This window comes from Rhipicephalus microplus, unplaced genomic scaffold (genome assembly GCF_043290135.1).
Source record: "Rhipicephalus microplus isolate Deutch F79 unplaced genomic scaffold, USDA_Rmic scaffold_19, whole genome shotgun sequence".
Classification (NCBI taxonomy): Eukaryota; Metazoa; Arthropoda; class Arachnida; order Ixodida; family Ixodidae; genus Rhipicephalus; species Rhipicephalus microplus.
In genome coordinates, this window is record NW_027464592.1 from 6,368,011 (window position 1) to 6,440,099 (window position 72,089).

Sequence of the window (72,089 nt, forward strand, 5' to 3'; positions counted from 1 at the left end):
GGGCCTGCTCAGGATACCTGGAGTGATAATCAACAACGAAAAGGTGGACAGCTTTTTTCATCTCACATAAATCAATTCCGATTTTCTGCCATGGCAGCTCGGTTGTTTCCGATGGAGTCATTGGTTCGGAAAATTGGGTACGCTCTGTGGCGCATGCTTGGCAGTTGGCCACGGTTTGTGCAATGTCTTTGCTAATTCCTGGCCACCAGAGAGATTCTTTAGCGCTCGCGTGGCAGCGTGCAATTCCTTGGTGTCCCTCGTGAACCATCCGATGCATTTCTTTCCGCAGTGCTCGTGGAATCACCAGCCTTGAGTCCTGCAAAAGCAGCTGCTTGCATACCGTGATGTTACCACGATGTGCCCAGATTGGTTTGAGAAGTTATGTGTAGTGCTTAGCTGGCCAACCTTGCATACAAGCTTCGAGCAACGACACACATTTGGGGTCGTTTGCTTGCTCTGAGCGTATGCGTTCGAGCATTTCGTCAGAGGACCCATACTGAACGACTCCCTCTACGTGAGCCGAAACGTCTGCTTTAGACAACTCTCCGACCGAAAGCGCAGTGTTCATCACTCTCGCGCGAGAAAGTGTGACCGCCGTAGCAATACTTTTCCCGGGACGTGTGTTAGCGTGAACGAGTACCCCATAAGACGCATTCTGAACCTTTGAATTCTTGGTGGTAGAGAATCAAGAGGATTTCGGCCCAGTAGCGGGAGGAGAGGCTTGCGATCCGTCTCAAATAGGAACGTGAGGCCTCTTAGGAATTCGTCGAAGCGTTCCGCAGCCCAAGTTAAAGCTAATGCTTCTTTTTCGATCTGTGAATACCTCTGCTCTGTTTTTGTGAGCGATCTGGAGGCATATGCAACAGGACGTCTCACACCAGATGGCTGATCCTGGAGGAGTACTGCGCTAACCCCTAGTGAAGACGGGTCCGCCGGTACAATTGTCGAGTACCGGGGGTTGTACCTCGCCAGGCATCGGTCTGAGCTGAGAGTAGGCTTGATCTTCTCAAAAGCTGTCTCTTGTTGAGGTCCCCAAAACCAGTCGCTGTCCTTGCTAAGAAGGCTGCGTAAAGGAGCAGACATTGAAGCTGCATCAGGTAAAAACCTTCAGAGGTGGTTCATTATACCTAACAAGGATCGAACCTCAGCAACGTTTTGGGGTCTGGGCAATTGCTTGATTGCTCTAACTTTCTCGGGGTCTGGACGCACGCCGTTGGCATCGAAGATAATCCCCAAAAATGTGACCTGTTTAACTGAGAAACAAGACTTTTCCCTGTTGAGAGTTACGCCTGCTTGTTGAAGTTGTTCGAGGACGTTACAAAGCCGCTTATGTTTCACTTGGTTCTTGCCATACACCAGAATGTCATCTATGTAGTTTAGTACGCCGTCTAGGCCTTCTAGAACTTGCGAGAATTTTCTTTGAAAACTTTCAGGTGCGGATGTAATCCCGAACGGCAACCTGCGGTAGCAGTACCGCCCATACGGCGTAATGAACGTCGTGAGCTTTTGACATTCCTTGGAAAGCCTAATCTGGTAGAAACCAGAATGTGCGTCTAGTTTAGAGAAGACTTTGGCTTCCTGGAACCTTCCTATAACTTGCTCAATTGTTTGCAGTTGATGACGCTCTCGTCAGATGAACTGGTTCAATTGAGTTAAGTCAACGCAGATCCGTACTGCTCCAGACGGCTTCATTACAGGAACGATAGGCGCGCGCCATTCTGTCAGTTCTTCGACCTTCTGTATCATTCCTTCTCGTTCTAGCCTGTCCAGTTCTTCTTTGACTTTTTTCTTTCATGGGAATAGGAACCCGTCGCGGTGTAGACAGACTGTACGGGATTGCATGTGGCACAAGTCGTATGGTGTGTTCTCCCGATATGGTACTCATGCCTTGGAATATCTTGGGATACTTGCTTCCCATGTTGTCAGCAGTGTCTAATTCATCTAGGAAGCGAACAATTCCCAGAGCTTTTATTGCTGATAGTCCCAACAAGGGCGTGCGCAAGTTCTGCACGACGTAAATGGTTTGTTGTGAACAGCTGCCTTTCCAAGATAGTTTAGTGTCAATTTTTCCGATCGTACGGATGCTAGTATTGCTAGGTCCTTTAAGATCGGCTGCGTTTTCCAGAGAAGGCGGAACAAAAAGATCATTTTCACTGACGACTTTCACTTCGGCTCCCGTATCTACTTTCATGCGGAGCGTCTAGTCGTTTATCTTTACCGTCACGAAATGCTCAGATTGTGTGTTCGCACACAGCTCAACCGTGCCTATAAACGTGCCATCAGCTTCGGCGATGCTATGGAGATTTGTGTCTCTTTGCTTCTTTTTTCGCCATGCCTTTTCATAGTGACCCAACTTCTGGCAAAATCTGCACGGTTCTTTATGCGCTGGACACTTGTTTCGCGGGTTAAATGGTCCAGCACAATAACTTCCGTTATTTTGATGATAAGCGGGGTTCTGACAGCGAGTAAACGTGCTCTTTGCAGCGGCTTTCTTGGGCTTTACTGCGGCGACGCAAGCTTCTGGGACTGTGCCCTAATGCTCTTTTAGTTCTGCTTGCGGTTGCTTTACGGTTTCGCTCGTACGCGCTCTTGCCAAAGCAGTGGCGTTCTTTCGCTTGGGGTTCATCTGCAGTTCTTCCGAAAGAACCTGGTCCCGTAGTCCTACTACGAAGTGGTCTCTTATTAGGCGTTCCTTCATGCCTGCGATCTCGCATCTGTCGGCTAACTTGCTAAGCTCGGTTGCGAACCGGTCTACTGTTTCTCCTAGTTGTTGGCGGCGTAGATTAAAGCGAGCACTTTCGTAGACTATGTTCTTGGTGTGGACAAAGTAGTCCGTAAATTTAGACTTTACTAGCTTGAAGTCCTCCATTTCTTCGTCTTTTACGTTTAGCGATCGAAGAATCTCCCTCGACTTTCTGCCCATAGTATAGAGAAGAGTCCTTATTTGAGCTTCGTCTTTTTTCTCATGTAGCCCAGACGCGAATCTGTAGTCGTGAAATTCGTCCATCCAGGCGGCGAGTCCGCTGCGTTCTGGAAGTCGAAGAGCTTAGGAGGCTTGATGCCCGCCATTTTGAAGCATTATCGCCGATACGGCTTGTTCTCGTAGACGCAGCTGCCAGTCGCTCGCTTATTGACGGGGCCGTTGAAGCGCTAGTTGGCTAAATTGAAACCACTTCTGACACCAAGTCAAGCTCGTCGGAGTCATCGACAAACGCTCGTTACATCGTGACCACGAAAAAAAGACCTCTTTAATGTTTCGTCGTGAAATATATATAGTCAGAATGATCACATGACTCCCGTGATAACCGGATAAAGGAAACCAAGATAGCGCGTGTCTTGGCGCTTGTGTCTGGAGCAGGCGGCCACGAAATGCAGCAGGATGACGTCACAGTAACTTTGTATGACACCGGAAATATGCGAACCCTCACACTGGAGCAAAGCTTGGCTGAATCGATCCCTGCGATAATTACAAGCCATTTAACTTGACCCACGAACATCATTCAAACGTAGAGCGAGCCACTGACATGTATTTTGTGCGACGCAGCGATTACGTACCTGAGTTGCGAAGGCTAATCCCCTGTCACATGGTCTGATCGAAGCAGACGACAAATGCCAGCCGATGACGGCTTGGCCGATAGGCACAGCTTGTGATTGGTTTTGAAACAATACCCTCTACATCAGCTCACTTCGTGACGTTGCCAAAACAGTTCTTTCATCTGGCGCGCCTGTCCTGTTCGTCATATCACCCCCCTCGCACATAAGAGCAAAGTTTGTCACGCCGTGAAATTAGTGCAGGTACTTTCTAAGAGCTTTCTTACGTGCTGCGCAGTTGCCGAAAACAACATGGCGTCCTAAACAGCATATCGGTCAGTGCCACTTTCAGCAAACGCTTCTCGCATTAGTTACTTCTGCGTTCGACCGGATGCGTTGTGATTACGGCAACTCTTTCGGTGCGTGTAAGCAGTGCGGAAAGCTGCGGCAGTGCAATGGTGTACGGTGAAGCGCAGCAAAGCCTGTGCGTCGGTGCGGTTATCAAGCGGGGATCGGCGTCGGTTTATCGAAGGCAATTAGCTCTCGAGAAGCTTGCATTGTCTGTTTGTGTGCCGGTAACAGTTGGTTTGCTTGACTTTCCAGTCTCTCTGTTGGGTGCTGGGCGAAATTTTGGATAGACAGCGTTTGGCACGTTACTTGAGTGACCCCAAGTACGTACGGAAAAGTATGAACTACGCGCTGTGTTCGGTTCTTGCTTCGCCAATGGTTAGCCCGTACGCTTCTATTTTCTTCAGAGCAATCTAGTGTTCGGGAGTGAAACGATGTTCGTTGTGAACAGTGGTGCTGTGTTGACGTTCCAAGACTTGTGAACAAGCTGTGCTCGTGTGACCGAAAATTGAAAGACAGCGCTGATAACTGTTTTGCCCTGTGAAGTTGCGGTGGTGGAGCTTGGCGCTTTTGCTAGTTAACTCGTCACTTCTCCTTTTTGTGATAACCATAGTCCTAGCGCTATGATGTGATCAACCAAAGCTGCGAGATGTAACATTCTGTTCTGGATCGTGTTACTATGGAAGTGCGCCTAGACTGTTCTTCAGTAACAACTTGAGAGTTCTATGTGGCAGCGAGAGCCCGTGAACGTCAAGCTTCCCTGCGGCCCCCAGAAAAAGCAAATATTTCACCGGTGCCTCGCTTTGGATGAAGTTGAAGGCCAATATCGTATAACTACAGGTTTCCGAGTTCGTCTGGCCATCGTTTTGCACGGCACTAGAGCCTTGACAGCAGCCGGTCATGGCCAGTTCTTACACTTTATCAATGGACGTGCACGCCTGGCCAGCCCTTCATTGCTGTCATCGGCAGCTTCCAGTCTGCAGATGCCTTTTGCCTGTTGGCCGTAGAGCACACTTGGTTCCTCATGACAACGACGGCTACTAAATGTTGCCATCGGTGAATTCACCTTGCAGAACTAAATTTCACCGGTACTCTAATTCACGCTATACTATAACGTGTACAAGTTTTTAAGCCCATCAGATGTAATGTTTCCCTATGGTAAGTTCAAGCATAAAAAATTTGCTACTACTGTTATATACATACATATAATATAGAGCAAAGTCATCAGAAATTTTTTTGCGATTTGATAGAAGTGAACTCTTGTTTGATTATGAGGTTGGGCCTGTCGAATTACCAAGTTTGATAGTTGGAAAGTTAATGTGTATTTTTCAGGAGCCAGGCTAAACTTGAGAAATTTATGTTATTTTAGAAAACTAGTTCTTTAGACGATTACCACTGTGGTAGTACTATACTTCACTACGACATTTATATTGCAGTACGTAAATTTTACATGAGGCTTCAGTTTATTTCAAAGTGAATATAGCAGATTTTGGTCACTTTAACGAAGTGATAGCGTCGTCAAATAAGTATCAAAAGTGAGTGTTTTTAATGATTGTTTTAAATATCTCGTTTTTGACTCTTCACAGATCGCAGTGATTGGCTTGTTAAGGTCTTGTGATTCATCGGTTGCGCACACTGGCACATAAATCCTCATCATGACTTGGAGAACCTGTACAAAAATAGGAAGGACATGTGCTCCCTAACTGTGCAAGTCTATCTCACTGCTGGGACTGTTATCATTCGGCGGATGTGGCCTGGAAGCATGAATGGCAGCCTCTTCTGGAAGGACTGCGATCTGCTTGGGAGCTTCGAGGGCACAAAACTGCCTTACGGCTAGCTGCAATGTTAGTTTTTCTTTATTACATACGAATAAGTGAACACCACTTACTGTGCACAATTTGAAAACCCAAGCATGGTTGCTTGCAGTGGATACCTGTATTGTCCTCACACATGATTCTTATTCAACATTTATAGAACTAAATAGCAAGATAATTGAAAATGTTGAAAAAGAAATGCCTGCAGCTTATGAATGAAACTTCAATAATATGAGACTCAAAAACTTGTGCTTTTAAACATGCGCAAATCTTTCGATTCCTTATTGAGCTCTTGAGCCTGTGACTCTCTCTGTGCATCAAGTGCTCTGGATGGAAATAGCAAGTGGGTGAAAATTGCCTGGCTGTTCACAACTTGCAAGGAGAAAGACATACTGAACAAGCCTCAGACGACATAGGGCAAGTAACTGGATCTTTTACTTCATGTAGCTTTTTCTCTCTCAGTGCTGTGGCTTGTTGTGTTTCAGCCTAACGTGTTCACCACGATTGCGTAGTGATATATATTTTTCTACAAATTGTACCTGACCTAAGTATGCATTGTTGATCTATAAGGGTGACGTTCAGTGTGTTTCAAAGCCATCGCTCCTCATCTCTCTGTCTGTGGTTAGCCTACTTCAGCAGCAGTGGGATGCAGCCAGCACACATGCAAGCCAAGTCATGGAGCGCTCCTTTGGTGTTCGTGCAGGACGCAGCATATCCATCCGGCAAGACACTGGTATCAACAATAATGGTGAATGTTGGTGGCACCTGTAGGAGACCGTTTTGTTTGTTGCGCATGATTATTTCCCCTGAAGAAGTGCATTTTTGAAAGGTTTTCTTCTTTCAGAATAATAGATGTCAGCAACAAGCACACTCAAAATCCACTAGTACTTTGTGTCTTCTAGACTGCCCATTTGCTCCTATAAGCGGTATGGTGAGCTTGCTATGTTAGACAGCCTTTTAATTAAGTTGTGAACATTGGCTGTTGTGTTGTAATGCAGTCTAACTTGTGTTTCTTAGTGAACTTATTTGTGGTCTGCTTCTCGCACTCAGTGTAGTTGAATTAGAAGAAATTTTATTGGCTTTTTATGCCTGGTAGAAGTTTCGTGCCTTCATCTATAACATTGTAGTTTTGCCCTTGTATCATAATAAAATATATCTTCAGTCTTCACTGTTTGTGTGTGTGTTGAGGCTTGTCATTGTCTTCTGAAAACACGACATCTGTAAATATGAGCACATATTTAACAACTGTACACTCTTCCATGGAGCATGTTTGTTACAATGATCTTTATTTTTCCAACTTCCAGCAGTAACAAGGGATCCGGTGCTCCACGGTCATGTACAGTGTATCAAGAACAGAGCTCAGAAGACCAAGTATAAATGACTGCCAGTGAATTTTCTCCTTCTCAAAGTTTACGACAGCAGAAAGAGCACATTGTGATGTCAGGAGCAGTTTGAATTGTACATGTAGTAACATTCTGCGCAGCTGCAGCTTGACTTCTTAGCAGTGCATTATTCAGTAGTTCATTGGCTTGCATTCAAAATTCATTAAATTTTGCATGGAAGATACCAAACTATGACACTAATTTAAAGGCTGCTGTAGTGTTAGTGGGCGAATATTTTTGAGCTGAAGTTTTTAACATGTGTGTTAAGTGCCTGCGTTTCTCTGCATTTACCTGTAATAAATCACAGCATCCATGGTCGGCAATGGTAATTGTCTTTGAATTCTTTGTAGTACAAGAAGTAAAGCCATGGATGCGGTAATCTTGTGCTTAGTCCGCGTAATTCTTCAGTCTACACTTATTGGTATAGCACCAATGATGCCATGAGTGTATAAGCTCTGGGAAGTGAATCTATGTGAATTATTTTATTTGGAAGGAAGAGGAACATCGCTACTCCTAGTATATCTTAACAGTATAATTTAGTGCTTGTGTATTAATATTCCACTGCCTGTCCGTCCTTCAGCAGCCTACTTCTCTGTTACTACTGTGTAAGTGTAACTTTTTTATAGTATACTTTGCTCGGATAGGGTTGTTCATAATGTAAACGTGTACTATGCAAGTGACTTATCATTTATGCAGCTTTACTTAGACTAGAAATAAAAGTATCTATATTATAATAATGTAGCTATAGCATGCATTTACTTATCTTTTTTCTTGGTGTCTGTACAATTGTTTAGCCCTACAAAGGCACTGGTGTACTTTTATATCGAAGCTGGCATAATAAAATACTTTGTTAGAGAAGTAATGATATGCTTATAACTATTATTACTATTCTCAGATGAGCTGTGAAAAATCTATGGAAATGTATTTACATTTATCAAACTGTGTCAAGGTAATTGTTCTTATGTTCTTTCATTGTGGTCCATGCCTCATGCAAATGACACATAATTACTTTGCAGTGGCATAGTATTAAATGTGATTTTACACATACGTGCTGAACAACATCGCAGTTGAGGCCAGCAGCAAGACATACATGCAGTGCACTGGAGCATCACCTCACATAGTGTACAGTCTTGGCCACCAGTAAACTGAATATTTTTCAAGCCGACTAATAGACAGCTGTATGGGAACTGTGTTGATGTGCAAACTTTGAAGTCTTCTTGAGGAGTTTTTTTCATCATTTCAGTCCAAGTGAACTAGCTACCCAAGGCCACAACTGGTGGGAATGTGGTGGTTTCCTCTCTCCAAAACCAGTCCCATTAGCTGCCGCAATGTTAGCATGGGGTGAATTCACGAACTGGAAAAATAATTGGTCTTTGTTTTCTTGGCCGAAAGAGTCACTTCTCCATCGAACCACCACGACGTGCCAGAATAGAAACTTTTAGCTAAATAAAGTTGATTCTGATTTCGAGAAGTGTTTTTGGAAAACGAAATGGCGCAAATAGCTGTCAATATAAACACTGTTTGCACCAAAGAGCTTAGTATCTTATAATTGTATTATTCATGTATTGTCTAGAATTTCTTCGCGCTGTGCCAACTTTCAGCCCAAGTGTCCTAACATGCTTTGTTAGTGGGTTTTGAATGAGCCAAGCTGTGTAAATAAACAGAGTGATATTGCAGACATGTACAAAATATTGATGCACAGCCCTTTTCTTTTAGCATGACATTGTCGAGGGCTTCATTTTTGTGTTTTTTATAAAAACTGCTCGTCACTGGGCAGCAGCAGAAACTGTGCATCAAGCTTTTGCGAGATGGTTCGAGAAACACCGTGTTCAGGCATAACAGTGACGGTGGATTTCTCTCGTAAGTTACTTTCTTTATATTCAAGATGAGTGTATTAGAATTGTTGTTTTATAGCCATACATTTTAATATTTACACATGAGTGTATGTATGTATGTATGTATGTATGTATGTATGTATGTATGTATGTATGTATGTATGTATGTATGTATGTATGTATGTATGTATGTATGTATGTATGTATGTATGTATGTATGTATGCATGTATCTATGTATGTATTGTAATGAATCTGAATAACGGACGCTCTGCTGGTAATGAAGAAGACGATGATGATCGGTGGCTGTTGTAGTAGCTCGCACACGCCGCTCACCATTAGCCAGATTTGCCTGATGAAGCACATTTTGCCAAGCTGCGTTTGAACCTTTCTCGACGTAAAACACCTCTATTTGAAGTGGTGGAGGAGCCGGGTTTGCCATCAACCTGGAACTTCGAAATCGGACGCTACCCTCACCATTCAATATGACTGCTTCTGGTCCTTCTCAAGCTGCCTTACCAACGAAAGTCTACTGTACTGGCGTGCCTCGGCAACACGACCCACTAATTTTTCGCGGCAACGACGAACAAGACGTCGAGGACTGGCTCGTCGAGTACGAAATCGTAAGCGCTTCTAACAAGTAACGTAAGTCTTCTAACCTCGCTGATGTGGCCAGTCTCTGGTTCAAGAACCACGAAGGCGAAATCGTCAACTGGTCCGCCTTCAAGACCACCATCCCCGCGGTCTTCGGTCGTCCCGCCGTGCGCCTGCTTCGCGCTGAAGAGCATCTCCATGGTCGAGTCCAGTGCTAGGACGAGACCTTTACAAGTTACATTGAAGATGTCTTGTCTCTTTGCAAGCGCGTCAATGAATCTCTAACCGAACGCGACAAAATCAAGCACATCATCAAAGGAGTTGACGATGATACCTTCCAGATGCTCGTCGCTAGGAATCCACAGACCGTCACCGATGTTGTCCAGCTCTGTAATTAGTACGACGAGTTGCGTAAGCAGCGTGTCTCGACGCGCACGGCCGCTGAAGATACGGCTCAAGTTTCTGCCTTCGTGCACGACGTCGCTGCTAACCACACCGTCTTACTGTCCTACATAAAAAAATTCATTCGTGAAGAAGTTGCGCGTCAGCTTTCTCTTGTGGCCGAAGCATCCGCGCCAGTGACCTCGTTAGACCCACGTCTACGCCAGGTAATTGAAACCCAGGTCACGCAGGCACTGCCTTCATCGCCATCTGTCCCTACGCCACTGACCTACGCTGCCGTCGTTGCTAGACCCCCAGCCCACCTGTCTCTGGCGCATACAGGAGCACCGCGTCCTACTACCCTACGACGCTGCCTACATACACGGTACCCCATCCCGTTTCACCCCCTGCACCTTCTGTCGTTAACCCATGGCGCACCTCGGATAATCGACCCATCTGTTTTGCATGCGGTTTCGTGGGACATATAGCACGCTACTGTCGCCGTCGCAACTTCCAGCCTCCAGACCATGAGAATTCTGCCAAAACCAGGCTGCCCAGAATCCCCAGAGACCATCTTCTCCTATCACCGACTCATTGTCCCCACAACGCCCTGTCGATTCTCGCAGGTCATTACCACCAAGTCGCCGATCTGTCTCCCCGATGCTTCGGCGCACGATCCTCGCTCCAAAGAAAAACTGATAGCTGCAGTTTCAGAGGCAAGAACTGCGTCGTCGTCTAACTTTCCAAGACCCCCTCTTTGTCCGACCAACGAAATTGATGTGCTAGTAGAAGGTGTTGCTGTACGTGCACTTGTCGACACAGGCGCCGTCGTTTCTGTTTTAGTGAAAAACTGTGTCGCGATTTTAGAAAAGTTACAACGCCACTTAGGAATCTTGCTCTGCGTACAGCCACCTCCAATTTCATCGCGCCGACAGCTCAGTGCACAGCACGCGTTCTTATTCAAGATGTTTGGTACGCCGTCGACTTTGTTGTTCTCCCACGTTCATCTTACGACGTCATACTAGGATGCGATTTCCTTTTCACCCATCAGGCCCTCGTCGACTGCGCTCGTGCTGAACTCACGTTTACGAATCCGCGCCTTGATATCGACCACCACAGTCCCTCGATAGTGTTTGCTGCAGCTGACATCAGCATCACGCCGTTGTCCACCGTCCTAGTGCCTGTGTTTTCCCCTGCTGCCACTAACTTGACGCTCCTGTTCCAGACAACTATAGCTACTGTGCAACCCCGAACCATCGTCCTCCCGTTTGCCATCATCAACTTTTCCAATGGTTCGGCGGTACTTTAGGTGTGCAACGTTTCTGCTTGTCCGTACATCCTGCTACGCGGCGAGTGTCTGGGAAGCCTCGAGACCTTAAATTGTATTGTTGAAGACCCGATCTCTCCAGACAAGCCATTTTTACCGACTTGTGTCTATACACCCGCAACTGACGCTAATGAACCTATGGATGTATTCCGCAAGTCCACGGATGCAACCTCACGCCTGGGTAGCAGGAACAGCTGATCAAGCTCTTCCAGCATTTTCTAACCTCGTTTGACTACAATCAGCCTTCCTTAGGTCGAGCGTCTTCTGTTGTTCACCGTATAGATATCGGTCAAGAGACGCCATTACGGCAGCGTCCATATCGTGTGTCAAATACTGAACGCCGTGCCATCAATGAATAGGTTGACGACATGCTGACACGTGGCATAATCGAACCGTCAAGCAGTCCCTGGGCCTCTCCAGTTGTGTTGGTGAGGAAGAAGGACGGATCCATCAGGTTTTGCGTGGACTACCGACGTCTCAACCGAATCACGCGCAAGGATGTCTATCCGCTGCCACGCATTGACGATGCCTTGGACTGCTTACAGGGAGCCGAATTTTTCTCTTCTTTAGATCTGCGCACTGAATACTGGCAGGTACCAATGGCTGAAGCCGATCGCGAAAAAACAGCTTTCATCACGCCCGACGGGCTTTACGAATTCACAGTCATGCCCTTCGGTCTCTGCAACGCGCCAGCTACTTTCGAGCGAATGATGGACTCTATCCTTCGAGGCCTCAAATGAAACGTTTGCCTTTGTTATTTAGATGACATTGTCGTCTTTTCAACTGATTTCGCAACCCATTTAACCCGCCTCGAGAAAGTCCTCGAGTATATTTCTGCCGCGGGGCTGCAACTGAATCTGAAGAAGCGCCATTTCGCCGCTCAAAAGCTTACGATTCTTGACCACGTGGTTTCAAAAGACGGCATTCTTCCTGACCCTGCCAAACTTACAGCCGTTTCAGCGTTTCGCCAACCGACCACCATGAAAGAGCTCCAAAGCTTCATGAGCCTTTGCTCTTACTTCCGGCGCTTCGTCCGCAATTTTGCGACGATCATCGCTCCTTTGACCAAGCTCCTCGCCGCTCCAGAGACCTTTCAGCCTGGTCTGCCACCTGTGACAATTTTTTCAATGAACTGCGCCGCCTCCTCACGTCGCCGCCTGTTCTGCGACACTACGATCCATCGACACCCACAGAAATTCACACCGACGCTAGTGGTGTCGGGCTAGGTGCTATTCTTGCACAGCAGAAAGACGGCTTCCAAGAGTACGTGCTTGCCTACGCAAGCCGAACTCTTAGCAAAGCTGAAATCAACTATTCCGTCACTGAAAAGGAATGCCTCGCCATTATTTGGGCGATAGAGAAATTTCGACCTTACGTGTACGGGCGCCCTTTTGACGTCGTGACTGACCACCACGCCCTCTGCTTGTTGTCGTCACTGAAGGATCCAAGCGGTCGCCTTGCCCGATGGGCATTACGCCTCCAAGAATATAATATTCGCGTGGTCTTTAGCTCCGGCCGGAAACATTCGGACGCAGACGCCCTATCCCGTTCGCCCCTACCCCCTGACCTGGACTGCTGCGAAAGTCTAACCTGTTATGCCACTGCCGTCACCATCGCCAACATGCCATCTGAGCAACGCAAGGACCTTTGGGTTGCTTCGATTCTAGACATCCTGGCTGGGCGGACGGCCTCCCCCCCTTTTCGGACGTTGCGTCGGCAAGTCGAGCACTTCGCCACTCGCGACGACGTGCTGTACCGACGCAACTACGCACCTGGTGGACATCAGTGGCTACTCGTGATTCCTCGTCATTTGCAATCCAGAATTTCTTCCACGTTTCATGACAAACCCCATTGTGGCCACGCAGGTTTCCTGAAGACTTATTCTCGCATACGTCTCCGATATTACTGGCGTCGCATGTATCGTTTTATACGACAATACGTTCATGCCTGCTCGACGTGCCAGAGACTGAAACTCCCCCTTATCACGCCAGCGGTACCTTGTTGCCCTTACCATGCCCATCCCGATCATTCGACCACGTCGGCATTGATATCTATGGTTCCCTTCCCAACACTGCTGACGGTAACGGCTGGATCATAGTTGCCGTCGACCATCTCACGCGGTATGCCGAAACTTCATCCCTTTCTTCGTCTGCAGCAAAAGACGTTGCGACTTTCGTTCTTCACAACATCGTATTACGTCATGGAGCACCTCGGGAGTTACTGAGCGATCATGGTCGCGTATTCTTCTCAGACGTCACCACACCATTGCTGTTTGAGTGCCACGTCTTTCACCGCACTACAAGCACCTATCATCCCCAGACCATTGGAACGACAGAGCGCTTCAACCGCACCCTTGTTGACATGCTGTTTATGTATATCTCGTCAGACCACTCCAATTGGGACCGAGTGCTCCCGTTTATCACGTTCGCCTATAATACCGCCATTCAAAGCACTACTGGGTTCTCTCCTTTTTTCCTCCTTCACGGACACGAACCTTCTTGCACTATGGACACCATTCTTTCTTACAAACCTGACTCCTCAAAGTCCACGACTTTGTCTCATTCGCTACATACGATGAAGAATGCCGCCAACTGGCAAGATCATTCACAACCCATGACCAAGGACGCCAAAAACACCACCATGACGCATCAAATAACACTACTTCCTACGATCCAGGTTCACTCGTCTGGCTGCATGTTTTTCTGCTACACCTGGCCTTTCTACCAAGTTGGTCCCCACGTATCATGGCCCATATCGTGTGCTACCAAAACGTCACCAGTGAATTACCTCATTGAGCCACTGGAATCGTCTTGATATGATTGATATGTGGGGTTTAACATCTCAAAACCACTATATGATTATGAGAGACGCCGTAGTGGAGGGCTCCAGAAATTTTGACCACCTGGGGTTCTTTAACGTGCACCCAAATCTGAGCACACGGGCCTACAACATTTCCGCCTCCATCGGAAATGCAGCCGCTGCCACCGGGATTTGAACCCGCGACCTGCGGGTCAGCTGCCGAGTACCTTAGCCACTAGACCACCACGGCGGGGCTGGTACCATCTTCTGACCAACGTCGTCATGGCAAGGAAATTGTCCACGTCTCGAGACTTAAGCCCTGCTACGACCCTCCTGTGTTTACTTGTCCATAGGTCGCCAGGATGGCTCCTTATTTCGCGGGGAGTAATTGTATTGAATCTAAATAACTGACGCTCTGCTGGTAATGAAGAAGACGATGATGATCGATGGCTGTAGAAGTAGCTCGTGCACGCCGCTCGTGATTAGGCAGATCTGCCTGATAAAGCACATTTTGCCAAGCTGCGTCTAAACCTTTCTCGACGTACAACACCTCTATTTTAGTATGTATGTATGTATGTATGTATGTATGTATGTATGTATGTATGTATGTATGTATGTATGTATGTATGTATGTATGTATCTTTTAAGTGAGAATCCGTTTATCATTGGTGAGTAAGTTTGATAATGATTCGGCTGAATTTATTTCTAGTTCCTTTGCATCTGAACCATTACACATTTCAATTTGTTTGTACTAAATAAAAATAAATGTAACCTTACACAAAACATGTGTGTTCGAAGAAGTCGTTTCATTTGCCAATCTACAGTCATGGGCAAGAAATTGGGTAAAATGGAACGAACCTGCGAAGAATAATTTAGAACATAGCTACTCTACATGGCATATCTTGTACACATTGCGTTGGTCGAATATGTCCATTTCAACATATCAATTTTAATCAGAATAAGCAAGCTGTCACCCGTGGTTGTATATGTGTGTGATATTTATGCACATTGTATTACCGGTTCGCAATAACAGTTGAGGTCACAAACCTAGTTAAGCTGAATACACGAATTTTGTCGATGCACCTTTCATCTGCTCTAGAACTGTTGTTATTGAACAATAAACTTCAGTTTCAAAGTTTATTATAGTAACCAAAAACAGAGTATCTTTCTATGACACAAATGAAATCACCATTGTTTTGTTCCTTTCTGGACAATAGCGGACCCTCTCAGCAGAACTCGATTAACTGCTATAGTTTATTTTAACCATTGACAGCGACATTACACTGAAGCACGCGGCATGACAGATAGCGGGAGAGAAGACACAAACTAATCACTCTGTTTGTGTCAGCTCTAACTGTTCGTGCTCTTTGGTCTTGCTGCACGTGATGATGCCCACCAAATTAGCACGAAAGCGTGTCCCTACAAAGGCACTCAACTTGACCGCAAGCGGTTAGCTCGCTGCATGTGTAGATTTTCTTCACAACACCGTGACGACTGATCACTGGTCGAATATCTAAACACGTGAAAAGTAATACACCAGGTTACCAGGATATTGGTATTCAGCACTAGACACTTTTGCGATGAGAAGATGGAGGAGAACGTTTTGAGCCCTGAATTATGTAATTTATGAAGGAGCACAGTACAGCGCTTTTGGGTCAAAAGGGGAGTAAAAGAAGCAAGTGCAAAAGCCACCTTCTCAAAAAATTAGTACCCGCCATCACGCATAATGTCAGGCCGGGCAACCTCTTGAAAAAAAAGGGGGGCTCGGTGAATCTGCGAATCAAACCAAGTACCTCCTAGATTGTAGCTGAGTGCTGTAACCGCTCATCCACTGCAGCAGTGCTTGCGTTTGCCCTATTGTTGATATATCGTCATTGCTTCGAATGACGCCAAATGCAAAAACGTCTGGTGATACTTTGTCAAAAATAGAAAAAATAAAATGCGTTTGCCCAAGCTTACTAGAAGATAGAAACCGTCACGTGTGACTGTATAATCGTGCGCTGTTTACCTTGTACATTACTGTCATGACGTTCGGATAGCCGGCTCTAACGTATACTACCTTCTCATAGTTTGCCAAATATAAATAAGAAAACAATAATATATATCGGCCTGTGACAACGCTAATCAACTATTATGAGTTCACTGTCACTAGTGTCACTTTGACTAGATGAATACTCAGTTTGTTTCTATTAACGTTATTTAAGGAAGATTTGGCTCATTAACTCAACTCTCCTAATTAGCATTGATTCTCACATCTATAGACAGTCACATTTCATCTTGCTTTCTGAGTGGCTGTCATTCCCTTAAAACGCGTACTCCACTTTTTTATGCTCTCCAAGCATCTGACGCTGATTTGCGGAAACATACCCTGACGTCTGCTGTGCCAGAAAATTTTCTGTATTATTTATCACTTTCAAGCTTTTGCGAAGCCGAAACGGGAGTCTCTCTCTCTCTTTTCGTCCTCTTCGCACGTTTGATAACGTCTCTCGACCTCAAGACTCGTATACACGTCCCTTGCTTTGTTTGCTCACTCAAACAATGCTGGACGAAATATTTGCACCATGTTTTGTGAAAAGCATTAGCATTGAAGCACCTCCCGACGAGTGTCCCTCATTTTACGTAGACGCATACCTAAGCGTAAGCGTATGCACATTCTCGCATTAAGGCTTTATAAAAATGCTGCGGTGCATGGAACAAAAAAATTCCGCTCACAATTTCATTTGATTACTGCTGTTATCTATTTCCGCACTATTTGTCAGCAGGCACGAAAGTCGCTCCTGTGTCTTGTAATAAGAATACTGTAATAAAGGCTACCTTTACTATAGGTACAAAACAACCTTATGTTCACCACTATACCGTGCTAGATTGCACCGTATTAGTAAGGTAGAAGCACAGCTTCATTAAAATTTAAGGTAACTGTTCGTGTTAATTGGGGGAAGACATTTGAGGCATAAATTCAAACATTGCATGCATCGATTTATGCGTGGTTTCATTGATGTGGAGCACCTGGAGTGTTGGTTACTTGTACTTGGCGAGATAGTGCATGGATTGCTCGATGGCTTAAGGCCATCGAGCAATTTCTTTTTTAGCTACAGTCGTTGATGAAAGGCGAATGCTTGGCTTCGCACAGCCCGCCAAAACGTCTGTTACAACGTACGCGGCACCTCTTAGGTGCTGTAGCAGACGCTCGCGGAACTGAAACTTAGATGCAGCAAATCATTGGCTACCATCGTATACTCTCGGTGCTGGACGCTTAGCGTGCTACCTTGATATTATTGGCACACACTTCTTTTTCTTGTCGTTTCATCGGCTATCGTGTGTTCTCCTTGCCCTCTTAAGTGCCGAATAAGTTAAGTTCATAGCCGCGCTATAGTAATCCCTCCAGATAAGAGAATTCTTGACTTAAAAAGTGCGTAGCCAAGAGAAAGCTTTGTGAATTCGGCCCCAGATCTCCAATATCATTTTCACTTACAAGCATTAGAAGTCTTGTTGCAAAGCACGATAAATTTTCTTCTTTTAGGAGCGAAGCTCCTTAAGGCGTGGGCTGTGCGTCCCCTGTATGTAGCCACCTCTCGTTTAGTTCTTGCAGTGTTCACTAGATGGCGGTACTTGTAGCTGACGGCATTAAGTATTACGCTAGCCACCGCCCGATCTAAAGGGTACAGCCATATCCATCCGTCCATCCGTCCATCCGTCCGTCCGTCCATCCATCCATCCATCCATCCGTCCGTCCGTCCATCCATCCGTCCGTCCATCCGTCCGTCCGTCCATCCATCCATCCGTCCGTCCGTCCGTCCGTCCGTTCGTCCGTCCATCCAAAAGAGGCAAGATGCTATAAACTAGACGGCGGTACGTGTAGTTGATTATGAAAGATGCGAGGTGTTATAAAATAGGAATGATGCCACATATGGCGCGTGTCATCGTTCGATATAGTGCGGCGACGTACGCTAGGGGGAGCGTTGCAATAAAATCGAGTGGGCAAAATGTACGGAGGATTCATGGTTTACCAGGTTTACCTCCGGAGCTTCGCCCACTCATCATCATTCACTTCGTGGATGTGACGGCACTTTTTTTTGAAGACCCCAATTCTGATGTTGTTATTACTGAAACCAGGATCTATTCTAATATTTCAAATAATGAACAGTTTTCGCTCCCAAATACTTACAATATATATCAATGCATCCGCCTGAACAGACGAGGCGGCTGTGTCTTAGTTGCTATTCAAAAAATGTTTACTTCCCATTGTAATTACTCGGACTCGAATCTCATAATTATTTGGGCCGTTGGTCAAACCCACTCTTTAGGAGTGCTAACTAGTGCTTGCTACCGTCCTTCCTATTCAAACGAACACATTATCCTCGATCTTTGTGACAGTATTTCAAATGCACTAGGGCCTGTCAAGCAGACACGGTTTATCTTTGGGGTGAGTTTAATTTTCCGCACATCTACTGGCAAGGCTAACTTCTGCTTGCCAAATGGCTTCAAATTTCCCATTCCCGTCATAACACCTTTCTCTGCCATCACATTTTATTGAACGACAAAATCACTCTGTTAAACGAATTAGAAAAGAATAAATACAAAGTCATCATTAGCACTAAAATTTATAAACTTAAAAGAGACCACGTTCCAACCCCGCGTTTCCTAAGATAATTCCGTACCCCTACAACACATCCCAGCAAACCACTAACGGTACAAACGAGCACCCATCTATGAACACACCCTGTGACAATGTGATTGTAAACCTATCAGACAGGAGTTTGTCACCTGAAGAAGAAAGACTGCAATTGAAATGATTAAGTTTCTGCCCAACCCCAAAACTTTTACACGAATTACACTTGATTCGTGACCTTGAAAACTTCGCTAGAAGCTTGAGGTTGCGCGAATATTCTTAAAATAGGCCTTCTAACCAATAAAAAATTTACCTTCGTGAAACAAATGACTCGACTCCAAACAGCAACTGAGACAAGTGTCTGGACCTTTATATCACTGCAGCACAAAAAGATATAGTGCATGAATACCACAGACTGAAAGGAAAGCGAGCAAACTTGACAAAATGTGAAAAAAAAATGAGTATGAAAAATTTTTTCATCTAGGAGAGACATTAGAATAAAATCCACTCACAAAGGTGGAGCAACTGCAGTCCTTAATACCACAAACTACTTACAAGAAGAAGACCTCCAGCTAGACGAATAAAAATTTTACGAACGCCTCCCAGGTGATCCGAGAGTTGTATACAAACGTATCGTATAACCAGAACTAAAGAAACTGTTGGACGCAGAAGAGATAACTAACACTGACTACAAACTAAAGCAAACAGCATACCTTCCTGCAGGTCGCTACTACCAAAAAATTCATAAGCCCAATGAGCCAGGTCGACCAAATATATCAGGCATGTGTACAATAGCTGATACCTTATCATGGTACGCTGACAAACCAGAAAGTCCCATTTCATGCATCCTCGCGTCGTACAATAAAGACACCACACAGTTTTTGTGAAACATTACAGGTTTGTGTGTGCCGAAAAACACGTGCTTGGTTACTCTTGATGTATTCTCAATGTAAACAAACATTTCTGACGATTACGGCATAGCCGCATTACAAAGCACGCAAACATACCATAGACAAACTGATACTCCACATTTTTCTGCCATCGCAACTTTTACCAGGATGGCCTTGAAATAAATTCATGCAAATTTAACTAAGAGAATTTTAAACAAATTAGCGGAACCGCTATGGGTATCAAAATAGCACTCAATTTTGAGAATATACTTATGGGAAAGCTAGATTCCAGTTTTCTTGCACAACGTTTCTTGAAACCACTCTTATACAGCAAACACATAGACGACATCTTCCTTGTTTGGACCCACAGCGAGGATAAACTTCTCAACTTTATCGACACTTACAATGCTGTACATCCGAACATACATTTCACACACACCTACTCACAAGCTACTTTAAATTTTCTTGATGTTACCACAACAATAGAAGGAGACAATATTTCTAGAATACTATATCGTAAACCAACAGATCGGCAACAGTACCTAAATTACCAAAGCGATCACCCGCGCAACTGTATAAACAGCATTCCATACAGTCAGGCTCACCGGTTTAGGCGAATATGCTCAAGAGACGCTGAGTTGGCACAAACTCAAAGAGGCTAAAAACTTACTCTTCATAAATGAGTATACCCACCTCCCAAGTAATTGATGACGCCTTTCAGAAAGCTAAAAAACTGAAGCGTGATGATCTACTTATGAAGCGACCACCGTTAGAAGACCCGCAACAAACAAACGTCTGTTAACTGACAGCACGAACTTCTCCAATATAAACAATATTCTTGTAAGAAAAGACATTAGAAGATTCTGGAACAAAGTGAACGCCTCAAACACATATTACCATCTGCTCCTAGCGTCGTTTACCGACGACTACGCACCCTCAGAGACACACTTGTCCACTCTCATATCAATACTTCATCCCCTCATATTTCATGCCGACTTTGTTTAAAGTGACGATGTCTTGTATGTAAATCGATGCGAAAAACATACAAAACAACCAGCACACAATCCAAGTTTTCAATTAACATACGAAGAAACCTTACGCAATTCTTCTAATGTGGTGTACCTACACGAATTTGACGTGTGCAGTATGCAGTACATCGGATAACCAGAAATATCATTTGCGATTTGTTTCAATATGCACAGAACCCCTGCAAATCAGCCCCAAGTCTACTTCAATCAAAACAATTCATCCTTCCGACCATGCCTTCGACAATCTATCAGTCCCCTTTTAAAAATGAAATTAAAATCAAACCGAGAACATGAACAACGGGAGTCATACTTCATCCACTAATTTTACACCCTTGAAAATGAATAAATGAGAATTCGGGTACACTAGCAGGAATCAAAACATTAGAAAAGAATAATGGAAATTATGACAATAAAAAATTGGCAGATTCCACGTACAGTGGAAATCAATAATATGAGAAGCATGAATGAGAAATGCTGATTCGCCGCTTTAAAATCAGCACTACGTTACGAGGTGGAGGTAAATGATTGCGTACATGAGTTCCGTTTCATGATTATACTGTTTGGATGTGTCGTTTACTTTCGCCATCTATTCACGTCACGTGATACCAGAGTTAGATTATGTGGAGCTAGCGAAACGATCGTGAGCACGCTATGAGCGTGGTATGCGGCCATGTTCTTAGATGACACCCATGTCGAGATTATCATGTTTGCACCGGTCATATATTTCGTCATCCATTGACGTCACGTAACACCAAATTTAGTATATGTGGAGCTAGCAAAACGGCCGCGACCGCCCCATGAAGGACCCAGTATACTCCAATGTAGCGATGATTCACGCGCACGCTGGGAATAGCGACGCTACGTAACCAAAAAGCGAACACTATATAGTATGACGCCAGGCGCGACCGGTCCATCGGCAAGTCCCGATTGCTACCGGCGCGCGCCGACTCATTAGCCAGAGAACCCTGTGTCTCCCTCTTATGATGGAGGGACGCCGGACGGGTTGAAACGTGCATGCGTCAAAGCGACGGAGCGCGGCGCGCGCTTGCGATAAATGGATGGAAGGATGAGTATGACTGTACCCTTTAGATCGGGCGGTGACTAGCGCCACCAAGCCGTAATACTTAATGAACTAAAAACTAGATTTAATTTTTCTCTTAAATAGTGAGTTTCAGGATTCGTACTTTGAAGTGAAGGGTTTACTTTTTAATCATGCCTTGAATTTAGCCACAAATCAGATAACCTCCTTCTAGTTAATGCTACTCGCTAAAAGTCTATCTTGCCCTCCCTGTCCCTAAACCCCAGTGCTTTGAAAAACTCTGCGCCATCTGCTTGAACTATAGGATGAAGCCCTTTACAGAACATTATCAAGTTTTTGGTACTTTCCTCTTGCTCTCCACACGCACTGCATACCATGTCTACCCCTTCGTATTTGGCACGATATGTCTTGGTTTGCAATACTCCAGTCCTGGCCACAAACAGTAGAGAACTACCCCGAGTATTATCATACAATCTTTCCTTGGCGATTTTCTGCCTAAATGTTTTATAGCTCTCTAGTGCGAACTTCTTAGTCATGCCGATTCTCCACATATTGGTCTCAGCTTCCTTCGCCATCTTCTTGACCAATAACTATTTTTTGGCTTGGCCCCCTGCTGTTTTCAAAGTAGTTACCAGACAATTTTCTGGTATGCATCCTCAATTTCGTATCGACATTCTTCATGTACAACTAGCTGAATACCTTCCTAGCCCAACGCTCCTCCCCCATTTCTCTCAATCGCTTCTCAATTTTTATCTTGCTGCTGGCTTCCCTGCCCTCAAATGATGCCCATCCCATATCACCTTGTACTTCCTGATTTTCTGTATTCCCAGGAACTCCTAAGGCAAGCCTACCTATTCCACGTTGCTTAATTTCTAAGCTTGCTTGAACTTCTGATCTCAAGCACAAGACTGCATTGCCGAACGTCAGACCAGGAACCATATGCCCTTTCCATATTCCTCTCACAACCTCATACCTTTTGTAATTCCAGAGCGCCCTGTTTTTCATCACCGCTGCATTCCTGTTACCTTTAGTCGTCACGTATATTCCGTGTCCCCTTAGGTACTCGGCTCTATTGTGCATCCATACGCCCAGATATTTGTATTTATCTGTTATCTCTAGCGTGAACTCCTGTATTCTAAGCTCACAACCATAATTGTTATTAAAAATCATGACTGTTGACGGCGAGTATCCTGACTGCGAGTATGTGGCAGCAGCGGCACCTGGCGTAGTAATGGCGGCACGGCACGACGAAATGAACGCCGGTGAGTACGCGAACCGCAGCATGTCGAATTGTATTGGCGCCTTGACTGTGGCATGTGGTTACGGTATCACATGACACGCATCTCATGATTATCATGTTTGCACCGGTCAAATACCTTGATAATTCATTAGCGTCACGTAATACCAAATTTGGCACATGTAAATCTAGCAAAATGGCCGTGAGAGCATCATCAGGGTGGCGTGTAGTTTTGTTGTTACAAGACACGCATGTCGTGATTTTCTTGTTAGATTGTGTCATTTACCTATTTCGTCTATTCGCGTCACGTCACACCAAGTTTGGTACACGTGAAGCAAGCGAAATGGCCGCGAGAGCATCATGAGCGTCATGAGGTCATGTTGTTAGATGACATGCATGTCATGATTCTCCCTTAAGGATCTGTCGCTTGTGTGCGCTATGCAATCATGCCATACCATACTAGTTTTGCAACATGCCATGTGCACAAAACCACCACAAGAACGGCGGTACAATGAAATGCAAATCATGACATTCGTGACATATATGTAATAATTTTCATGTTATGGCCTTTAAGCATGTTTTTCATACAATCATTCTATGCCATACCAAGTTTAGTATCGATACTATTATAGAAATAACCAGGAGAGGTGAAAGTCGTAGGCGGCCAGGTAGTTAGATAGGTAGACATGCTCAAAGTCGGCGAAGTCCGCTAATAATTGCTTCGCATTTATTATTTGAGTTCACGGCACTGCATCTGGGAAAGTCACTGGACAAGTGAAAATATTTTAAAATGTATCTACTGTTGTTCAGTACAGCTGTCGTCTGTTTGAAATGCGAATCATTTCTCCGCGAACTTCAGTGAGTCTATCTTCCTATCTATCTATCTATCTATCTATCTATCTATCTATCTATCTATCTATCTATCTATCTATCTATCTATCTATCTATCTATCTATCTATCTATCTATCAATCAATCTATCTATCTATCTATCTATCAACCAACAACATTCAGCTCTTCTGGTCGTTTGAATAATAGAATCGTTGTCATACTTGATATGGCATAAGATGACTATATAGCCAGCATATAGGAGTAGTCATAACATGAAAATCTTGTTATGTATGTGATGAATGTCTTGATTTCCTTTCTTGGACTGGCGGCCCTTGCTGTGGTTTCGTTCACATTACATGTTCCAAAATTGGTACGGTACGACATGATTGCATGGTGAACACAAGCGGACACTAACATCAAAATAAAGACATGCGTGTCATGTAACAACATGACTACAAGTTACGCTCATGATGCGCTCGGGGCCATTTACTAGCTTCGCATATGTCAAACTTTGTATAACTGCATATGAATGGATAACTAACGTATGTGACTGATGCAAACATGATAATCATGAGATGCGTGTCATGTATAAACATTACTATAAGCCACGCTCTTAATGCACTCGCGGCTGTTTTGCTAGCTTCACATATACCTAATTTGGTATTACGGTACGTGAATTGATGACCAAGGTCTGTGAGTGGTAGAAACATGATATATACCAAACCTTCCACGACGGGCTAATGCATGTTTCTGTTTTGTTTATCTGACCCTTGAAGCTCTACGAAAGTCCTCGGACACCTGCATTGAAAGTGGGTAGCGCTAAAACGCAAACGTTTGTAAATGCGGCCGCAAGGACGAATCTGTCAGTTCGTATTTCAGTGATAATCACGGATGCCGGGTGTTACTTTCACATACGTACTCTTCCATGAACTTGAGGCTAATAATAATCATAAATTTATTGACACTGTCTCAAAAATTTTCAATGAGAAACTTAGCTGAAGTTATCCAATGGAACTCTTGTAATGGAGCCACAAAAGAAAGTGTAGGTCAGGACGTTTGCCATTTCATCGCAAGTCACTGTAATAGTGCACTAATATATAAAGCCCCTCGCTGTGGAGGTCTAGTCGTTCAAGTACTCGGACGTTGACCTGCAGGTCGCGGGATCAAATTCCGGTGGCGGTGGTTGCGTTTTGGATGGAGGCGAAATTGCTGTAGTCCGATGTGCTCATAATCGGGTTGACGTTGAACTCCCTTATGTGGCCGAAATTTCCGGAGTCTTCCACCACGGCATCACTAATATTCATATGGTGGTTTCGGGACGTGAAACCCAACATTGATATCTAATAATGAAAGGCATGAGAAAGCTCGGCAAGCTTCAGCTGATGGCAGTTCTGGTCTAAGGGAATTACCTTCAAGGTGAATCTGAATTGTGGCCAACATGCACAAACTCACCGACGTGAGTAATAGGTTGCCCGAAAAGGCAGGTATGCTGTGTGATACGTAAAGCAACAGACATTAAAATAGTGTACGTAACAATATGAAATCTAAGGATTACTTTATTCAACGTGAACGACAAGTTTTCGAGTTAAAATTTTCACCCTCTTGTTTACGCCATAGGCCGCCTTTACTGTGACGGCCAGTATGTCGTGGAGACCGGTGATTAAAAAAAAAGAGATTAAGAACACGAATACGACGTAGTGAAATGACGTGTGACCTCGAATGCCCTCGCCGAACAAGTGGAACCTAAAGGCCACCAATGTGACTGGCCAAAAGCACGTGTTCTCTTCAAAGAAAAGAAGCTTGCACCATGCCTGCACCTGGTATATGTTCGCTTATACAGGTGGATAACTGCACATACACTAAAAAGAATGATGTGACACTTCCGGCCATACAATTTTGGTGCTTTGTCATGTACTCGGAAGTACTTAAATATGCAGTGCCACTTTTACAAATGTTATTACAAATGAGGCTGCTGTATTGAACGCTGAAACGTCAGCAGGCTTCGTGCTCTTTTGGTTGGTGTATTCTTTTGTGTTACAGTTAAAAAACAAGTCATGTACTGCCTTCCTAGTTGTGTTAACAATTATATGGATACTCGCGGCTGGATGATGCCGCCAGCTTCGATATCGCCATCGCCATCACTATATATATATATATATATATATATATATATATATATATATATATATATATATTGCCACGCTGTGTTGGTAGCAGAAGACGAGAGTGAAGAAGTGAATGGCAGCTGTGGCTGAGTAAACAGTCCTCCACTTCAAGTTCCTGCCTATCGTTTCCTCTTGCGACAGACTGGTGGACGTGCTGGGTACTCTACTAAAACGCCTTATGCCTGCTGGTCCTGAACCAGAAGCAACCAGCGCCAGTGCACCAGGGTCTGCTGATATCTATCGAAGTAGCCGCCGCCTTCAAAGACTACCACCACAGTACGGCCCCTTGACAAGTTACGTGAGGACAATGTTTGCCACATCTGCAACCGAAACCGAGCATGGCCCACTCACTAGCAAACCCTGTGTCATCAACACGCCTCGCACACCCAATCCAATCCATGAAGATGCCGGTGAGGATGTCGAAGACTGGCTTGATCATTTCGACCAGGTCGCTGCCAACAACGACTAGGACAATCGCCGAACGGTTGAAGAACGTATATATCTCCCTCTTAGACGCGGCAAAAGTGTGGTATGCGAACCACAAAACTTCCTTCACAAGTTGGCAGGAATTCCATCGGCAGCTTCGCGAGGCGTTCAGTAACCCCGAACGGAAAGAGAGAGCGGAGCAGGCACTTTCTTCGCGGTTTTAAATGCCGAACGAGAGCGTCGCCATGTTTGCGGAAGAAATGTCGCGATTGTTTCGACGGGCTGCCCACACATGCCAGAAGACAAGAAAGTGCGCCTGCTAATGCGAGGCGTAAAGGAGCAATTTATCGCGGGCCTTGTGCGCAAACCTCCTACGACTGTGTCCAAGTTCATACGTGAGGCCACAATTATGGAGCGCATGCTTCGGCAGCAGGTGTCACAGTATGAGGATCAGACGGCAATGTCCGCAGTGTGCTCGCTTGTACCAGGGGGTGGTAACAGGGAGGTTCTCGCGGAACTTAAATGGCAAGTTGTGCGCGAAGAACTTTGGAAATTTCATGCAGCGTCCCCTTCTAGTAGTGCTTCCACGGACGTCGTTCGTAATGAAATCAGGCAGTTCGTTCACTCCTCACCACCATCGCAAGTTGAACCTCCCACGCTTTCCTACGAAAATGCCCTACGCGTCTCTACGCCGTAGACGGCACATTTTCCTTCTCAGGCCAATTTTCTTCCTGGCCCGCGGAAGTCCACAGTCTGGCGTGCACCCGACAATCGTCCTTTGTGCTACCATTGTGGCGAAGTTGGACACATGTACCGCGACTGTTACTACCGAAGAATAAGCCTACGCGGATTCCACCCAGATGCACGTTGTTCACGCTATGGTGAACGCCCACAAGAAATTTCAGATTACTTGGAAGGTAGTCATCACGCTCCTGTCCCGCCGCGACGACAGTCACGGTCACCATCACCCCGTCCGTCCATAACAACGCACCGCGCCTGACCAGCCTTTGGGTCCCCTGGTGTCAGTGGCGCAAGCCCACGCCGGGGAAACTGAAAACGGTGACCTCCGGAGTTGAGGCCACTGTCACGCCAACCGACAAATACCCTCCGCCACTGCCTTACGAAATGCCGTTAAAGCCTGTTTGTGAAACCGCCAAGAGAACGTCCGCTGCTATTACCGTTTCCGTCGACTGTTATCTTGTGACTGCGCTTGTTGACACGGGAGCTGATTACTCGGTGATGACTGCTTCATTGGTCACCCGTCTACACAAGGTGCTGACAACGTGGGACGGCCCTCAACTAATCACCACTGGAGAACACCTCGCATCCCCTATTGGAAGGTGCACCGCCAGGCTTGATATTTGTGCGTCGGCTTTTGTACCATCATTCCTTGTACTGCCCAATTGTTCTCGGCCGGTCATTTTGGGCATAAATTTTCTGCAACACTATGGAGCGAAAAATATTCCGCGTGATTTTTTCTTCAGTTTCGTTAACTTTTTTCTCCAGATTCCGACATCGATAACAACCATCGTGGCATGGCCTTACGCGTAGTCGATGATTGCGTCACGTTGCCACCTCGCAGTAGCATCTTCGTGCTTGTTGAGTGTCTACTGGAGCAGTCGATTATGGGCATCGCAAAAAGTAACCTGACGTTATTGCTTGATCAGGAAGTTTTCATTGCTCGAAGTCTCGTTCAACTCTGAAATGGCCAGAATACGGTGTTAGTTACGAACTTCAGTGGCGAACATAGGCATTTTGCGGAACGCATAACCATAGCTTACTTGGAAGCATTGAATGATTTTGGCGCCATCTCTTTGAGTACGATGATCTCGACTGAGAACAGCTGTGATACTGACGTGACTAGTCGCCTCAACGTTAATCACCAGTTAAAAGAACCTAAGAAGGCAAGGCTTCTCCGTCTCTTCTCAACCTTTATTGACTGTTTCACTACTACTTCGAAAGTCCGGCAGACTCCTCTAATGAAGCACAGAATTATCACTGAGCCGAACGTGCAACCCGAGCGGCAACATGCTTACCACGTGTCGCAGAAGGAGCAAGATGCTATCCGTCATCAAGTGAAACAAATGCTCGATGACGACGTAATTCAACCATCGACTAGTGCTTGGGCGTCACGAGTTGTTCTGGTTAAAAAAAAGATGACTCATTAAGATTCTGCGTCGACTACCGCAAACTGAAGAAGATAACGAAAAAAGACGTATATCCTCGTCCTCGTATTGATGACTCCTTGGATCGCCTGCGACACGCCCGTTACTTCTCTTCCATGGATCTCCGTAGCGAATATTGGCAGATTGAAATTGATGAACGGGACCGAGAAAAAACAGCGTTTATTACACCCGACAGTCTCATTAAAGTCCTTCCTTTGGGCCTGTGCTCCGCTCCCGCCACGTTCCAACGAATGATGGACACAGTTTTATGTGGCTTGAAGTGGTACTCTTGTTTAGTGTATTTTGACGACGTAGACGTTTTTTCTACGAATTTTGAACAGCACTTTGAGCAGCTTGAGGAAGTTCTGGCTATTCGCACTATCGGCCTCTCTCTTAAACCAGAAAAGTGTTATTTTGCATATGAGGAACTGAAATTCCTTGGCCACAATGTCAGCAGCAGTTTTATTCTCCCTGATCCTGACAAGGCTTTGGCAGTTGCTTTGTTCCTGATACCTAAAACAAAGCATGATGTACACCGCTTTCTGGAACATTTTGCTTATTACCGCCGCTTCATGCATATCTTTTCGAAAATCGACGACCCTCTACAACAACTCGTCAAGGATGACGTCGTCTTCGTTTGGAGCACCAGAAAATATGGCGCTTTTCGCGACCTTCAACTACGCCTACAAATGCCACCGATTCTTGGTTACTTCGACACCGAAGCAGACACAGAAGTGCGCACTGACGCGAGCAACCTTGGCCTTGGAGCTATTCTCGTGCAATATCAAGAAGGCGTGGAACGTGTCATCGCCTACACTAGCCATACGTTGTCATCTGCGGAGAAGAACTACTCGACGACTGAAAAAGATTGCCTGGCGGTGGTATAGGCCATACCGAAATTCAGACCCTACTTTTACAGACGCCCCTTCGGAATCGTCAGTGACCAGCACTCTCTCTGCTGGCTAGAGAATCAGAATGATTCTTCGGGCCATCTCGCAAGACGGAGCCTTCGATTACAAGAATTCGGTATAACGATGGTTTACAAGTCTGGCCAGAAACACACCGACGCTGACAGTTTTCCCCGCGCACCCGTCGAGGTCGCTGAAGAAGACAATGAAGACTTCAGCTGCCTTGCTATTCTCGCATCATTAAACGTGGCTGAGGAGCAACGCGAAGACTTAGAATTACAACCACTGATCGAATACCTTGAGGGACGTCGCCCACAACCCCCACATGAGTTTGCGCTTGATTTGTCATTTTTCTGTCTACGCCAAGGCATCTTCTACAAGCGCAACTTTCACATAACAAAACTGTTTACCTCCTCGACGTTCCTGCTGCTCTCCGCGATGATATATTCCGTGCTCGTCACGACGAGCCATCGTCAGAGCGTCTTGTCTTCGCGCGTACTCTGGCGCGGATCAAGGACAAATACTATTTATTTATTTTATTTATTTACAGGTACCTTACAGGCCCTTGGTTAGGGCATTGAGTAAGGGGGGCTAACAAAGACATGTACAACAAGTGAAAGGGCGAAAGGTGCCAAAAACGTAAGCTCGAGACATGAGTAACAAATAAAGAAGAAATAAGTAAGTATAAATTGACATCATACATCGTTACCTAAAACTAGAATGATGCAGTTCATGGCACGCAGCAGTTAGGAAGTGTACAATACGTGTAAGTTAAATTGGCACAGATTGTGGTATAATACACTGGGAAAATCATGAAAGCGCTTGCAGGAAGTGTGAACAGTTCGTCCTAAGCAAACAAAAATAAAGCACAAAAAATAAGGGGGCAATAAGCGCATTAGAAAAAAAAAACTTTTTGCACAGCATTATGAATGTCATATACATACAAGAACGAAGCTGTGAACATGAAATTATCAACCAAATGTAAGACCAATTTGTTGCGGAAGGAAACAGGGTTAGTGTCAGATACCAAGTTATCGGGAAGATCATTCCACAACGTGATGGCACGAGGCAAAGCGGATGCGTTAAAAGAGTTCGTTTTGCCGTACATGCGCGAGAAACTAAGCCGGTTGTGTAGTCTAGTTGATAAATAGGAGGGTCGTTCAATTGGAAGTCTGGTCATTTTAGTGCCATTGACGTATTTATGGAAGAGGCATAAAAGAGAAATGTTGCGGCGAGTGGATAATAATTGAAGTGAATAATCCATTTTAAGTTGTGTTACGCTGCAGCAGAAATTATAATTACGAGAAATGAATCGGACTGCTCTATTTTGAACTGCCTCGATCATGTTGGTTAAGTAATTTTGGTGGGGGGACCAGATTGGTGAGGCAAATTCAAGTTGAGGTCGAACAAAAGTTTCGTAAGCTAGTTTTCGAACGTTAGCGGGGGAGGAATGTAAGTTACGGCGTAGGTATCCCAGTGATCTCGAGGCATTTGCACAGATGTTAGTGATGTGAGAGGACCATGAAAGATTTTGTGTGAAGTGTAGGCCCAAATATTTGTATGTGGAAACATGCGAGGGCGGGTCATTATTTATACGGTATGGAAAAATGGAGGGGTCATGCTTACGGCTAAATGAGATGGTTTTGCATTTTGATGCGTTTAGAACTATTTGCCACGTCTCACACCATTTCATAATTACATCAAAGTTTTTCTGTAGTGCGTAATGATCGTTAACATTTTTGATAGGGTGGTAGATTATGCAGTCATCGGCAAATATTCGTATGAATGATGTGACGCCATCAGGCAAGTCGTTTATAAATATAAGAAATAGCAGCGGGGCGAGCACGCTGCCCTGTGGCACCCCGGAAGTTACATCGCATATTGACGACGAATCGTTATTGATGACAGTGAACTGTTTCCGGGGAGAAAGGAAATTTCGAAGCCATGATAAGGTTAGTGAGTCTAATTGAAGAGCAGATAGCTTTGAGATTAGGCGGCAGTGGGGCACACGGTCAAACGCTTTCGAAAAGTCAAGAAAAATGCAGTCTATTTGGAGATTATTATTCATGTTCGAGTGAAGGTCAGTCGTGAATTCTAGCAGTTGTGTCTCGCATGACCAACCTTTCCTAAACCCATGTTGGTTGCGGAAAAAGAACTGGTTAGACTCAAGATGGTTGTAAATGTGCGAAGCGATAATGTGTTCTAATAGCTTGCAGCAAATGGATGTAAGTGAGATTGGACGGTAATTTTGGGGTAGATGTTGGTCTCCAGACTTGAATAATGGGGTAACATTTGCAACTTTCCAGTCATCAGGTATCTGCCCAGACTCTAAAGATTGTTAAAAAATATAGCACAGAATGTTACTGGTAATGAAAATTGCGTTTTTTAGTACTTTTGAGTTAATATTATCAGCCCCAGCGGAGCTAGACAGCTTCAGCTTAGTTATGAGACATTCTATACCTTTAGCTGTAATTTCGATAGGTTTCATGTACTGGTAGTCATAATCGGGCACGTTAGGTAATGTGGATTGGTCTTCCCGAGTAAACATTGAGGCAAAAAAAGTGTTAAAAGCAGAACAACACTGGCTGTTAGAAAGAGGTTCGTGATTCTCATCATGTAAGGTAATGTGGTTAGCATCCCGATTACGAGATATTTCACGCCAGAATTTTTTTGGGTTAGTTTTTAGGAGGGAGCCCAGGTCTGTTGAAAAATATTTAAGTTTAGCAAAACGTATAGCTGCGCAGTAGGTGTTTAAACACTGCTTATACTTATCCCATGCACTGGCTGTGCGCAGGCGTTTAGCATTTCGGTAGAGACGTTTCTTTTTATTTCTTAAATGGTTGAGTGACTTAGCGAACCAGGCATTATACTTGTCATTAGATATAGAAATCAAGGGAATGTATATAATAATCAAGACGGTCATTTTGTCACGGAAAAGTACCCAGCTGTCGTGGACCGAGCGATTGCTAAGCGAGGTCAAGAATACCTGGTTAAAGAATATTTCAAGTTCATTGTTGATTTCGGCATAGTTAGCTTTATTATAGTCGCGATTTTTTTTGGTAGTTTTGCCGGAAAACGTTACAGGAAGATCAAGGGTTACTTCAAGAAGTCTGTGATCGCTAAGACCTTCTCGGTAAAGGACTTCCACGACTGTATCAGGGGCTGAGGTCCGTATTAAATCTAAAATATTGTTTCCACCTGAAACTACTGGCGGAAACTTACGAAAACTGTCCGGCAGTAAGCCAAGACATGCACAGCCTGTCAGCGCCGCAAAACTCAAACGACAAAACCCGCCGGTGTTCTTCAGCCTCTGCGACCCCCTCACACACGTTTTGAAAAGGTTGGGAAGGATTTCCTCAGCCTATTTCCGAAGTCTACGGCTGGTGACCGCTGGATTGTGGTTGCCACCAACTACTTGACCAGATACTGTAAAACACAAGCCGTCCACCGAGCAACTGCTTTCGAGGTGGCTGACTTTTTCATCAAGAACATCGTTCTTCGCCACGGTGCTCCCGCTGTCGTCATCACAGATCGTGGTACTGCATTACGGCACAGTTACTCCGGCAGAACCTGTTGCTGAGCGGAACGATGCACTGAACGGCAACTGCGTACCACCCGTAGACTGACGGGTTAACCGAACGCCTTAACAAAACGATTGCAGATATGCTTTCGATGTATCTCGCCATGGATCAGAAGAATTGGGATGAAATCCTCCCGTATATAGCATTTACCTACAATACGGCTTTGCAGGAAACCACCGGCTTTGCTCCTTTTCGTCTCGTTTACGGCCGCGACGTCACCACAATGCTTGACACCATGCTGCAACCAACTCTGCCGGACATGATTACCCCGGAGAAACATGTATTTGTTCAGCGTGCCGAAGACGCCCGGCGGCTGCGCGCTTTCGCATTTTATCACGGCAAAATTAAGATGCTCGCCGGTACATATCTCACCACAGAGCAGTAACATACGAACCCGGTGACCTAGTCTGGGTAGGGACTCCTATACGTCAACGTGGACGCTCATAAAAATTGTTATTTCGGTACTTCAAACCCTACCGAGTTCTTCATCGCCTCGGCGAAGTGAACTACGAAGTTGTCCCAGGAGACACGTCACACTGTTCTCGCAGACCCCGCTCCTCGGATGTGGTTCACGTCTCCAGAATGAAGCCGTACTATTCGCGTTGACTACAAGTTAGAAATTTATGATGTGCCAATAGACTTCAAGACAATCGTATATTACTTTCTTGCTTCTTTATTTTTCATCTCGTCCTTTTCTTTTTCAATGGACACAGACGTTTCTGACCACCTTTCGTTCTTTTTCGGAGCCGTTGCATTCATGCGATGCTTCTTTTTTTTTACTTTGGGTAGAGGATAATGCCACGCTGTGTTGGTAGCAGAAAACGAGAGCGAAGAAGTGAATGGCCGCTGTGGCTGAGTAAATAGTCCTCCATTTCGAGTTCCTGCCTGTCGTTTTCTCTCGCGAATATATATATATATATATATATATATATATATATATATATATATATATATATATATATATATATATATATATATATATATATATATATATATATATATATATATATTGTTACGAGGAAAACAAGACCTCCAGCCAGGATTTTACCTGAACCCGAGCAACAAAATTGTTCTCTTCCTCTTTTCTGCCCAAAACGAGTATGAGGCACAGCGGCTCGTTCATCAATAGTGGCATTACTCCCTCCCCAGAAGCATCGTCTCGATGCTGTGCATGAAGGCAAAAAAAAAGAAATTGAGATGAAAATTACCATGCAAGCAAAAGGAATGACATAAGGCGGAATAACACAGTTGGTTGTGCAGCCAAGAGTTAAATAAAAAATAAGAAAAATAGGAAATAATGTAAGGGAAAGACAAAACAAAAAGAAAGATGCAAAGTTACCAATAAAGTCATTCACTCACTGGCGATTCACAGCGCGAAAAGTATGGTTTGAGCCGTGAAACGTGAACGGCTTCAGTTTGCGGGGTGAAACGAAAATGTCTCGAAGTGCCTTCTGAGAGAACCTCGTATGTGACGTCGCTGAGACGTCATACGACCTTGTAAGGGCCGAAGTAGCGGCGAAGAAGCTTTTCTGAATGGCCACGTTGTCGAATAGGGGTCCACAACCAGACTCATTACCGGGCTTGAAAATAACTTCACGGTGACGAAGATTGTAGCGGCGCGCGTCTGCGGTTTGGTGATGTTGAATACGGTCACGAGCAAGTTGACGGGCCTCTTCTGCACAGTGCGCGAATTTGGCAGCATCGGTGTGGTATATTCCTAAGTTGTCGGGCAGGAGCATGGCGTCGAGCGTCGTCGTGACCTCGCGACCGTGGACTAAGCAAAAAGGTGTGAAACCGGTACTTTCTTGAACAGCTGTATTATACGCAAAAGTTATGTAGGGAAGTATGACGTCCCAGTTCTTGTGATTGATGTCAACATACGTTGACAGCATGTCTGCAATTGTCTTATTGAGTCGTTCTGTCAGCCTGTTTGCTTGCGGGTCGTTGTTTTACGATGTTCTGTGCCACTTAATCGCAAGACTTTCTGCAGCATCTCTGCGGTGAAAGCTGTCCCACGATCAGTTATCATAACAGCTGGAGTACCGTTAGTAAGACGATGTTGTTAACGAAAAATTGAGCGACATTTGCTGCGGTTGCTTTTGGAAGTGCCTTGGTTAAACAGTAACGTGTTAAGTTTTCGGTAGCGACCACAATCCACTGGTTTCCAGCCGAAGACGTGGGGAATGATCCCAGCAAGTCCCTTCCACTCTAATGAAAGGGCGCCTTTGGTGGACCTATTGGTTGCAGTAGTCCCGCTGGTCGTAAAGGTGGAAACTTTCGTCGCTGACAGTCGCGACATGTGCGAACGTAGTGCTTCACATCTTTGCGAGACGTGGCCAGTAGTAGGAGCGTCGAATCCGTTGCAGCGTGCGCGTATAGCCGAGGTGTCCGGACGATGGCTCATCATTACACGCACGTAAAAAGTCACCACGAAGCGTAGTTGGCGCGACAAGCAGATACAAAGCTTGTGTAGGATGAAAGTTATTTTTGTAAAGTACTTTATTGTGGAAACAAAAGGAGGATAGCGAGCATGTAAAGCTTCTAGGAGGGTAGGAATTGCGTCCTTCCAGGTAGTCAATGAGCGGAATGAGCTCTGAGTCGGGACGCTGTTGGTCAGCCAAGCGGGTTGCTGATACAGCAGAAAGAAAAGTGTCGTCGTCTTCAAGGTCAGTGTTGGCATTTTCGACCGGTGACGTGAGAGACAGTCGGCGTCGGTGTGCTTTCGCCCAGATTTGTGGACTATGGTGTTATCAAAATCTTGTACTCGAGCAAGCTCCATCGTGCTAGATGACCTGAGGGATCAATGAGATTTGCGAGCAAACAAAGGGAATGGTGGTCGCTAACTACCCTGAATGAAGGCCATACAAGTATGGGCTGAACTTTATTATGGCCCAGACAACGGCGATGCATTCTTTTTCGGTTGCAGAATAGTTTATCTCCGCTAGGGATAACGTTCTTCTCACATAAGCAATCACGCGCTATACGCCATTATGTAACTGAACTGATACCACTCCTCTTCCAACGTTGCTGGCGTCAGTGTGTAATTCTGTGTCAGCGCTTTCGTCAAAAAGACCCAGTACAGGCGGAGCCTGGAGAATGTTTCGGAGTGTGTTGAACGCATGACACTAATCTGGACCTCAAACAAACGAGACACCGTCTGTTGTAAGCTTGTTGAGAGGTTCAGCAATCTTCGAATAGTTTTTTGACAAAGCGCCTGTAGTACGCACAGAGCTCCGGAAATCGGCGTAAGGCGCGCTTATTTGTGGGCACGGGGGGGGAAGTGGTTCTTAAAATTGGAAAAGAAAAGAAAAGTGAACCCCGCAACTGTCTGCAGCTAAGTGCGACACCTCAGCAGTGGTTCACATGGGAAGGGGAATGGGGGATAATAGACTTGAGCGAAGAGAGGAAAGAGAAAGGAGAGAGCGAGCAAAGGAAGGGGGGGACGCACAGATCGTCTACCAAAATCACGGGGCGCGAATTCTCTAAATTCGCTCACGCAGTCCGCTTCCGTCTACAAAGTCGAGCAGCGCTGAAAGGGCACGCTTGATATGCGCGCGGCCACTGTTCGGGAACAAGAGGTGCTCAGTTGTTGTCCGAGGCAGGCCGAGAGCTCCGTACGTTGCGAGCATCACCTGTCTGCTCGCGTCACCAGCCGGGCAATGAAGCAAAAGGTGGTCCAGAGTCTCCAGGTCGCCGCAGTCCATGCAGTATGGACTGCCACGCCCGGAGTGCCGATGTTTTCGCTCGGCGGTGTAGTTGTCTCCGGTGCGGAGACGGAGAAGGAAACCGCGGTCTCGTCTTGGGAGTCCCTTGAGAGGGAGCCGCCGCGGCGGCTTTCCAGCTGCTACGCGAGGGTCGGGATGACGCCCGCGCACGTAGCGGGCGGTGAGGAGACGGCCGGCATCCGCGGAGCACACGAAGTTGGTGACGCTGGTGTCGGGGTCGTGCGCATCCCTCGCGGCACAGTCGGCCGCCTCGTTGCCGGGTATTCCGATGTGCGAAGGCACCCAGTGCAGCGAAAGGTCGCACCCCGTTTGCTGCACGGCGTGCAGCTTCCGGGCAACTCTCTGCGCAAGGAGGCTGCCGTCTTCCTCGCGCGAGATCGCGGCCAAGGCCGCCCGGGAGTCGCAGATGATGGCTGCAGCGCTCATGGGTGCCCGCTCACTGAGGAAATCGGCTGCCAAATTTATAGCGGCGAGTTCCGCCACAGTGGAGGAGGCGAGGGAGGGGAGGCGGCACTTGAGAACCGCGCCGACTGATGGCACAACGCAGGCGGCGGCCGCGGAGCCGTCGCGAAGCACTGACCCGTCGACGTAAACAAGCAGCCGGCCGTTCAGCTGTTCGTGAAGGAGGGTGGAGCACTCCTGCTGCATCGCTGCCAGCGGGGTGCGCGCCTTCGCTTTGATGCCGCCAATGGTCTTGGTGATCACCAGAGGGGTGTGGCGGTAGGGTGGGATAGCCAGCCAGCTGGGGTACTGCATGTCTGGCACAACCGTCAAGAGCTCACTCGCCCGCTGCCCCATGGATAAGTGAGGTAGAGCATATAGCCTGTTCACAAGGAGCTGCCCCTGCCTTGTGGTTTTCAGCCGCAGTACATGATTTAGTGTCCGCTGGGTCACCCGCAGGGAGATGGGAGTTTCCCCCGCTTTGGCGAGCGTGGGGCCCACCTGGGAGGTTTGGGGAAGTCCGTAGTACTCCCGCACGGCGTTGCGATGGTCCGCGTCCAAGGCAGCTAGCTGGCAAGCACTCAACGAAGCCACTGCTGCAGTGTAGATCACGCGCGCCGATGCGACTGCGTTGTAGACTCGCAGGGCAAGGGCAGGGGTGCAGCCGTGCCCTCGCGCGAGGAGACTGCGTGCGGCGCCGAGTACCTTGCGGTTGCTCGTCCGCAGATCGTTGACGGCCGGTCGCCAGCTGAGCCGGTGGTCTATGGTCACCCCCAAGTAGCGCACCTTCGTGCTCCACTCGATGGGGAGGCCCCGGAGTGAGAGCCGAGGCGTGGAGCGGCGTGTCGACGCTCGCGGGTGGACGAGCAGTGCCTCCGTCTTGGAGGCGGCGAGCGCCAGTCCAACCCCGTTCAGGAATGCGTCAACCGCGTCGATGGCCACCTGGAGGGACTCGAGAAGGGCTGCCCGGTGGCGACCGGGGCCGCAGGCAAACAGCGCAATGTCATCGGCGTAAATCGCCACATGCACTTCACACGCCGTGTTGCACGGGATGTAGTCGGGCAGCTTGGCAAGAGCCAGATTGAACAGAAAAGGGCTCAGTATGCTGCCCTGGGGTACGCCTGCGGTGACGGAGTGGGGACCGCTGATTGTGGAGCCAACACGAACGCGAAGAGTGCGGTCGCCCAAGAAGCTCTCCAGGTAGTCAAACATCCGCCCGCACACACCGAGGTCACGAAGTGCGTCCAAAATCGATGCGTGGGGCAAACAGTCAAACGCACTTCTCACGTCGAGCAGCACGAGGATGCCGTAATCGCCGCGGTACTTGGCCTCCTCGAGGGTGGCGATCACGTCGGCCAGTGAGTCGAACGTACAGCGCCTTGGGCGAAATCCGCTCTGTTCGGGAGGGAATGCGTTGGTTGCGGTGGCAATCCAGCGAAGGCGTCGCAATGCCATGGCTTCCATGACTTTCCCTGCGGCCGAGGTGACACTGGCCGGTAGGATGAAAGCTCCGTGGCCGTCTTCCGTGGCTTCAGGATGGGCACCACGAGCGCCTCTTTCCAGCCAGGAGGCACCTGACTTGTGCGCCACACTTCGTTGTAGGCCTCCAGCAACCGGGGCCGCGTGGAGGGGTCAATGTTGCGCAGCACCTGGTAGGTGAGGCCGTCCACTCCCGGGGCAGACCGCTTCGTGCGGTTGTTGAGCACTGCGGTCAGCTCGCTGAGAGTAAACTCCTCCGTGCACAATGCGCGGATCTCTAGCAGAATGCCCTCGGTGGGAAAGTACCGCTCGGGAGCGAAGAGCTCAGGCCTGTTGAGTGCAGGCACAGGTGGTAGTCCCTGTGGAGGCTGTGGGCAAGCAGGAGGGGCAAACTTGTCTGCCAGCAGCTCAGCCAATTCCTGCGTGGCGAGCTTCATTGCAACAGCAACACAGAGAACCGGGCAGCGAGGCTCTCTGGTGCGAAGAACGGCAGCGAAAATGCGCCAGGCTTGGGCGTGGTTCTGAGGGTCATCTAGTGACGAGCAGAGGCTCCCCCAGCTCTGGTTGCGACGGCGTCTGGCGTGCCTGCGGCACACCGCGTCAATACAGTTATAGGCTCGCCAATGTTCCGCCTTCTGCGAGCGCACCGCCACAATCTGCGCCCTGCGACGCGCGGCGCGAAGGTTGAGGAGGCTGATGTCTGGTGCGGGGGTGCCCGCAGGCACGGTGCAGTGGGTGGTAGGTGCGTCGTGACACTCGGCCAGCGCGGTGAAGAAGTCTGCAGAGACTGGCACTCTAGCACACAGTTCTCTGAAGCGAGTCCACTTCACAACACTGTAGGTCCGAGTGTACCTGATGTAAGCTGAGGGGGGTGTGACCACGATGGGGTAATGGTCGGAGCCCTGAGAGCCCGGTGCACGTTGCCACTCATATTTACACGTACCACCCACGAGAGTCAGGTCGATGGCACTGTCGGACACACCACGGCGCGCGAGAGTACAGCTACCCGTGTTTATAACGAGCAGTCCGGCCTTTTGCACGGCATCGAGAAGGTCGCGCCCACGGTGGTTCGTCACGCCACTGCCCCAGGAGGTGTGGTGAGAGTTAAAGTCGCCACCGATGACCGCGTCGCGATTTAGGCGGTCTGCGATGCGGCACACGAATTGGGTGTCCCAGCGTGCCGAGTAGTTCGATGTGCGCACGTACACTCTAGCGACACTGGTGTCCGTGCTCCCGATGCGCACAGTCAGGGCGACGGCCTCGAGGGTGTCACAGAGAATGTCCTCGATGTCCACTGCAGCGTGAGGGAGGTCGGCGCGCACATAAACCGAAGCCCGCGACGTGCCGGGAGGATGCGAGGGAGTGCTGCACCGGACTGCGCTACACTCTTCAAGTTCGCACTGCGTGGTGCTGTGATAGCCGACAAAACCAGGTAGGTTGAGTGTTCCGACGCGAGCGTAGGTTTCCTGCAGCAGCAAGACGTCGTACTCGCGTCGGAGGAGTTGGGTAGACAGCTCGGCGTGACGGCAGTGGAGGGAACGAACATTCCATTGAAGAATCCGCGGCCGAAACACCTTGCCGCTAGCCATGTTGATTGAGGGCAGCGTGGGCGGCCAGGGCCGCGTTGCACAGCTCGAACACAGGGCCGGATTGCGGTATTGTCCCGATGAGGGCCTGCACGGCAGCGGCCAGGGCACTAATCACCATGTCCTTTTGCACCTCGCAGTCGGGGGCCGAGGGTTCGGCGGCCGGGGGCGAAACAACCGCGCTGTACGTCCGGCCCGGTTGCACTACCGAGGAAATACCAGTGCACGGTGCTCGAGCAGGCACGGCTTTTCCCTCGCTCTTAAGGTTCCTCTCGACCTCACGACGAGAGAGGGGCGGGTCCGCAGAGGCCATGATTTCTAGCACCTTCCTCTCGTGTTGCCAGCGAGGGCATCGGGGCTCGGTGGCGGGATGTGGGCCGCCGCAGTGTAGGCACTTGGGGCCGGGTGCAACGCAGTCGGCGCGGGCGTGGTCGCCGCCACAGCGCGAACAGCGTGGGGAGCTGGTGCACGTCGCAAGAGTGTGTCCGAAAGCGCCACAGCCAGCGCACTGGAGAGGGTGGCGACGACGACAACGTACAGGGCGGGTCTGCTTAAATAACGCCACCTCAGGTGGCGGTGCGTTACCCACAAATCGGAGAAGGACATTGCGTCCGGTACGGGCACAAGAGAGGATGGGAGCAGAGCTCTCTATGTTGTTTTTGAGGACCTCCTCGTCAAAAGCCGCGTCAACGCCGTGAAGTACGCCGGTACAGGTTCCTTTGTTGGCGGTCTTGGCGTTGACAGCCACATTCCCGATGCTTTTCACTGCCAGGAGAGCGGAGGTGTCAGCTCCGGGTGTGGTGTCAACCGCAACAACGTTGCCGCTGAAGTTAATGCGCACACGCTTCGTGCCGGGCACCTTCGAGAGCTGTGCTGCAATTGCGTCGCGGCTGAGGGAGAGGAAGTTGTTCTTCCTGCCCTTGGGGCGGTAGAGGATGGTGGCAGAGGTGCGGCGGGGCTCATTCGCGACCAGGTGTTCGATAATATCGAGTTGGTGCTGGCGGCGACCTGGTTTCTGGCGGGGCCCCTTTCCCTTGCTTGGGGGAGCTGCACTGGCTGGCTGCCTACTGGAAGGGGCATTTGTAGCTGTTGATGCCTGGCACGGAAATCCGTTTTTCTGCTGATGCTTGCGTCGGGCCTCTTCATAATCTGCTTCGGTAGAGGCGTCCACCGTCAGTGGGCGCATGGGGCCGAAAGCAGAAGGAGGGTGTGGCGCGGTGCTAGCGGCAGAGTTCAGAGGAGCTGCGGCCGTAGCAGACGACGCGCCCGTGCTCTCCTTTGAGCGGGAGAGTGGAGGAGAGTGCTGTTGTTGTGGCGAGGAGGTGGAGGTAAACAAACCACCCCATCAGACACCGGAGAGGCCGCTCTCTCTGGAGGACGGGTCGGACGGGTTGCGTTACCGGAAGAAGGTGGGGAAGGCTCGAGGAGAGTGGGATTTCCTGTGGCGGTCTGGGAGGCTCCCGCTTGCGCAAGAGACTCCAATGTTGCCTCGGTTGCCCTTCCAGTAGAGGTCATGCGCGTTCCTTCGCCTGGAAAAAGGGGAGAGACAGCACTGCGTGCACACCCCTCTCCGAACAGGTCTTCTTGACGCCCGGGGCGGCAGGCTTGCCCGGCCAGCAGGCAAGGGCAGAAAGTGGTTGCCGGCGGCGCAGAGTGAGCGCGCGCTCGCTTGGGGGGAGCTGTAAACGACGCCTGTTGTGTTGCTCGTTGGCGGCCTGGTCCGTCAGCGCAGATTCCGGTTCTGAAAAGGGCCAGATCCTTTGGGGAGGGCGACAGGGACGGAGAGGAGGACGGAGGCGTGTTGTGCTCCCAAGAGGAGGATGATGTGGGCGAGGAGGAATCGGTACTGGCCTGTTCCTCGCTGTCTGCGGGTGTTGATGCGACCGATTCTTGGTAGTCCTGCAGCTCAGCCTTGCTTCCCTCTTGTAGTGTGGGTACAAGATGGAGTTGGGAAGGCTGTGGTACTAAGGAAATGGCGGCGGCGGCCTCCTCGGCTGCGGCCGTTAGCTTCGCGCTTTTCGTGGTGGCGGCCTTGATTGTTGGTGCCTGACGCCGGCGTGGTGGCAACAGTTTCCCGGTCCTTCGTACATGGGGCCGAGAAGTTGGGGTGCTGGTAGATGAGTGCTTTTGAAGACGATTGGCAGCAGCCTTCAGTTTACGAGCCCGGGTAATCATCGGGGCCGCAGGCGATTGTTTGGGCACGGAAAAGGCGGCCACAGCGCGGGTTTTCTCCGGATCTGGGAGGATGCCGGGAGGGCTCACAACGTGACCAAAACGCTTCAGTTGTTCATATCCAAAATGACATTTCTCGAGTTCGAGAGAAAGCCCCGCTGTCCTGATTGTCTGAACTACTGCATGAAGGCGTTGGACGTGTTGTTCAAACGTGTCTGCAAAAATCACGACGTCATCAAGGTAAGCAAGACATGATTGCCACTTGAGCCCCATGAGAACCGTATCTATCATTCTTTGGAAAGTAGCTGGGGCTGAGCATAGACCGAAAGGCAACACTTTAAACTCGTACAGGCCGTCGGGAGTAATAAACGCCGTCTTTTCGCGGTCACGCACATCCACTGCGATTTGCCAGTAGCCGCTACGCAAATCTATAAAGGAAAAATATTTAGCGCTGCGTACACGGTCCAACGAGTCATTTATCCGGGGTAGAAGATAAACGTCCTTTTTCGTGACCTTGTTCAGTTTACGGTAATCAACGCAAAAACGCAACCTACCGTTCTTGTTCTTTACCAGCACAACTAGCGAAGCCCAGAGACTGGTCGATGGCTGGATGACGTCGTCCTGAAGAATTTGGTGGACTTGGTCACGTAGAGCGTCTTGCTATTTTTGCGACACCCTATAGGCGTGTTGTTGGATGGTTCTCTCGGTGGGTTCTGTGATGATACGATGCTGAGCAAGTGGTGTCTGTTTAACTTTGACGTAGTGGCAAAGCAGTCTTAAAATGAGCCGAGTAAACGCAAAAGGCTATCTAGTTGAGCCGATGGTAGTCTCTGGTTTATGTCGAGAGTGCTCTTGAAGGCCTCGTCAGTGTTGCATTTCGATGAAAATGAAGCTAACGTGGACGAATCATCGGCATCGGTATGTTTTTCACAACATGAAATGGCAGTTCATCTAGTTAGGTGCGGATATTCGTCGCTGAAGTTCGGGACCAGCAGGTAACATGCCTATTGCAAGGCTGAATGATTCCTCGGGCAACACAGATTTGTCGTGAAATAAGGAGAGACGAATCGGCCTCTGCAATTACCGCGTCAGACACGTCCTGTCCCAATTTTACTTAGAAAAAGAGGCTGCTTCGAGGTGGGAGAGTCAGTGAATCGTTGGTAACAAATCGTCGGTAATTGGGTACTGTCAGTTGCAGCGCAAAAGGATCCTCGAACGACACAAGTAATTCACGTAGGTCGATGACGGCGCCATATTCACGAAGGAATTCCATTCCTATAATGACTGGCCAAGAGCACACGCGCAATCCGAGGAAAGAGCCCGCAAATGTCGACGTACGTATACAAGTGCGTGCCGTGCACATACCAGTAGGCATCACCAGATGGCCACCTGCCATGCGCAACTGGGGTCCTTGCCATGGTGTAGTAACCTTCCTAAGTTCAGATGCCAGTGTGGTGCTCGTTACGGAATAGTCGGCACCAGTGTCGACGAGGGCGTTGATAGCATGATTGTTGACGAAGATGGTGATTTCGGCCGAATTGATCTTTCTGCTGTCAGAGGACACTGCAAAACCGGAATGGTCCTCGTCTGGTCGTTGCGTCGAAAGAGGGTCTTTTACAGTTCGCCGGGCCGCGACTTCACCCGCAGAAGTCGCCCTTTCTACTTTTCCCTTCGGGGACTTGCTGATCGGCTCAAGAAAGGAGTGGAAGACGGTGAGGGCAAACTAGGTGACGTAGACCGGCGAGGCGACGGTGATCTTGACTGGGGGTGCTGAATAGACGAAGGAGTTCGCTGGCCCGTGAGATAGGCTTCGATTTCGCGGGGGCGCTCACCATAGCGTGGGCATCGAGCATCAGGATGGAAGCCACGGAGACCTAATTGCCGGTATTGACAGTTCCTGTATACGTAACCCACTTCGCCGTAGTGATATCAGAGCGGACGGTTATCCGAGGTGCGCCACGTGCTTGCCTTGCTACTGCTTTGTCTTGAGGTAGACGGCGTATTGGTGGGTCTGCTCGCAAACCTTGAGACGAGAGGCGGGTTTGAAACAGTGACGTGGAATGACTGCATAGCCTGGTACCTTGGCCGCATAGCAGGATCTGTTGCGATGGCGCAGGGGATCGCAATGCCGCTGCGTATGTCAGGACTGGGGCCTCGGGAATCGGTGGTGCGATAGGGGCCAGGGGTGTGACGGCCTGCCGGACTTTTTCTCTGATTACATCTGCGAGGGCTGACACAGGTTGATAAGATCACACTGCCTGAAGCTGACGCAGTTCGTTCCGAACCATACTTCGAATGAAGTCTGCGAGGGCCTGTCTCTTGCTGTCAGAGCCAATAGAGCATGCGGTGGTCAGGATCTCGCGTACGTATTGTGACGACCGCTGCTGCAGCGTACGTTCCATAGTGGTCGCATCACTGATGAACTGGGCGATTGTCGTCGGTTGATTGGCACGAGCCCCGCGTAAAGCTGTTCTTTTACTCCACGCATTAAATGCCGCACATTATTTTTCTCGGGCATGGCAGGGTCCGCGCGCTTGAAGAGCCGAAGGATGTCCTCGACAAACATGGATACTTGTTCCTTCAGCCACCGGTTTCTGCAGGATATGGCTTGTTCAGCCCTCTCCTTCTTCCCGGTGTTCCGATAGGCGTCGCGGAGCTGACGGCTAAACTATTGCCAGGTTACAAAGGAGCCCTCGTGGTTCTCGTGCCACGTCTTCGCAGAATCCTCCAAGTAGAAGTAAACTCGGCGCAGCTTGCTTGCAAACTTCGTCCCATTCGTTCATACTGGAAACCCGATCATAGTGGTCGAGCTAGTCGTCAACATCTTCGAAGATGTCACCATGGAACTGCTTTGGTGTCTGTGGCGCATAAAAAACATGGGCGAGAAGAGAACCATGGGCATCGCTGGTTTGGACCACCTGGCTTGTCATCAGAGTTGCCGTCTTTCTGGGTGTCGATGCAAAGGGACCAACTTCGGGGGGTAACCTACGCAGGCGGCAGCTGCTTCTTGCTCTGGGAGATGCAGCTGTCTCCACGATGGCCGACACAGCCGAAGTACACGTACCGAGCGTCTCCACCAGTAATGTCACAAGCAAAACAAGACCTCCAGCCAGGAGTTCACCTGAACCCGAGCAAAGAAAGTGTTCTCTTCCTCTTCGCCGACCAAAACGAGTATGAGCCACAACGGCTCGTTCATCATTGGTGGCAATATATATATATATTTAAATATATATATATATATATATATATATATATAGATATATATAACACTTGTTCGAAAACCCTGACGAAGACCGGTCCACTGGTCGAGACCAGTGGACCGTGATATATATATATATATATATATATAAATATATATATATATTGTAACGACGAGAAATAAGAGACAACGCCTTTGCTGCAGGCCGGCTGTTCTTATTCTGCTTCGTCTTCCTCGGCTTCCGTCACCCTGCCTGCGCCCTTGCCTGAGCCCCACTATTTATTATCATTACACTCGGCCCCGACTGCGAGCCTCGTGGGTTACCGACAATGTCTCCGGTGGGCGGCATTGACTATTCCGGGGTGGCCGGGCTCGGCCAAGCTGGTATTTCACATGGAAGTTTGTTGAAGGAGATTCCGGAGGACGACACTGGCTGTGACGTGATGGTCGGTGCAGGCGTCGTCCACGATGGGGCCAACGCTGTTGACTTGGACAAGATGCCGCTAGCAGGAGATACAGACTCCTGCAAAGTGGCCGCGTTGGTTTAATCTCGTCGGTTTGAGCATCCTGTCGCAGTCGTGTTACAAATGCTGGAAATAGTCCACGCTGCACCGTCACCTGCTGCACTGAGCGTCGACGCCTGCGTTGCTTGCGGTGTGGCAAGGGGCGTCGGGGTGTCTTTGTAGTCATCTGAGAGCCGAGTTCAGGTTGCAGCTTGAGAGGCAACGCGTGCTCTTGCAGCACTGCCTTTGTCGGACTCATGCTCAAGCTGCTTATTCCTATAGTTTCACGTGCAGTAGAGCCTTCATTGTCAGATGACCTGTCACTAACCGGAAGTATTACCTTCTCTGGTAGGTCTTTGCTGACAGTGACTTTGAAGGAGGCGGCGCTTAGCGTGTGGCAGACGTCCGCACACTCGGCCACAGACTGACGTGATATCAGGAGATGTCGCTTCGAAGTGAGGGTCAACACTGTAGGGTTGTTCGTCCCAGGGTAGGTGGTTAAATTGGCTGTCGGGAAGCTGCAAAATACAGCTGAAGCCGCGAGGGTGGTCTCCTTCTGGGATCTATTCTCGGTAGCGGTCGCGTAAGACTGGGTGGTCGTGGAGAGGTGATGGTGACTCCGTCCAAAAGCAGCTATGAGCTTGTCACTCCAGTCCACCCAGGATGTCTGTCGCACGCCTTCGTATCGATGCCAAGCCGCGGCAGCATTCCGAAGGCGGTCTATGGCCATGCCCCACTTCTTTTGGTCCGTCCACGCTGCGTGATCTCCGACAGCGTTGACGGTTGCCACCCATTCCTTGGCATCGTCCTGGAAGCCGCGAAACTCCGGTAGCTCGAAGGAAATCGGCGATGGCGGGACTGCGGGCAAAACTCCGAAATGTGCCCACGCCAAGCAGTTCACTTGCTCTGATACCTCCGTGAGAGAACGCCCGAGATTGCGACGGTTCTCGGGCGAGCTTACCTCGAAGTTTTGTGAGGCGGCCGCAGCCAACATGGCATTGAGTGCGCACAATGTTGGCAAGATGGCAGGACATAGCTGGGAGCTCGACGCTATGAGGGCGTTGGTCGTGACGCGGAGTTGCGCGATGGTATGCTGCAGCTCCGCTGCGCTGTCGTGTGATCCGCACGAAGAGCCAAGGCCCGCCTCTGCGGAGGATACAGTGACTGCGGTACTCGAGGTGGTACAATTGCTGACCAAGGACGCGTGGACGGCGTCCCTTGGAAATCCAGCTGTGGTAGGAATCGTGGACATGGGTTCCAGGGCGCTGGAAGCGTCAACGACGTTCCCAGGCAAGCGGAACCCGTGTGATGAGTTGTGACCTGGTACTGTGGCGTAGATGAAGCGGTCTTGCGCCGCCGGGTAGGCCTCGACGCCGTACACGGTGGGTGCTTGAAGCGCCGACAGGTTGCCAGGTATGGAGGAGGCATGTACGCCATCCCTAGGTGAGAGAGGCCCGTGCGCATGGTTGCCGCGACGTGTCGCGTCCCAGGACAAGTTTCCCGGAACCACAACGGAGGCCTGGACGCCATCCGTCGGTGCTGGGATCGATGCTGGCCGCGACGGACGCCTTGCGGGTTCCATCAGCGAAGAAGCGTGACGGCGTTCCTTATCGTGAACTGGTACCGGTAACGGGTGCTGGAGCCGCCGAGGAGGCCTTGACGCCGTCCCCGAACGGTGGTGTCAGTAAACAGCTGCCGAGGAGGGCTTGACGCCGTCCTCAAGCGACGCTTACCGCGGCTGCACGTCGGCGGGCGTTCTGGATGACGAAACCGAGACGTAAGCCGTTTTCTTCGTCGACTGCGCCATTGTAACGACGAGAAATAAGAGACAACGCCTTTGCTGCAGGCCGGCTGTTCTTATTCTGCTTCGTCTTCCTCGGCTTCCGTCACCCTGCCTGCGCCCTTGCCTGAGCCCCACTATTTATTATCATTACACTATATATATATATATATATATATATATATATATATATATATATATATATATATATATATATATATATATATATATATATATCCAGGAAAGAAGAAAAGAAGTGCATCTCCAAAGGCTCGTTTTTCGGTGTTTTTACACAATAATAATGAGATCCAACAGACCATAATGCCAAGAAAAGGCTAGGGGAAGACATTAGACCTTAGTGTAATGTAAATATGAAGGAAAGTGGGTGAAAAGATAACTCGCCTTCGGCAGGATCCGAACCTGCGACATGCGGAGGACGCGTTCGATGCTCTACCACTGAGCTACAATGACAGCCATCCCCGCAGCCCCGCCGCGGTGGTCTAGTGGCTAAGGTACTCGGCTGCTGACCCGCAGGGCGCGGGTTCGAATCCCGGCTGCGGCGGCTGCATTTCCGATGGAGGCGGAAATGTTGTAGGCCCGTGTGCTCAGATTTGGGTGCACGTTAAAGAACCCCAGGTGGTCTAAATTTCCGGAGCCCTCCACTACGGCGTCTCTCATAATCATATAGTGGTTTTGGGACGTTAAACCCCACATATCAATCAATCAATCCCCGCAGCCACTTTATAGAGTTTATATGTGAATTAAACGTAGGAGTGTCAGCCAGCGCCACCAGTAGCCATGGCGGCGAGTGCGGCACACTCTTTTGAGCCTGTTTGGCGTCACGTAGCACGTGAACTTGTTACGAGTGGGCAGCTGACAAATAGTTCCCCGCATACAACCCAAAGGCACCAAGTCTGCCAGTACGAGACCCTCGTTAATGAATTAAGGAAAGAAGTGCATACCCAAGGGCTCGTTTTTTTGTTTTTACACAATAATAGCAGATCCGACAGACAATAATGCCAAGGAAAGCATGGGGAAGCCATTAGACCTAATTGTAATGTAAATATGAAGAAAAATTGGTGAAAAGATAACTCGCCGTGGGCAGGATCCGAACCATCGACCTTCGAATGGCGCGTTTGATGCTCTACCACTGAGCTACCACGAGAGCCATCCTCCCAGCCACTTTATAGGGTTTATATGTGAAATAAACGTGGGATTGTTAGTCAGCGCTGGGCCGCAGTGCCCAGCGCTGACTGGGCAATTATCGTTGGGCCGCAGTGCCATGAATACAGTGAACCAGTATATACCATGAACTTGAATTGGTTTAAGGTGGGAAGTAGACAAGAAGCGCAAGCCAAAATGAAGTGTGCGTGTGCCATGTCTCGTGTAGTCCTTGGAAAGTCCGCTGGATGGCGGTGCTTCTATAAGCGGGATATATGGTGAAAAGAAGCGATATGGTGGTACTTGGATTGTTGACTAGATGGACGAAAAGACACGGAGACAGATGCATGGGCGGACGCATGGCTGGCTGCACGGACGGATGGACGCATAGATGGACGCAGAGGCGCAAGCATCAACAAACGCAGCGACGGACACACAGATGGATGTGTGGACGCACGGACGGTCACACAGATGGACGCATATATGATGAAAAGATGCGAGATGGTGGTACTTGGAGTGTTGACTATATGAACGAACGGACACACAGACAGTTGCATGGACACACGCCCGGATATCTGCACAGAAGGATGGACGCTTGGATGGACGCAGGGGCGATGCATGGACGAACGCAGGGATGGAGGCGCGGATTGACGTGTGGATGCACGAACAGGCGCGTTCAAGGATGGGCGGATGGACGCATGAACGGTCACACAGACGAACGCATGGGCGGACGGAATCAAGAACAAATGAACGGACGGATGCTTCGCCTCACTCTCCATCATTCAGCCCCTAGATATGCTGCCATTTTTCTTCATGCCTCTTTTAGCTTTTCACTGTGGTTGAGCTGATGGAGTGACATCCTAATAATTGAGCAGTGGGAAGGCTAATTTGCGCTATGGTGGCACAGACTACCATCAGTTTCTAAGATCTGGCTAGGTATTACAGATATTCCCTGACTTTTACAAAAGGTTCTCAGTTCCCTGACTCTTACAGATTTTCTAGGTTGTTAGACACCATGAAGTAATTTATAAGGAGTATGGGTGTGCTTCGCATTCATTTCCAACCTAAGGTTCGAGGCAACTCCGAAACTCCGATCAACATGAAATAATTTATAAGGAGTATGAGTGTGCTTTGCATTCATTTCCAACCTAAGGTTCGAGGCAACACCGAAACTCCGATCAAGATTTTTTAAACCTCACAGCCTGTATAGTAGCAGAAGTAGTGTGTGAATAAAGCTTTGTTTTTTGTAATGCCTACGCAATATATATCACTTTAATTTATTTGCAATCTTTCAGATTTTTTTAATCAGCAGCATAATAAATTTACCTTGGAGGCAAAGCAAAAGAAAAAAATACTTCTAATATTAAGCATTATCTTTGAGCTGAACTTTTGGTGGTTACTTTTTTCAGGAAAACACAGAGGAGTGCGAAAACAAAGCCAAATATGAAATAGTCACACACATGCACGCCATTGCTCAAGCATTTCAAAGAGTTCTTTTGTTGATAAAATGGCAGTGCTCCCTTTCTACAGTATCACAGTGTGCGTCATACTTCTTACATACACGCGCGCATGCACACTCGCCTTGTGGCTTCGGGACTTTGTTTGCCACACACAAATGGCTGAGTTAGCTCCACAATTAAGCTACAATTATTGAAATTGGATGAATACAAGGGAAACGGATTGTCCGAGCACCACATAGGGACTCCAGGGGGCCTTCAACAAGGTGTTGGGTCACAACCTGAACCCATATATAAAACCTTGAAAGACTGTACGAGAGAAATAAAGATCACAAAAAAACAAAAAGAAAACATGAATTACCTCTTCAACGTGCACCGGGCCATTTATGAATAAGAATTAAACTTCCGGGGACTCGTTTTTTACCCACTACTGGCCGATATCATCCATCTACCTTACTGCAAGACCTTGATAACTTTGCGCGCAGTCTACGCCTACAGTCATACTTATTGCACAAAAACCACTGAAAAACCACTACTATAATGCCTCTCAATTTGGGTCAACAGAGTATACCGATCTGCCAGCGAGACAAGCATTTGATACTTTTATCGAAGCCGTCGAGACAGACATCTTTTGGAATTAGAACACACAGAGACAAGCAGTCGCTCAATACCTATGAAGGAAAGAGTATAATGTACCTAAAACACTCGGTAATCTAACAGATATCATTATAAATGCAGCGAATAGAGAGGGAGGGAGTGTCATTTTAATAAGTAAAACATACATATCCTAAAGGGCATCCACGAATTACCTGAAAGCTATTTCCGCAAACCACTATTTAAAGGCCGAACGCTAGAACAACAAGCAACAATGAACACCGCACCTAATGATCTTCTATTAAGATCGGAGTGTTAGATCCGAAACTGTAGGCACTTACTGTAGCAGGTGCCTCACCAGAAGGTTTCCCAATGCCTAGAAAAATACACAACAAAATAAACTCCGGCTGACCAATAATTTCAGAAAAATTACGTCACCAAACCATTATCAAGTTACGTAGACTGCCCAGTTATGAAGATACCACTTACAAACTCTTTTTACCTACGCAATTGCAGCCACTTCCTATGGACGATGAAACATGCGAAAATATGTGATGGTGCTTTCTTTGTACCTATTGATGTAACTTCCCTTTACGCCGATAGTCCTCAAGGTGATGGCATCAAACTATTTGTAGAGTCATTTCGTGCACAACAATTCGATGACTCGCCTAGTGCAACACTCAAGGACACCGTTATGAGTCTCGTTCTTCAACTTTATACTTGAAAGGTTTATAACTAATGCTATTTACCAATAAGTGGCGCTGCTATGGCGACACTGATTGCACCTAGGTATGCAAAATTGAGTATTCGCAATCCAGAAAATTAAGCCTCTTCTTTGCAAACGCTTCACCTATGATGTTTTTATAATCTGGAGGAATATACTACTTGACCTAATTAAATTTATAGAATATTTCAACAAAGTTCATTCAGACATAACAATCACTTATGCCTACACAACATCTGAAATGAATTTCCTTGATGTTCATGACAGCTTGAAGATGTATCAATAAGTACAAAGGTTTACAAAATGCCCCTGCCTCACCAAAGTGAGTCGTGAGAAACCGAAATAGATTTCTTGCGCCCAGAGAGGGTGACCTTGCCGTCAAACATTCGCCTTCCCCCAATTCAGCCACCGCATTGAGAGGGGCCCAGCCAGCGATTGGTCGAGAGTGAGAACCGAGTGGACGGGAGAGTCAGGCGCCAGCGTTCTCAAATCTACGTTGGCGTTTCACAGTGGCGTCTTGAACACACATTTTCGGATGTTTTTGAGAGGCGCCGAGCCAGCGAACGGTCGAGAGTGAGGAGCGAGTGAACGGGATAGTTCGAGCAGGGAGAATAAAAAGCGAACGGCGAGAAAAGAGTGGCGAAGCACTGCACCTCTCCTCTCGTGTAGTCTCATGCACCACATGCTTCGCTTGCTAGGTGCGAGGATAAGTGCTCGCACCTGCTGGCATAGGAAGGGAGTGAGAGGAAATAATAATACCTGCCGGCACGCGGCTGCCGCTGCTGCATGCCTGACATAGCCCGATTGAGAAATGCATTCGCATTTAAATCCCTACAAATGGGCAGCATTACGTTTACTTCGGCAGTTGCCACCCACGTCACCCATCGATTCAGAAGAATTCGTTCCCGCCCCGAAGACTTCGAGGCCAACGCCGAGAAGTTTCGCAACGCACTTGCACAGCCCTATTCTCCACGGCCTATCGCACTTACTTGATGACGCCACCAACCTCATAGTGTGCAGTACTCAAGTTCTAGCCTGTTGACTTTTTTCAATGGCTTACAACTTCTTTGTAAGCTCGATCTCCTAACTTTTCTAGTTTAGAAAAACATAAAAGAAGAGCCGAACGATTGAGACGTGACAATGAACTCCGGATGCGTCTTTGTAGAGCTACAAAGCTTTTTCTTATCACCATCTGTCTTTTATTTTTTATTTTCTTATGATATAGTTCGCTGCACATTATTACCTATGATTATCGGCAAGATCTGCGCTCGCAATCGCAGCAAGGAGGCATCTTTCGAGTATTCCTGCACACTCGTCGGGCGACTAAAAGGTGACTCCCTGTATAAAGGCAAGCACTAAGTGGTAAAGGATCTCAATTCTCCTCAGCACTATAGTTAAGCCACTGGTCCGAAATTTTAACTTACAGCTCTTCACAGAACAAACCAGTTCTTTACCGATTTTCGGCACCGTACTGAAATTACATACTGGTAAGCTTTTTACAGCACTCACCACATGTTGTAAAGCTTCGTCCCCTCACCTTGAAGCACAAGCCAATAAGGAGCGGGGAGCTGCATGAGTCAGAATAAATTTTCCATATTCCTCACTTTTAATATATCTTTTTCTTTTTGCCTCTTTCTTCTCTTCCTCTGGCTCGGCTCAGAGCACGAAAATAAAGAAGCGCATTAACATCTGGTAAATTCAGTCTTAATGAAGATCAGTCTCCTATCACAACGCAGACAAATAAGAAGTTTTGGGCAAGCATGCGCCCTCGTAATAAGTATATTTTTTCTATATAAACTGTCGTATACAGTTCAAGTGTGTAAATGAATAACAAAGTTTCTGTCGCAGTGTTCTCACCTTTAGAATCAACAGCATTTGTTTCATGACCAATCCATCGTAACCATTCGAGGCAGTGTCCAGGCAGCCATAGTTGCGAATCCTAAATTTCAAAAAAATATTCAGCAAGTAAGGTAGTGCGTTCGAATCCTCATCAAGCCAGTTGAACAGCTCCTTTGTGTATCTGCGTGAAATCAGAGTTCCTTTCTAGAGTTTAAAACACCCCTAGAAAAAAACTTGGTTGTATTTTTCTATAAATTTTGTGAAAGTACAGTGAGCAATCTGGTCACCTCCATTTACACCATAATGCACCATTCAGCATTAGCAATGATATCATCTGGAACTGAGCCACCCAGTCTTTCTGATAATCTATCTATTTATCTATCTATCTATCTACCTATCCTTCTATCTATCTATCTATCTATCTATCTATCTATCTATCTATCTATCTATGTATCTATCTATCTATCTATCTATCTATCTATCTATCTATCTATCTATCTATCTATCTATCTATCTATCTATCTATCTATCTATCTATCTATCTATCTATCTATTTGTCGATATAAAGCTTAGCGTCACTCTAAATAATTCGTGCAATGCTGGGTTTCAGCAGAGCTCGTGGTACCTGACTAATCCTGATGGCACTAGGCTTTTTTCCTCCTACTTTATTTCCCCCCATTCACATCTTGACTATGCATGACTAAGTTTGGCATCCCTCTTTCTTTTTTATCTCTGTTTGTTTTTATTTCTATCTTGATAGCTCTAGGTTCCTTATAGCAGGACCGGATTTAGCGGGAAGACTTTAGACCTCATTCGCACAAAAGCTCTTCTTCTCCGATTTGTTGTGTGGCTAGCACTTCACCCGTGACTTGACGCAGCTGCCATGTGTACAGATGTTCCTTATTGCTTATTGGAGCATAAACTGTGGCGTGAACATTGATGTTTCATCACACTGAGCCCGAGACCAGCTTCCCTACAAAAGCAACCTTGCCTTTACGTTTTTTGAACTCAAAGATTGTTGATCTCACCCCGACGCGGTGGTCTAGTGGCTAAGGTACTCGGCTGCTAACCCGCAGGTCGCGGGATTGAATCCCGGCTGCGGCAGCTGCATTTCCGATGGAGGCGGAAATGTTGTAGGCCCGTGTGCTCAGATTTGGGTGGACGTTAAAGAACCCCAGGTGGTCGAAATTTCCGGAGCCCTCCACTACGGCGTCTCTTATAATGATATGGTGGTTTTGGGACGTTAAACCCCACAAATCAATCAATCAAGATTGTTGACCTCTTTAGACGGTGGCAAACAATGAAGTTTGCGTCCATTTGCTTTTCGGTTCAACAAAGGTTGGAAGATATAAAGCGTGTTTAGCACATTTGGCATGTTACTGAACTGAACGAGTGCAGAAAGAAGAGAAAAACTATGCTCACTTGTATGCCAAACCGGTGCCGGTAACAGCCTTCTTAACCCACCAGTGATGGTTTATAAATAAGCCCATAGAAGAATCCAATGTGCCGTTGAGCACGAAGCCTTTCTTGAAAAGTGAATCGTAGAACAGGTAATCGCACGGACCATCTTCAGGGAGCATGTGTGGCGCGCCGAGCTAGTCACCCATCGTGCACAGCAGGCTTACCAATCTGCCTTCTGTGAAAGTTTATGAAAGAAATAGGTTGAAATTGAAATGTGAAGTATTCGTAGAAATAGTACAAATGACGTGAATATACAACGTGAAAAGAGTGCTAACTTGTAAACAGACCACATATTGCAGACATAGCGTAGCCACAAAAGAGATTATTCCTGAACTAATGCTAAAACATCCAGAACAGACAAAGCACAGGGATTATGAAATCTTATGCAACATGTGTAAGTATTCAGTGTTGCAAACGTGTTCAGTAGAAACTGAAGCAAAACTTGTCCGAAGAAATGTTAAGGGTGCAACCCACATAGCTGAAAGAAGGCAGACAACAGGATGCGGATTCCTGTCCTCCTGTACTCTTATATCTATCTATAAAGCTTACCCCTCTCTCTCACTATATATATATATATATATATATATATATATATTTATATATATATATATATATATATTGTGGTAAAGCCTTTGAACAGTGGGTCATCCTCTTCAGCGCCTTCTAGTGGGTCGCCCTTTTTCTTAAGAAGAAGAGCAGCTCGTGCAGAGAGTCGATCCCCGCATTGACTGTCGCTGTCGTGAATCATCGCTGAGTGTCCGTCAATAAACCGCTTAACAATTTGGTGGAGAGTGCTGAGAGTGCTGTGCCCTTCAAACACCTTCGGTCAGCATTCGATGCCCTTGGAGCTTCGATCCCGTACCGTGCCTCCAACCATGTACCAAGACGCCGCCCAGCAAACGCTTCCTCCTACGTCGCCGCCATGTCCCGGTGTCCCCCGCATCCGCGACCCTCCTGTCTTCACCGGCGCGGATGGCACCGACGTCGAGGACTGGCTTGCCATGTACGAACGTGTGAGCGTCCCCAATCATTGGGATGAGGCAGCTAAACTCGGTAACCTGTTCTTCTACCTTGCGGGTGTGGCCGGAATGTGGTACAATAACCACGTATCTGAGTTCCCGACTTGGTCCGCTTTTAAAACCGCTGTCGTCGACGTGTTCGGCCGCCCTGCTGTTCGTAAGCTGCAAGCTGAACAGCGTTTACGTGAACGAGCCCAGCAGACCGGTGAGTCCTTCACAAGTTATATCGAGGACATCCTTCACTTGTGCAAGAAAGTCGACCTGAACATGTCAGAGGCTGACAAAATCACGCATGTTCTAAAAGGCATCGCCGACGATGCCTTCACCATGCTCCTGGCGAAGAACCCCCGCACTGTGGCAGAAGTCATCATGTTATGCCAAAGTTACGATGAGCTGCGGCGGCAGCGCTTGATGACCCGTCGTCCGCCACCACCTGATGCTGATCTCTCGGCCTTGTCAGCAGTTCCAGACCACGCAACCTTGCTCGCCGAAATCAACTCGTTCGTGCGTGAGAAAGTTGCCCGCCAGGTCTCTCTACCGGCTTTTGCTTCCCCACAACAAGCTCAACAGCCATCAAGTACACTTCTACCTCCGCTCCGCCGAGCCATTCAGCAGGAAATCGCGGAGGTCGTCCCTGAATACCACCAGCCACCTCCTGCATCTGTGCCACTCAGCTACGCCCAAGTTGTTGCCAGGCCGCCCCCACCGATTTCTGTCACTGTTCCGCTAAATTACACCGAAACCGTCGCGAGGCCCCAAGCCTTTGGAGAACCTGTCTCGCCTACATACGCCGGCGTCACCCACGTGCCCCGAGTGCCGCCTACCATGCACTCATATCAGCAGCCGGCTCGCCAATTGCGTTCTGCGACATGGATGCGACCAGCAAACCAATGGCGCACTGCTGATAATCGCCCCATCTGTTTTGCTTGCGGTTGCGTCGGTCATGTGGCACGATATTGCAATCGTGTGCAGCAACCGCAGGTCGCCTCCAACTTTCCCAGCCAGTCAAGCCGCTCTTATGACCAACCGCCGCCTATGTCACCGTCGTCCCGCCCCGTTCCGTCTACCCGCCGTTCACCATCTCCACGACGTCGCTCACTGTCACCGATGCGGCCACGTCCACTCGAGGGCGACCAGGAAAACTAGTCGTCGCAGTCCACGAGGCAAGGGCTGCGACGCTGTCGAACTGCGGAAGCCCTCAGGAAAGCCCGTCGAACGTGATAGACGTGCTTGTGGATGGCGTTCGTGCATCTGCCCTTGTAGATACTGGAGCCGCCGTATCCGTGATGGACGAAAAACTTTGCTGATTACTGCGCAAAGTGACCACGCCGCTTTGCGGGCTCTCCCTCCGTACAGCCAGCGCCCAAAGCATTCACCCTACAGCGATGTGCACAGCCCGCCTTATGATTCAGGACGTGATGTATGCGGTCGAATTCATCATAATTTCTTCATGCTCTCACAACGTCATCCTAGGATGGGATTTTCTCTCCCGCCACGACGCCGTCATTCATTGCGCACCAGCAGAAATAGAACTCGCGCCATTCTCTTCTTTGACGCCGGCCGACAGTCCATCCGCTGCAAGCAAGTTACTCGTCAGAGACGACACTCAAGTGCCTGCAAACTCGTCCGTTGTGGTGTCGCTCTACTGCGCAAGCCTTTCTGACACAGCTGCACTCCTCTCGCCATCTCATCGTGTTTTCATAAGAAAAAGCTTGCTGGTTCCTTTCGCGACCGTGCAACTCACTCACGGCAGCACCACTATTTTTGTTGTGAACTCATCTCCGTACAGCGTTACGTTGGTGCGAGGAGAATGTCTCGGCAGCGTGGAACCCATCGAAGACGCGCAAGTTATGGATCAACCCGATGACCTGCACTACCCAAGTTCCTGTACGCTTGGTGCTGTTTCGACATCTGCTTCATCATCCGATGATATATTCGTTCCCTGCATACCCGACGACCTTACGCAGGGCCAGCGTTCCCAGCTTTTGGGCCTGTTGGAAGAATTCCGCTCTGCTTTCGACGTCGCTCAACCTTCTCTCGGCCGCACATCCACCGTTACGCATCGCATCGACACAGGCGCACAGCCACCGCTGCGGCAACGTCCATATCGCGTATCTCCCACAGAACGCCGTGTAATCAACGAGCAAGTCGACGACATGCTTCGCCGCGATGTTATTCGCCCCTCTAGCAGCCCCTGGGCATCTCCTGTCGTTCTCGTCATGAAGAAGGACGGTTCTGTGCGGTTCTGTGTGGACTACCGACGCCTCAACAAGATCACTCGTAAGGACGTGTATCCACTACCGCGGGTAGATGACGCGATTGACAGCCTGCAAGGAGCAGAATTCTTTTCATCCCTCGATTTGCGCTCAGGGTACTGGCAAGTACCTATGGCTGAGGACGCTCGACCAAAGACCGCTTTTGTCACCCCAGACGGCTTGTACGAGTTTAACGTTATGCCGTTTGGGCTGTTCAAGGCGCCCGCCACCTTTGAGCGCATGATGGATACAGTTCTGCGTGACCTGAAATGGCAAACGTGCCTGTGCTACCTCGATGACGTCGTCGTTTTCGCTCCTGACTTCTCGACGCACCTTCAACGCCTTCGGCATGTTTTAACGCGTCTGAGAAATGCCAGTCTGCAACTGAACCTAAAGAAGTGCCAATTTGCAGCTCGGCAGCTGACAATACTCGGCTACGTCGTGTCCAAGGACGGAATTCTCCCTGATCCAACCAAGCTTCGCGCCGTGACCAAGTTCCCCAAGCCGACATCCGTGAAGGAACTGCGCAGTTTCGTAGGACTGTGTTCCTACTTTCGGCGCTTCATTCGAAACTTCGCGACTATCATATCGCCGCTGACGAAGCTTCTCGGAAGTAACGGGCCTTTCAATTCGTGGTCATCACAGTGCGACGACGCTTTCAGAACACTTCGTCGTTTGTTGACGTCGCCTCCCATACTCCGCCACTACGACCCTACGGCCCCTACAGAGGTACACACGGATGCCAGTGGTGTCGGCCTCGGCGCTGTCCTTGCGCAGCGCAAACCAGGGTTCCCGGAATATGTCGTGGCGTACGCGAGCCGTACGCTTACTAAAGCCGAGACTAATTACACAGTCACCGAGAAAGAATGTTTGGCAATCATCTGGGCCCTTGCAAAGTTCCGACCTTATTTGTATGGTCGCCCATTTGATGTCGTCACCGACCACCACGCACTATGCTGGTTGCCGTCATTGAAAGATCCCTCAGGCCGTCTCGCCCGGTGGGCACTTCGCCTGCAAGACTATGACATCCGCGTGCTGCACCGCAATGGAAGGCAACATGCTGACGCCGACGCCCTGTCGCGCTCTCCCTTGCCTGACGACAATGCCAACAACTTAGTGTCTCACCTTGCCATTTCTTCGATTAGCATTCATGCTATTGCTACTGAACAGCGCAAGGATAAATGGATTGCCTCACTGATAGACTTGCTGACTGATCCATCCACTCCATCCACTCGCGTGTTGCGTCATCAAGCCCACCATTTCGCCGTTCGCGACGACCTCCTCCATCGACGCAATTACAACGGTGACGGCCGCCAGTGGCTACTAGTCATACCTCGCAGTCTGCGCTCTGACATATGCGAATTATTTCATTCTGATCCGCGGTGTGTGCACTCCGGGGTATCGAAGACTTACCACCGCATTCGCCAACGGTACTTTTGGCGCGGCATGTACCGCTACGTGCAGAAATTCGTTCGCTCCTGCATAGAATGTCAGCGCCGCAAAACTTCAATGCACCTGTCGCCGGTAGGTCTGCAACCTCTACCTTGCCCTGCCAGGCCGTTTGGGCGCGTTGGCATCAATTTGTATGGGCCACCTCCACTAACGTCGGCTGGTAACCGCTGGGCCATTGTTGCTGTGGACCACCTCACGCGATACGCCGAAACGGCCACTCTTCCCGCGGCTACAGCGAGCGATGTGGCTTCCTTTCTGCTCCAACAATTCATTCTGCGACACGGCCCACCCCAGGAACTTTTCAGTGACCGAGGCCGTGTCTTCCTGTCTGAAGTCGTTCAAGCCATTCTCAAAGAGTGCAACGTTGTTCACCGCAAAACTGCTGCTTACCACCCGCAGACGAATGGCTTCACAGAACGCTTCAACCGTACGCTAGGCGACATGCTCTCCAAATACGTCGCCGCCGATCACACAAATTGGGATTCCATTCTACCCTTCGTCACCTACGCATATAATACCGCCCCTCAGAGCACTACTGGCTTTTCAACTTTCTTTTTATTATATGGAAGGCACCCGTCACACACCATCGACACGATACTTCCGTACAGGCCAGATCCGTCTGAGTGGGCACCTATTTCTGCTACAGCCAAGCTTGCTGAAGAATGTCGAGAGCTTGCAAAGACCTTTACTGCGCATGATCAAGAGCGGCAAAAAAGCATTCGTGCTGACGCCAGTACTACTGCACCCACATTCCTCCCTGGAGCGCTCGTCTGGCTCTCGATCCCTACTACTGCAACTGGCCTATCTTCAAAACTATTGCCTAAATACGAAGGCCCCTACCGTGTCGTCAAATGCACTTCCCCAGTCAACAACTTGATTGAACCCATCTAACAATCTTCGGACATGCGTCGTCGAGGACGCGACATTGTTAACGTGGAGCGCCTCAAGGCCTAACATGACCCGCTCATTGTAACCAGCTGTTAGGTCGCCACGCGGCTCCCTTTTCGTACCCGGGGTAGTTGTGGTAAAGCCTTTGAACAGTGGGTCATCCTCTTCAGCGCCTTCTAGTGGGTCGCCCTTTTTCTTAAGAAGAAGAGCAGCTCCTGCAGAGAGTCGATCCCCGCATTGACTGTCGCTGTCTTGAATCATCGCTGAGTGTCCGTCAATAAACCGCTTAACAATATATATTAATGAGATTTAACGGAGTGTAATGCCAAAGAATGTATAGGGGAAGTTATTAGAACCAATTGAATGTAAATAAGAAGAAAGAAAGGTGGGTGAAAAATTAACCAGCCTGCTCACGGCTGGGTAAATTTTCACCCAGCTTTCTTTCTTCATATTTACATTTCATTGGTTCTAATAACTTCCCGTATACATTCTTTGGCATTACTCTCTGTTATATCTCATTATTATTGTGTCAAAACACGGAAAAAAAACGAGTCCATATGTAGACACCTCTTTTCAACCTATATATATATATATTGTGAGCATTATTCATGCGCGTCATCTTACATGTACATACTCATGATCATTAGTCTGACCTGTGTTGTGGGGCAGAGGCTCGGCAAATAAAAGAAGTGTCTTGCAGCAAAAAAGGTTGCCTTACAAGTGGTGGAGAGTGCTTTCTGGGCGCCTGGTCCTCTTTTTGCAGCGCGTTTTTGTTATTTTCGACTACTAACCCTCCCTTGAGCTCCGGTCGGGTCGCCGTCTGCGCAGTCAGCCAACGGTCATGTCTCAAGGCGAGCACAACACGGCTCTATCCACCCCGCCTACACCTCTGGGCATGCCTTCATGGACTGTCACCGCCCCTCAAAAAGATCCCCTGATGTTCGCCGGCCTTCGCGGTGAAGACGTTGAAGACTGGTTGGATGAGTACGACCGTGTTAGTGCGCTAAACTATTGACATGATTCTGTGAAGCTGTCCCGCGTACCGTTCTATCTGACGGGGGTTGCTGAGACATGGTTTCTCAACCATCAAGTGGATTTACCGGACTGGCCTACCTTTGAGCAGGAGCTCCGTCAGATATTTGCCAACCCTTCTGTCCGTGCTGACATAGCCAAACGGAAGCTTGCTGAACGTGTTCAACACTCCGGTGAGTCTTATACTTTGTACATTGAAGATGTCCTCGCCCTATGCCGTCGCGTCGACAGCTCGAAGGTGGGACATGACCGCGTTCGCCACCTGCTCAAGGGAATAGGCGCCGTCACATTTAAAGCTTTAGCGGCAAAGAACCCCACTACGATCGCGGATATCATCAGTACGTGTCAGCGACTCAATGACTTTCAACTGATACGTTTACAACCTGACACATGAGATCTCAGGCCAACGCATGACAATGAGCTCCGTGCGTTGATACGGTCCATGATCCGCGAAGAGCTGCAACTCCAGGCCATCTCGTCATCTTATGAGCTCCGCATGACGCCTTCTGCAGGAAGCCTCCGCAACATCGTCAGGGAGGAACTCGTATTCATGACGTGTGAGCAAGTCCCGAGCACGCATACCCCTCCAAAGCCGACATACGCTCAGGTGGTTGCAGCATCACCTTCTCAGCAATCATCGCAGTATGTGTCAACTACGCAACCCCCACTGAATGCACTCGCCCCAAGGGCACCGCCTGCTTCTTTCAATGTCTGGCGTCCAACTCGACCGATTTGCTATTATTGCGGAATACGTGGCCACATCTCACGGTTGTGTCGTCGACGTCAACAAGACAAAAGGCAGGGCTATGGTAACTTCGAGAAGGATGAGTTTGCCCCTGCTCCACAACATCGCCAACCATACCAACTGTATCAACGCCGCTCACCATCTCCACAGCACTTCGACGCAGCCAGTACCTTCCGCTCCTCGCGCCGTCGTTACCCGTCACCTATGCGCCGTTCCTCGTCACCACTTCGTCCGGCTACCACGGCGTCTGATCACCGCCCGGAAAACTAAACAGTGCAGCTTCAGGAGGGAAAGGTGCATTTGGCGGACTGCATCGAACTCCTCCGGAACGCCCTTCCAATGTACTTTCAGTGTGTGTTGAGGGTATATGGACTGAAGCCTTGGTGGACACAGGTGCATCGCTCTCAGTTACTAGTGTGGACTTGTGTTCCCGTTTACGCAAAGTGAAGACACCGTATGATGGCCCTCCCCTTCACTGTGCTAATGCGGTTTTTGTTCAGCCTTCTGGTGTTTGCACACCACGAGTTTTTATTGTGGGCATCCTTCACCATATACAGTTCCTCGTTCTGTCATCGTGTACTAATGCGCTCATTTTAGGGGAGGACTTTCTGTCTCCAGCTTCAGCCGTGATATCTTGCCGTCAGAGGGTCATTGGTATGTCAGATACTACGCTTTCGTCCGATAAAGATGTTCATATACAGCGCTTCGTCACCGCTGATGACTGTTTTATTCCTCCAGGCAGTGAGCATAATCTGACCCTGACATCAGATAAGATCAGCACTGGTGATGTGTTCCTAGCACCGTGTGGGCACTGCATCTTTGGTGGACTTACCATCGCTCCTAGCCTGGTGTGCTTTCATAATGGCAGAGCATTAGTTACGACAGTTAACTTTACTTCTTTGCCTGTTGCACTGCCCCAGGGCACCAGTGTGAATTGCTTCACAGATACCGAACCACTTTCTCTGGTGTCCCTTCACGCAGACGCATCATGTTTCTCTACGAGTACTGATGACGATGCTACGACGGCTGCTTTAACAGCCACAATAAATCCCGATCTCACGTCAGCGCAAAAGCTAGAACTTTTGGGTATCCTTCAAAAACACAGTGCTTCATTTGAAGTAAATTCCAAGCTTTTGGGTCGCACTTCCGTCACCGTACATCGAATTGAAACGGAAGACAATAGAATTATACGCCGCCGCTCATATTGAGTGTCATCTGCAGAGCGCAAAATCATCGGGAACAACGTTGCTGATATGCTCAAAAAAGATGTTATCCGGCCTTCGTCGAGCTCGCGGTCATCACCAGTAGTGCTAGTCCGAAAGAAGAACTCTCTGCAAGGCGCTGAATTTTTCTCCAGCCTGGATTTACGGTCTGGTTATTGGCAAATACCTATGCACAAAGCGGACAAAGAAAAAACTGCCTTTGCAACACCAGACGGGCTGTATGAATTCAACGTGATGTCATTCGGTTTATGTGATGCTCTTGCTATGTTTGAACGCATGATTGACACAGTTCTACGCGGCCTAAAATGGGAGACATGTCTGTGTTATCTATATGACGTCGTCATTTTCTTCACTTCTTTTCGTCAGCACCTTGATCGTTTAGACGAAGTTTTGACGTGTATTTCTATTGCTGGACTTCAGCTAAATACAAGAAATGCCATTTCGCCAACAAGAAAATTAAGGTATTGGGCCACCTTGTCAGCGAAACTGGCGTTCGCCCGGATCCTGACAAGCTTGCTGCCGTGATACGCTTCCCTCGACCAGAAAATCAGAAACACCTACGAAGTTTCCTGGGCCTGGCATCCTACTTCCGCCGCTTCATCAGTCATTTTGCTGCCATCGCGTTGCCACTGAATAAGCTGCTGACATCCAGATCAACTTTCGCTTGGAACGACGACTGTGAGCGTGCCTTCCAAGCCCTCAAGCATGCTTTAACATCCGACCCTGTTCTGTGCCATTTCGACGAGAACGCACCTACATGTCTCCACACCGACGCTAGTGGCAATGGCATTGGCGCAGTTCTTCTACAGCGGGATGCCACTTCACGGGAAAGAGTTCTTGCGTATGCTAGTCGTGCTCTTACGGCTGCTGAACAGAACTACTCCATAACTGAGCAGGAGTGCCTTGCTGTCGTTTGGGCCGTACAAACATTTCGACCGTATCTTTACGGACGCCACTTTACAGTTATTACAGGCCATCACATCTTGTGCTGGCTATCGTCACTGAAAAATTTGTCTGGTCGCCTCGGTAGTTTGGTGCTCCGCCTACAAGAGTACAATTTTGACGTCACCTATAAGTCTGGCAAAAGACACCAAGATGCAGATGCTCGCTCTTGTTTCTCCCTTCCACTGTCATCATCAAGTAAGTCAGGTGATTGCTCGTCTGGTGGGCAAAACACTGCGTCACCCCTCACATTATCACAACTTGCAGTTATCGACACGCCGGCTTCAAATCACTTCACCGAGTTTGTCACACGCCAGCGTGACGATCCATATTGCAATAGCAATATTCAACGCCTAAATGGTATATTACCTACTCCTAATGCTAGTTTGGGCCGACAAATATGGCCATTTAAGCTCGATAACAATGTGCTTCATCGTTACGTTTACACTACTGATGGACACCGCTGGGTTCTAGTACTTCCGCGTTCTCTACGTCACCAAGTCCTCGAAGCCTTTCACGACGACCCATGTGCGGGGCCACTAGGGATTTCACAAAACACAAAGCCGCATCAGGAAACGTTCCTTTGGCCTGGTATCTCTACCTTTGTGGCAAAGTACGTTGCATCTTGCCATCTGTGTCAACACCGGAAGCGACCAACTTTGTCTCTTGCTGGCCTTCTGCAACCCATCCTGTGTCCCGAGACTCCTTTCGCCATCGTTGGCATAAACCTACTAGGACCACTCCCCATTAAGCCAGCAGGTAATCGTTGGATTGTGACTGCTGTCGGTCACCTGACACGGTACACAGAGACTGCTGCACTACGCACAAGTTCTGCTCCAGACGTCGCAGACTTCTTTCTGAACGCCATTGTATTGCGTCACGGTGCACCTCGCGTCCTCCTGAGTGATCGCGGCAAAACGTTCCTGTCCACCATAATCGAAACCCTTCTCATAACCTGTGGTACAGTACATAACACGACGTCAGCCTACCACCCCCAACTAATGGGCTGACAGAGAGATTTCATCGGACACTAACAGACGTGCTATCGATGTACATCGCACCAAACCACGACAACTGGGATACGATTTTGCCTTTTGTGACGTTTGCCCATAACACCACTGTTCAAAGAACTACTGGCTATTCGCCTTTCTACCTCGTGTACGGCCGTTCACCGACATTCACCATCGACGCCTCTTTCCTAAGTGTTCCAACTGACGCTTCGGCAACCGTATCAAAGCCGTTCATCACAAGGCTCGAGGAATGTCGGCAAGGGGCTCACCTAAATACAGAAGCTCATCAGCAAGATCGCAAGCAGCGCTACGACAGCTTTCATCGCGACGTCTCCTTCAGTCTGGGGGATGAAGTGTTGCTTTGGACGTCCATTCGTACACCAGGATTGTGCGATAAATTTCAGTCACACTTCATTGGACCCTATACAATTAATGAACAAACGTCACCAGTGAACTACCGTGTCACTCCCAGTGACCTTTCTTTGGATCGTCACTGTCTTGGTTCGGAGATTGTCCACGTATCGCCTCTGAAGCCATTCATTTGACGTTCCGTTTCCGTCTAACACGTGTCTGGGCGGGCCGCTCACGCGTGGGGAGGAGAAATAAGTGTGGGCATTATTCATGCGCGTCATGTTATCATATGTACATACTCATCATCATCAGTTTGACCTGTGTTTTGGGGCAGAGGCTCGGCAAGTAAAAGAAGTGTCTTGCAGCCAAAACGTTGTCTTACATTATATATATATAATACAAGGACATAAACGGGTACTGAAGAAGCTAGTTATTGAGCTAGCGGCAAGCAATTCAGCGACACCAAACCATCAAAGCCTCAAATAGAACCAAATGAATCGAGCTAGTGGAGCTTTCGAAGTTAATTATTAGGTGTAAGGTAGCCACATTAGCAGATATAACTTGGGAAATTGAGCAGGCTGTAAAAAGCGACAGAAGCCTGGAAGCTGCTAAAACAAAGTTGTGCGTAGCGGATGTATGCATTAAGGAACAAGAAGGCAATGTCATAAACAATATAAACAGGGTAGTTGAAGTGGTTGACGAGTTCTGCAGAGAGCTGTACAGAAGCCGAAACAGCGAGGCTGATTTCGCAAGAAGCAGCTAGAGTCCAAGAAATTCGAGATCCCACCAGTAATGACAGGGGAAGCGAGGAAATCTCTAGAAGAAATGCAAAGAGGAAAAGCCAATGCTGAGGATAAAGTGACATCTGACCTGGTGAAAGATGGTGAAAAAATTGTTTTAAAACAACTGGCCACCTTATGAACAATGTCTCTCTTGACGAGTGGGGGTAGCCAAACCTTGGAAGAATGCTTACATCACCCTAATGCATAAAAAAGCAGACGTCAATTACTGGAAAAAACAGGCCGAACCGTCATCTCCAAACTGTCTCTTATATAACACTATTTACAAAAGTTACAGCTTATAAAATCAAGGTGACATTCGAGTCAAATCAACGAAATAAACAAGCATTATTTTTTACAGGCTACCCTGTTGTAGACCATACGCATTCTATCAATCAGGTAATAGAGAAAATTTTGAACTGCAACTACTTGCTCTAAATGTTCTTCATGGATAACGAGAAGGCATTTGGCTCAGCCGGGACGTTAGCTCTGATGCAGGCACTGTGGAATCTGAGCATCGATGAACCCTTCATAAACTTACTAGAAGAAATCTATAGTGGATCTATATTTATCATAGATGGTTGGTTGTTTGCGAAACATTATTGTGGTCCTTCAAGGCGCACGTTAGCACACAGCAGGTGAATCCCACGTTGGAACCGTTAGGCCAAACCTTTCTGCCGCTTCGCAGCCCTGCTGGACGGCCCAAAGTTTGCCATATAGAAAGTGATGGAATGGTATTCTGTAACTAATCTCAAGTAGAAGGTATATAACAGCTGCCTCTTACCGGTGATTACCCAAGAGGAAATACGTGAAGAATTACAGAGACGTTTCAGCATTATTAGAGGATGATGCAGTGAGCTAGGTGGAGGAGAGTTACAGGCGTGGCCTTGGGATAAAAAAACAGAGCATCGTAGGTCAGAGAACAACCCGGATAAGGTTATCATAGCGTAAATCAACAAGAAGAAATGAACACGGGCCTGGAACGAAGCATACAGACAGGATAACCACTGATCGTCATGGGTAACCAAATATATTCGAAGAGAAAACAAATGCAAGAAGTCGAGACAAAAAGTTCGCTGGGGCCGACTAGAGTAAAAGTTCTCAGGCTTAACGTGGTGGCAGAAAGCGCAACATTAGGTTGATTCGCACATCGATAAGAGGCTTTTTCTCTTCATGCAGTGGGCATGGTCAGAATATATAAATATATGACGTGTTGGTTGAGACAGCGCTTAATCAACCCCAGGGCTCAGCAGCGAATGGCCACCAGTCTAATCTCAGACAGAGTGCGAGCACACCCGATGATGTTGTGTTGATACCCAGTGAAGATGAGGACAGAGACACAGACGGATGATGATTATTAAGATAATGAATATAGTGGTATAATATACTTTTGTTCAGCCAATTTTACAGGCCGATCATTTCGACCACTTGTGCGATCAGTCGACGCTGTTCTTCTTCCCCTTCGGCGCCGATCCCGTCGAGCCAAAAGGTGATGGAAAGGGATGAGAGAGGGTAATAGCTGAATTGCTGAGAAGTTGGGCAGTAAAACAGGCAGTGTGACAGGTCAGCATATGGGGAGGGGCATTTAGGACAGCAGGGGTAAACCTATATTTATAAAGAAAAAGGTGAGAGGGCGTTATTAGGCAGTTCATTTGGATGTGCCGTAGAGTTCGAGCCTCGAGCGCAGTGAGTGATGGATGAGGGGGAGGGTAAAGACGCTTGTCGAGCCGGAGCTGGAGATATACCTCCTTGATAGTGTGACGCAAGGAGATCTGCCCATCGTTATTCACGGAGCTCTCACTGTCTTCCGAAGGTGTGGGCTAGGGAATGAACGGTGCCCAGTGCAATATATCGTGGGCAAGTTGATGAGCTAGCTCATTACCGATAATACCCGAATGTCCAGGAACCCAGTGGAGGAAGACAGTGGAGGGTTGAAGAGCAGAGGCCGCTCGCTCGACCTGCTGTTGAAGAGCAGGGGGCAACGTGTTGTTCTGTATGTGACAGATGGCGGCGTGAGAGTCGGAGGAAATCGTGTACTCGGGGAGAGAAGGGAGGGAGGAAAATGACTGCATGGCGTGGACCATGGAAAGGGCCTTGAGCGAAAGTACATTTGGTGGGTGTAAGTATGGCCCGCTGGTGTCCGTGTCAGGTGCCGAAAGGTGTGGATGGTAGATAACGTAGCCACACGAGCCCCGAGGAGCCATGTATGAGGCATCCGTGTAGGCAACTCCCCGTGTAGAGAGAGGAGCAGAATGATGCGGTGCTGCCGCATGACGCCGGCCGGCGTGAAGAATGGGAGACATATTGGATGAGAGGGGAAGGATTCGAAGGTAAGAAGAAGTGGTGCTAGTGGCAGAAGGCAAGTTGGGAACGGAAAGAGGATAGTGAGGGATACCGGCTTGGGCTAATACCATTGGTCTTGACGAGTGAGAGAAAGACGGGCAATCTGAGAGTCGTGGTGCAGAGAAATAAGAGAATGTAATGGACGGAAGAGGTGCGTGGCAAGGAGCTTAGTGGTAGAGGTAGTGACAGAGAGGTTTAGAGCTGCCTTGTAGAGGCCTAAAAGAGTTCTTTGGAGTGTGTTGAGTTGCGTTTGGGTGATATAAACATATGGTACAAAGTACAAGAACTTGTTAAGGTGCAAGCGAATGTGCAACCCGGCACGCATGAGCCTCGTGGAGTCCCGACTGCCGAGTGACAACGCGTCGCAGGAGGTGGGTCACCGATTGGCAAGTCCTCACAGCGTGATGTAGGGCCTGCGCGTTCTTTGTCGCGTGCAAAGGGAAGCCAAGAACTTTGCATTGCTGAACAGTGGGGATGAGAGAGCTAGAAATATGTAGGGAGATGAGGGTGTTGTGGGAGCGCTGGTACGCAGACCGGTTTAGCAAAAGTAGTTCACATTTCTTCGGTGCAGGGTACAGGCCAGCAGTAGCGAGAAAGGAAGCGATAAGGTTCAGGCCACGTTGCAAAGTATCCTGCACGTGGCCGGGACATCCAGACGTACACCAGAGAGTGATGTCGTCTGCATATAAAATATGGTGGAGGTCAGGTATTTTGGACTGTTGGGAGGCAAGGGGTCCACAGCCATATTAAATAGAGCAGGCGATAGTACGGCACCTTGAGGAGTGCCGCGGGTGAGAGAGTGTGGGTTAGACAAATGAGTATCGACTCTAAAGCGAGCAACTCGATTGGAAAGAAATGATCGGATGTAAGAATACATGCGGGAGGCACGTGACAGGGAGGAAAGCTGAGGGAGTATAAGGTCATGACTCACGCCATCGAATGCTTTCCGTACATCGACGGTTACAAGCGCATGGATCTGACTACGAGAAGGTGAAAGAAAAGTATGCTGAAGAACAAGGTACATGTCCTGCGCACAAACGTGGCGTCGGAAGCCAATAAGAAAAGAAGAGAAAAACTCTTTCGCCTCAATTAAATCAGACAGTCGAGTCAAGGCCATTCGCTCAAGAGTCTTGCCAGCGCACGACGTCAAAGAGATAGGGCAAAGGTTAAAGAGATGGAGATTTGCCCGGCTTCGGAATCATGCAAATTCCAAGAGCTTGGAAGACAGCCGCTGTTCCATGCTTCGTTGATTGTGTGTAAGAGAAATTCCTTCGCGTTGTCTGGGAGATTACGTAATGTAGTATATGTTATCTCATCCTCACCGGGTGCCGAGCGGGTAGATTGAGTGGCTAAGGCAGCTTCCAGCTCCCTGGGCGTGAATGGGCGGTCCAGGTCTGGGTTAATTTCGCCACAGTAATCTGGGTAGGAAGGTGTGAGGGGGGGTGGGAGATACAGAGATTTTAAATTTTCAAACACATCAGATGGAGTCCCTTGAGCGAGAGCTTTAGCTAGGGTGGGAGCAACGGCAGGCTTGGTACCTATGAGAGACCTAAACAGAGACCATGTAGAGCGCGAGTGCAGTGCGGAGTCAAGGCCATCACCCAGCGTGTTCCAACGAGAGTGCTCGAGAGAAGTGCCGTAAGCGATAATTTCAGCCCGCAGAGCATCAATTCGAAAGGAAGTTGGACGTTGTGTGGCTGGGAGCGAAGAGCACGTTTGAAACGTTGATGACGTTGCCATAAGCGGAGGAAGTGAGGATCAGGGTCAGAAATGGGGAGTCGAAAACGACAGCGGCGACTACAGGATGTCATTGCTGCGGAGATCCGCGATGTCCTGTCGTCGTAAGTTTTAAATGAGTCAGACAAAAGGTTATTACGGAATGCTTCCTAGTCAGTGTGAGTGACTCGTTGTTTCCGCCTATTGCGCGAAAGAGGGGTGGTGACATGTATGAGAAAGTGATCACTGAAAACATTTTCAGCGGACACCTGCCAGTGAAAAGGAAGGGAACTCCGAGAGAACGTGAGATCGGGTATAGTGGAACGCTGTGCAACAGTGCCCGCTCGAGTAGGGGTGTCAGGAGTATTAAGAAGGGTGAGATGGCGTTCCTGGGCAAAGCAGTGTAGAAGGCGACCTGGTTTGAGTGTTTGGGGGTAACCCCAGAGCCTATGAAGAGCATTAAAGTCACCCCCAAGAAGGATACAAGTGGTCGATGGAAGGGAGTGCAGGAATTTGCCAAGAGCACTAAACAACGAGGACGTGACAGAGGGTTGTAAAAGGACATCAGAGCGAGAGAAATACGGGTAGATGGTTGGTAATAGACTACACCAACTGAATGTTTCAGGAGGGGGAGGGTACGTCTAGTGTTTCAACGAGAACGCCATTAAGTACATAAATGGACGCAAGTGGCTTTCCCGTCGTAGCGTGATATGCACGGTAGCCCGGGATGGCAAGGGCCGCCCGAGTCTCCTGTATAAGGAGAAAATGAGGTAATCTTTGGCAGGTGAGAAGATATTGGTGAAGAGGGGTCCTATTATTATTGCGGCAATACCACTGGAAAATTTCGGGGTCCTTTTCAGGCTCCATCTAGGTCTTTGAGGTAGAGGAAGTGCCTACGCGTGCGCGTTCCTTCTTTTCTGCCGGAGGAAGCGACTCTTGCAGGGAGTTAAGCATATAGGTGAAAGATTCCAGTTGCTTAGATTGGGTTTCGAGGGTCGTAAGAAACCGGACAATTGAACTTTCCAGCTAGACCAAACGAGTGTGATGCGCAGTGGTGGTGGTTTCGACCATGTCAACCAATTTGGTTACATGGGAGCTGGAGGTCGGGGCGGTCAGTGTGGTGTGTTGCTTATTTAGCTCCGTGAATTGAGAGGTAAGAGAGGATGTGGTAGTTGCGAGTGTCTGCGTAAGTGCGAGTATTTTCTGTTATAGCTCATCTGAGACGCGTTGTTATGACAAGAATTGCATGACGAATGCCCACTTTAATTCTCCCCACATCGAAGCGGCCAACCTGGCCTTAGCAAGTCAATGTGACAGAGAACGTCG